Source organism: Bos indicus x Bos taurus, chromosome 3 (genome assembly GCF_003369695.1).
Source record: "Bos indicus x Bos taurus breed Angus x Brahman F1 hybrid chromosome 3, Bos_hybrid_MaternalHap_v2.0, whole genome shotgun sequence".
In the NCBI taxonomy this organism is placed as follows: Eukaryota; Metazoa; Chordata; class Mammalia; order Artiodactyla; family Bovidae; genus Bos; species Bos indicus x Bos taurus.
Window position 1 is genome coordinate 78,392,314 of NC_040078.1, and position 60,948 is coordinate 78,453,261.

General features: G+C 40.6%; 1 protein-coding gene across 1 annotated transcript; it reads left to right on the forward strand.

Moving 5' to 3' along the window:
- The first annotated feature begins 12,555 nt into the window (after positions 1-12,555).
- SLC35D1 (solute carrier family 35 member D1) lies at positions 12,556-60,188 on the forward strand. Its single transcript, XM_027536953.1, has 12 exons — positions 12,556-12,909; positions 13,716-13,749; positions 13,847-13,933; positions 14,637-14,704; positions 16,240-16,311; positions 16,873-16,941; positions 19,086-19,188; positions 23,075-23,167; positions 41,405-41,472; positions 42,576-42,654; positions 46,779-46,861; positions 55,478-60,188. The coding sequence occupies exons 1-12, from the start codon at positions 12,707-12,709 to the stop codon at positions 55,584-55,586; spliced, it is 1,068 nt and encodes a 355-aa protein (XP_027392754.1). The 5' UTR covers positions 12,556-12,706; the 3' UTR covers positions 55,587-60,188.
- The last annotated feature ends 760 nt before the right edge of the window (positions 60,189-60,948 follow it).

Sequence of the window (60,948 nt, forward strand, 5' to 3'; positions counted from 1 at the left end):
GAGATATTACTTTATCATCAAAGGTCCGTCTAGTCAAGGCTATGATTTTTCCAGTAGTCATGTATGGATGTGAGAGTTGGACTATAAAGAAGGCTGAGTGCTGAAGAATTGATGCTTTTGAACTGTGGTGTTGGGGAAGACTCTTGAGAGTCCCTTGGACTGCAAGGAGATCCAACCAGTCCATCCTAAAGGAAATCAGTCCTGAGTGTTCATTGGAAGGACTGATGTTGAAGCTGAAACTCCAATACTTTGGCCACCTGATGCAAACAGCTGACTCATTTGCAAAGACTCTGATGCTGGGAGGGATTGGGGGCAGGAGGAGAAGGGGATGACAGAGGATAAGATGGTTGAATGGCATCACTGACTCGATGGACATGAGTCTGAGTGAACTCCGGGAGCTGGTGGTGGACAGGGAGGCCTGGCGTGCTGTGGTTCATGGGGTTGCAAAGAGTTGGACACGACTGAGCGACTGAACTGAACTGAGACTTGGTTGCTGGTGTATAGGGAGGTCTAAGGAATTTCAGAGGAGGGGCAAAGGTGATCATTAGCAGTAGATCGAGTCTCAGAGGATCTGAGGAAGTTACTGTTTATCAGCATTTATAGACATATTCCTATGTTCTAATTGAAGAGTGGCAATACTGGTGTGTTGCTACTGCTACTGCTACTGAATATCAACGGGAACTAGGAAGAACGAGGCAGCATGAACACACAGCTATGTTATTTACCTGCCCTTTTCAGGGTAATCAGAAGAAGCCTGCAATACACCAACCTTTCTTAGAAATGCCTGCTTGCATCTACATATATATGTAAACCTTCCATCTTCACTTTAGTTTCTTCTTTTGACTCTACCCAAGTTTCCATCTACGACCTCCCTCTCCTGGACCATCTCATAGTTCTTCCTACTTCTGAGCCCAAATAGGCCCATCACCCTCTTATCAGATTTTAAAAATTTGTTAATTCTGATACATTAAATGGATATCCATTTTGATACCTTATTTTTACATTCTTACCTTTGCATTTTTTTTCTTGAGGAGGACTACAAAAGCTTCAGGTTTCATAAAACTTGCATCCACTCCTGCTCTTGGAGCTGATATTTTATTGGGAGGAGACAGACAATAAACTAATACAACATGATCAAGAAGTGGAAAAGCTACAAGGAAAGATAAAGTAGGGTTAGAGAACAGAAAGCCACAGGAGGTATGATATTTTAGGTAGGTTGGTCAAAAAAGACACGTGAAAAAAAGCTCCACTGAACTTAGACTTAACTTGGAATTTCACCAATTTTTCCACAATGTTCCTTTTGAGGGAGGGGATGCTGTGTTGGATCTTAATTGCTGCTGGCAGATTTTCTCCAGTCGCAGAGAATGCAAGCTACTCTACTTTCGGCACCCGAACTTCTCATAGTACTGGCTTCTGTGTTGCGGAGCGTGGGCTCTAGGGCACGTGGGCTCCGGTAGCTTCATTGTGTGGGCTCAGCAGCCGTGGTGCACGACCCTAGTTGCCCCAAGGCATGTGGAATCTTCCTGCCCTCTGCATTGGCAGAAGGATTCTTAACTACTGGACCCACAGGTCTCCCTCTTATTGGTTTTAATAATTCCAATCTCTTCCCTTTATTACTCTTTCCCTTCCTGAGGTTGCTATCTCCATGACACCTTATGAGTTTTTTTTTTTAATATTTCATTTTATCTAGTTAATATTTCTTTATATTAGATTCTCTTTAATCAAATAACTAGTGTGGTTTGTGTCCTAACTGGACTCTGATTGTTATAGAAATTGTTACTCGTAATGGTTCCAAAAGATGGGATTTGGGGATTGGTTTGGTTTTGTCCTTGGGTTTCAATGTAGTGGCTGAGCTCCTTGCTCAGAATGGGAAATGGGTGCTGGTAACCCATGCCATCGGAGAAGGCAATGGCACCCCACTCCAGCACTCTTGCCTGGAAAATCCCATGGACAGAGGAGGCTGGTGGGCCGAAGTCCATGGGGTCGCTAAGAGTCAGACAAGACTCAGCAACGTCACTTTCACTTTTCACTTTCATGCATTGGAGAAAGAAATGGCAATCCACTCCAGTGTTCTTGCCTGGAGAATCCCAGGGACGAGGGAGCCTCTTGGGCTGCCGTCTATGGGGTCGCACAGAGTCGGACACGACTGAAGCAACTTAGCAGCAGCAGCAGCAGCAACCCATGCCATGCAGAAGTAGCACGATTGATAAAATAATCACCTGCAGTTAATTGTGAAGATGTGCCTGCTGACACAAGTGCCTTGGAGCATGTGCCTGCTGTACTTGCCTGTTACAGCAGTAATTGTGACCATGAAGACTACAGTGTGGAACAGACTCTTCTGAGTAGACTTAAACACAGAAAGAAATATCAGACTTGGGTCCTTATACTCATTATATTCTCGGTTAAAGTCTCATGAGAGAGCTAGAGAGATTCTATGGCAGCCCTAAAAGAATGTCTCATTTCTCATAGCCACAGGGCTGGTATTGCTAAAAGTGAGTAAATATTTAGTTGTCAAGTTTACAGAATTTACATTATTTGAATTTATGGCTTTGTTGTATCTCTCATGAAGAAGTTAGGAAAAATGATAGGGAAGCAAAGGGACACTAAATCTCGAAGTAAGGATATATCTGGCCAGATTTAAATCAAGTTGAAAATTTTGAATTCCCAGGTCATACTCTTTCTAACAGTAGAAGAAGCTTGTCCTCCTGTGCCTGAGGATATTATTAATAGCGTTTCCTTGCTTCAAAACTATCTAATATATTTATTAATAGGATCAGATATCATTATGCTCTGGGGTACAAGTACAAAGTCTGACCCAAGAGGAAGCAGTTTTTAAACCAAAAATTTGCAAGAATTTCCTAATTTTTATCAGTGTAAACCTGGAGAATACGTAAAGGAATGAGTTTTAAGGGAGATGAGCTATAGTACTGGTTTGAGCTAAATGTATTGACATGAGTGATCTTACCTGAGGTTCTAGATTTAATGTTTTAGCTCATAAAGGTGGGAATAGTCTAAAAATGTGTTAGCTGACAGAGAACTGGGCTCAAAAGTGGCCTGTGTTTAATGAGACTGAGAGGCCAAAACTTCCCCCATTATAATGTAGAGGAAGGAATTCCAAGGTTTAGGGAAATAGGAATATTGGAGTGCCTTTATCATGAATGATCTACATACCCATCTCTCCACTGCATGTTGAGAGGATCCAGAGGACATGCCCATCATCAGCATGTTGAAAAACATATTTGTGTGTAGAGTACAAATGTCCTTGAGAAGTTCTGTTATGGCTGTTCTCCATAAACCAGGCATAATTGTGGGGAATTTCACTATTGAGGTGGGCTCGCTGTTCATGATAGAGATGATAGAAATCCTAGAGTATCAGAGACAAGTAGCAGTTTTTAACCACCAAAGCTGAGAGGGGCATATTTACCATAAAAGGAAAGAAATAACACAGTGGTAACCAGAATGTTTTAATCCCCACAAATCTTTGGTGGTGGTTAATTGATTACAACATCCCTAAGAATGTTAATAGCATGGCAGTCTACTAAAATAGTGCTTAACCTATATAACAGGGGAAAACAGATTGACAACAAAAAAATCCAACTTCAGGACTTCTCTGGTGGTCCAGTGGCTAGGAATCCACCTGCCAATGCAGGGGTACATGGGTTTGATCCTGGATCCAGGAAGATTCTGAATGCCTTGGAGTAATTGGGCCTGAGAGTCATAGCTACTGAAGCCCGCATGCCTTGAACCGCTGCTCCACAACAAGAGAAACCTGCACATCGCAGTTAAGACCCAATGAAACTAAAAATAATAAATAATAATAAAATTTAAAAATCTAACATGTTTCTGAAATGGAGTTTCTCACTCAGTTTTTAGACATAAGCCAATTTATACAGCCAGAACTCTTGCGTTGAAGGGGGAGTCAAGTTTCCTTCCTGTATCATGGGACAGGGACACACTCTATTGTTGTTGTTGTTTAGTCATTAAATTGTGTCTTTGCAACCCCGTGGACTGCAGCACGCCAGGTTTCCCTGTCCTCCACTGTCTCCCAGAGTTTGCTCAAGTTCGTGTCCACTGAGTCAGTGATGTTACCTAACCATGTCATCCTCTGCTGCCCTCTTCTCCTTTTGCCTTCAATCTTTCCCAGCACTGAATACACTGTATAACTTCCTCCAAATCTTCCTCAAAGGGCCTGCAGTCATTGATGAGAGTGACTATGTATTGGGGGAAAGGAGATACCCAGACCTTTTGGGGATTATGGAACACTGGTTGCTGCTGCTGCTGCTAAGTCGCTTCAGTCGTGTCCGACTCTGTGCGACCCTGTAGACGGCCTCCTACCAGGCTCCTCTGTCCCTGGGATTCTCCAGGCAAGAACACTGGAGTGGGTTGCCATTTCCTTCTCCAATGCAGGAAAGTGAAAAGTGAAAGGGAAGTTGCTCAGTCGTGTCCGACTCTTAGTGACCTCATGGACTGCAGCCAACCAGGCTCCTCCGTCCATGGGATTTTCCAGGCAAGAGTATTGGAGTGGGGTGCCATTGCCTTCTCCATGGAACACTGGTTACTTGATACTAATTCCTGGGCCCCCATATTACGACAGACTCCAGTGAAACTGGGGGCTGAGTCAGGTAACAGTTGGAGTCTTAGCTCAAATCTGAAACACAGTGGGCCTGGTGAGTCTGTAGATCCAATGTGTGGTTGAAATGAAAGTGAAAGTTGCTCAGTCATGTTCGACTATTTGTGACCCCATGGACTATAAAGTCCATGGAATTCTCCAGGCAGGAACACTGGAATGGATAGCTGTTCCCTTTTCCAGGGGATCTTCCCAACCCAGGGGTTGAACCTAGATCTCCCACATTGCAGGCGAATTCTTTACCAGCTAAGCCTTATCTGATTCCTGAATGTATAAATAGAAGAAATATATGTTTAGACATAACAGACATACTTGGCAACTAGGAAAATCCTTATATTGGCTCTTTGACCCATGGAATAGACCATAATGGTAGAAAGAGAAAGCCTGTGGAACTTTCCCATACTACCAGGGTAGTAACAAAAGGGAATCACATACCTTTAGGGAAACTGCAGAGAGTAGCGCTGTTATCAAAGACTTGGAAGGATGCATGGGTGGTGATACCTAACACATTTCCATTTAAGTCACCTCTTTGTCCAATACAGAAGGCAAATCTTGACCAATATCTGAGAATGATTATAAACTTAATCAGGAAGTGACTGCAATATTAGTTAATGTTCCACATGTAGCATTTCTACTGAGGCAGGTCAACACTACAGCTTCAGACACCTAGTACACAACTATTGATGTGGCAAATGCTTTTTCTTCTTCATCAGTTATAAGGATCAACTAGAAGCAGTTTACTTTTTAAATGGCAGGGTCAGGAGTACATCATCACAGTTTTGCCTCAGGATCACATCAAATCTACTCTCCACCATAGTATAGTTTACAAAGATATTAATCATCTTAACATTCTCTTACAAAAGCAACTGGTTCATTAGAAGGATTGAATTATGCTTACTGGCTCTGAGCAACGTGAAGTAGCAAATATTTTGGGTGGCTAAGTAAGGGAGCCAGGATCTCAGCTGGTCAGGATTTATTACTTGATACAATAGGGAACAACAGAGTTGTTTGCTGGAGTTCAGGGGATAAGGATGAGTTTAGTTTGAGACATGTTGAAGAGGCTCAGAGAGAGTCATCCAAGTGAAGATGTTCAGGACACAGTTGGATATACAAATCAGGAGTTCAAGAGAACACACATGAGTAGATTTAGGAAGTGTTGACAAAATGTTAAATCATAATTGAAGCCATGGAATGGGGTGTGATTATTGAGTGAAAACATATAGGAATCAAATGAGAAGACTCAAGATAGAGCCTTGGAGGATATGAAACTTTATTTTAAAGATATGGTAGAAGAAAATGAGCCAGCAAAGAATGAAAAGGGGCATTCAGAGAACCAGGAGGAGTAGCAGAGAGTGCAGTGTCCCAGGAGTTAGGGGATGAGAGTGTAGCTAAAGGAAGGGAGAGGGTCCGTAATGCAGATGCTGTGAGGTGGTCACAGATAAGAGAAGACTGAGAGTCAGCTGGGTGTACTTTCTTTCAGGTCATTGGTGGCTTAGGAGTGACTAGCTTCAGGGTTTTGGAGGGGATGAAACTAATTTGGTGTGAGTTTGAAGGTGGTTTGAGGGAGTTATAGATCCAGTGAACAGGTGTGTAGTGAGGCTAATTCACAGAGATAGAAGATTCAAAGCAACTGACTTTGAATAAATTTGTGTAAGCTTCAGCTGTAAATAAATTGAGTTGGAAATGTCTCTGTAGTTTCAATGCATAAATTGATATCTAGTATGACCGAGCGACTTTACATTCACTTTTCACTTTCATGCATTGGAGAAGGAAATGGCAACCCACTCCAGTGTTCTTGCCTGGAGAATCCCAGGGATGGGGGAGCCTGGTGGGCTGCCATCTATGGGGTCGCACAGAGTCGGACACGACTGAAGTGACTTAGCAGCAGCAGCAGCATGGTGTTTGTGAATAGGTCATGAGTGACAATGAATTTAATAGATTGGTGTCCCTATATCCTGGTTATTCTTCTTCATAGCATTACTGAACACTAACCTTGGTAATTGAAGGAAGTAACTGCATTGTGAGAACTTTAAAAGCAAGTATGTCCACCTACCCTGTGTAAGACAGGGGTGTCTAGTGGAGGAGCACAAACCAAACATTGAATGGACTGGGGCCAAATCTTTACAGTCACTTAGAGCTGTGGGACTCAGGACTTCCACTAGGTCTTTGTTTTCCTGTTATTATGTTGTCTCACCATACCTACTTCCTAGAGTGGTAAGGATGAAAGGAGATAATGAATTTCAATTACAACACATTGCCAGGTTCACCTTTGGCTATCAATAAGGTCTCCTTCCAACCCAACACAGAAAAGAATGAGGCCCTGCAGAGAAGCTGCATGCTTCTTCCATGCACTGTGGTTCTCTGAACTTTAAAAACATTGTTCAACTAGGAAACACCTAACACCTTTGCTCCCTGGCTATAGTGTAATCAGTGATGCAACACAGTGGTTATTGGGTGTGATCTAGGCTGGCAGTGAAACAACAAATTGGTGAACAAAAGTAAACATCAAAAAAGGCTAAATAAATTCCAGTATAAGAAGAGCAAGTGAGCTAGAGAAAGTGAGAAGTGTAGGGAAAAGAAACAGAAATATGAGTCATGTTAAAAAATAGTATACAGATCAATTTCCCTCATGGAGAAATGTAATGGCTAAAGCAAAAGATATGATTTAAACACAAAGAAGGTTTTTCTGCTAGTAATTATACCTAGCAAGATATAAAATATATCAAACTACAATGTTGACATTTCTAAACAGAGTAAGCATGTATATCAATGAGAACATTTAAATCTAGTTTTCCCAATCTTGTACAGTTTATTTACATATGTTTTAAACTTCATCAAATTTTATCAGCTAATGCATAAATTTCCCATATATAATTCTGTGATTAATATTACTAAGGTTAGGAAACAGATTTGAGTGCCTAAAATGCCTATGAGTCTAAATACCTATAATAAAAATCCTGCTAGAATACTGGAACCTGATCTTATCTTTATGGGCACGTACTGGGAATGTGTGACTCTATTAGATTTAAAAGCATTTTACTGAGTGTCCACAAATCATTACTGGAGTTGAGAAAATTCAACACAGTTTTTGGCCTATGGTTCAGTTCAGTTCAGTTCAGTCGCTCAGTTGTGTCCAACTCTTTGCGACCCTATGAATCACAGCATGCCAGGCCTCCCTGTCTATCACTAACTCCTGGAGTTCACTCAAACTCATGTCCATCAAGTCAGTGATGCCATCCAGCCATCTCATCCTCTGTCATCCCCTTCTCCTCCTGCCTCCAATCCCTCCCAGCATCAGGGTCTTTTCCAATGAGTCAACTCTTCACATGAAGTGGCCAAAGTACTGGAGTTTCAGCCTCAGCATCAGTCCTTCCAATGAACACCCAGGACTGATCTCCTTTAGGATGGACTGGTTGAAACTCCTTGCAGTCCAAGGGACTCTCAAGAGTCTTCTCCAACACCACAGTTTAAAAACATCGATTCTTCGGCACTCAGCTTTCTTCACAGTCCAATTCTCACATCCATACATGACCACTGGAAAAACCATAGCCTTGACTGGACAGACCTTTGTTGGCAAAGTAATATCTCTGCTTTTAAATATAGTATCTAGGTTGTTCATAACTTTCCTTCTAAGGAGTAAGCATTTTTTAATTTCATGGCTGCAATCACCATCTGCAGTGATTCTGGAGCCCAAAAAAATAGTCTGACACTGTTTCCCTGTTTCCCCATGAAGTGATGGGACCAGATGCCATGATCTTAGTTTTCTGAATATTGAGCTTTAAGCCAACTTTTTCACTCTCCTCTTTCACTTTCATCAAGAGGCTTTTTAGTTCCTCTTATTCTGCCATAAGGGTGGTGTCATCTGCATATATGAGGTTATTGATATTTCTTCCAGCAATCTCGGCCTATGGTAGGTCTTAGTAAATACTTGTTAATAATGTATGTAAACATGCTGAGAAAAACAATAGTAATTGCTCAGATCAGTACTTTTTAAGCAATTTATTTTTATTTCATTTTGCGTTACTGCAGAAATTTGTACCTGGCATTTCATCTTCCACAGAGTAGCACATGAACTATTACCGGCCTTTTTCGGTGGTTTTCATCATCCCCATCTGATTTTAGAAAAGATTTGCTTTTCATACAGTGTTAGTGGTAATATAAAATTGGTACAACCTCTTTGGGGATCAGTTTGTTCATTTCATTAATATTTTTAAAAAGTAGTCTTTAAGCAATTCCATTTCTAGAAACTGATACTTGCAAAAGTGGAATGGACAAGGATAATCAAAGACACATTGTTTATAAACTGAAAAAATGGCAATAATTTAAATGTCTATGGGATGGACTGCGTGAATTATGATGCATCCAGCTGACAGAATTCTTGGCAGCCATTAACAATGAATGAGGTAGAGTCTCTTTACTGCCACAGAAAGGCCTTTAAGGAATACTAAATGAAAAGAGAAAGGTTGCATAATGGTAATAATAGTAATTATTGTTGCTTAGTCGCTAAGTTGTGTCTGACTCTTTGTGACCCCATAGACTGCAGCATGCCAGGCTTCCCTGTCCTTCACCATCTCCCTGAGTTTGCTCAAACTCATGTCCACTGAGTTGGTGATGCCACCCAACCATCTCATCCTCTGTCAGCCGCTTCTCGTCCTGTCTTCAGTCTTGCCAAGAATCAGGTCTTCCCTAATGAGTTGTCTCTTTGCATCAGGTGGCCAAAGTATTGGAGCTTCAGCTTCAGCATCAGTCCTTCCACTGAATATTCAGGGTTGATTTCCTTTAGGATTGACTGGTTTGATCTCCTTGATTTGTGTACTATATTCTAAACATTTAACTTAACTCATTTAATTCTCATCACCACCCTAAGAGGTGGGTGCTATTGTTATCCCCATTTTACAGACAAAGGAACTGAAGCATCATATTGTCAAGTAACTTGCCCAAGGTCGCAAAACCAGCATCAGAGACAGTGTCTGGCTTGAGCATCACTGTTTCTCACATGATTCTCTCCATTTATGGTAAAAAATGTATAACAATACACATATGTAAATGTATGTGTACGCATGTAAATGTATATGTATGTGTGCACGTGTGTATGTAGGCACGGAGAGTGACTCAAAGTACTCTCAAAGTGTGTTCAAAGTACACAGCCTTTGAACAGTTAGCAGTCACTTTCTCTGAAAAGTGGGTTGGGGTGAGAGGAAGAGAGCATGTGATACAAGCCTCTTTTGCTTGTTTGCTTTTGTTATGAGGGACATTATTATTTTCAAAATAATTTTTTCACAAGGGATGTTTCTCAAAATATAACTTCCTGAATATTTTTCTTCTACTACCTGCAGTTAAGGAAGAAATTTGACCATTTTTTCCCCTCATCATTGAAGTTATATCATTGATTCATTTAGCAAAAACATCTGAACAGTGCTAGGTGCTCACTGTGAAGTGGAACAGACTGTCAGGCAAACTCCTAATTCCAGAGCCCCTATCAAAGGGGATGAACAAAGCTGGGGTGGGAGAAGCACAAGAGATGACATTTCTGTGGAGGGCAAGGAGAGGCAGTGTGCAAGAAGGTACCCAGAGAGGAGAGAATATTTTGCATAAATATTGAAGGGAAAGTAAGAGTTCTTCAGGAGGCAGGGGAGGGAGAGGAAAAAGCATTCCAGATGGAGGGAATATGGGAGTAAGGACAGAGAAATAGGCAACAGGAACCTACATTATTCTTCAGGGAACTGGGTGTAGTTAGCCAAAACCTAAGGAGGAACAGGTGGGGAGGGCAGGAGCCACATCACTTAAGCCCTTGTGAACCATGTTAAAAATTTCATCCTTGTGCTAGTTTTTACTAAGGAACATTCAAAGAACACAGATGTTCTCAGGATAATTTAAAACATACAGGTCAAAAGATGTTTTTACAATGAACATTATCTAGCCTCAAACAGGAAGGTAATTCTGATACATGCTACATGTGGATGAACCTTGAAAATACTGTGCTAAGTGAAATGAAGATACAAAAGGACAAATGCTGTATGATTCCCCTGATATGAGGTACCTAGAATCATTGAATTTATAGAGACAGAAAATAGAATAGTGGTTACCAGAGGATGGAGGGAGGGAGCAATGGGGAGTTACTGTTTTGTAGTTTCATAATCTGTTTGAGATGATGTGAAAGTTCTAGAGAAGGGTAGCAGTAAGAGTTGTGCAACAATATACTTAACAGTACTGAACTGTGTACTCAAAAAAAGTTAAAATACTAAATTTTATATTATGCATATTTCACTATATAAAAACCAGGTAAAGATGGTAAGTTTTGTGTTATGTAAATTTTATTATAATTTTCAAATGTGGAAAAAATTGAAAAGTTATAGACAAAATTTTGGGGTAAATAATTCAAAATTACTTTTCTTTCTTGACATTAAAATTAGGTATGTTATTTCTTTGCTTCAGTTCAGTTCAGTCGCTCAGTCGTGTCCAACTCTTTGCGACCCCATGAATCGCAGCACGCCAGGCCTCCCTGTCCATCATCAACTCCCGGAGTTCACTCAGACTCATGTCCATCGAGTCAGTGATGCCATCCAGCCATCTCATCCTCTGTTGTCCCCTTCTCCGCCTGCCCCCAATCCCTCCCAGCATCAGGGTCTTTTCCAATGAGTCAACTCTTCGCGTGAGGTGGCCAAAGTACTGTAGTTTCAGCTTTAGCATCATTCCTTCCAAAGAAATCCCAGGGCTGATCTCCTTGCAGTCCAAGGGACTCTCAAGAGTCTTCTCCAACACCACAGTTCAATAATGACTTGTTTCTCTTATATACAATGTCTACCATTTACTGAAAACTAGCTTTATATCTGGAGAAGGCAATGGCAACCCACTCCAGTACTCTTGCCTGGAAAATCCCATGGACGGAGGAGCCTGGTAGCCTTCAGTCCATGGGGTCGCGAAGAGTCAGACACGACTGAGCGACTTCCCTTTCACTTTTCACTTTCATGCATTGGAGAAGGAAATGGCAACCCACTCCAGTGTTCTTGCCTGGAGAATCCCAGGGATGGCAGAGCCTGGTGGGCTGCCATCTCTGGGGTCGCACAGAGTCGGACACGACTGAAGTGACTTAGCAGTAGCAGCAGCTTTATATCCAGAGATGAGGCGATGCAGGCTCAGGGAGGTCAACTCACTGACCCAAGAGTACACAGCTAGTGAGGCGGCATTTCTAGGAAACCTAAAATAGGAACTCAGCTCTTAACACCCTGCTCTTGCACCAATCCGCAAGCCAATTGATTATCTTTCTACTTTTTGGATACCGCAATACTTTTCTTTAAACAATCTCCCTTGATCTGCAAATAAGACTGTATTGTATGGTGTTTTCTGGGTTCAGAAACCGTAAGAAATCCGAGGCAAGGCAGAATGCCTCAAATAGCTGTTGAATGTTTACTCTTGGTCCATATCTGATACTTTTTAAGGGCGTGGACCTTCTTTAAGAGAGACCAAAAGAGAATTCAAATAAGTCTAGACACACGCACCTTGTTAACTACTGAGCCGACCACCTGTTACCTATTGGAGGCGGGTCTTTATTTATTTATTTTTTCCTCTTGCCGGAGTTATCTAGAAAATACGGCTTTCAGCCTTTCTGCCGCCAGCCTCCGCATCCCAGGTACGCGGCCGCGGAGAGACCCGGAGCAGGCTCGCGCGCAGGCGCTATTCGGCAGCTTCTTTCCGCGAGTGTGTTGTGCTGCCGGCAGCCCCGGTGTCCTCGAGTGGTTCTCTTAAGGTTCCTCTCCCTCTCCGTCCGGGACTCAGGGTCGCCAGTGCCCCTTCCCAGAGCCCTCTCCAACCCTTGCCCAGGCCGAGCCAGGCGCGGTCCCTACCCTCTGACCCCGCGTTGCACAATGCCCGATCAAAGTCCCCGGGCGTGTGAACCCCAGCGTCCCTGCCCCTGGGCGGAGACAGGCGGCGGCCGCGCGGGGAGCCGAGGCGGCCAGCGCAGCGGGTTCAGAGCACCGGCCCCGGCCCCGCGAGCTCCCCGCGAGCTGCCGCCACAGACCCCCAGGCCGCTCGGGCCCGCTGCCCGCCGCTTCCCTCGCAGGCCCCGCCGCCGCAGCCATGGCGGAAGTTCATAGACGTCAGCATGCCCGGGTTAAAGGAGAAGCCCCCGCGAAATCCTCCACACACAGACATGAGGAGGAGCTGGGGATGGCGTCGGCCGAAACGCTGACCGTATTCCTGAAGCTGCTGGCCGCCGGCTTTTACGGCGTGAGCTCTTTCCTGATCGTGGTGGTCAACAAGAGCGTGCTCACCAACTACAGGTAGGGCCGAGGCGGCGGCGGCCCAGGCCGCGGAGAGGAGAGGAAAGGAGCGGGCGGCGGCAGCGGCTGGGCGCCGGCTCCCTGGACTTTGGCTGCAAAGTTGGAGCTGAACAAAGTTGGGCGGGAGCCGGCGAGGGCGGGCAGGCGGCTGACACGCGCGGCCCGGGCGGAGGAGCCGGCTTGCACGGCGGCCCGGAGTCGGGGTCCCGCTCCGAGCGCGGAGCTCGGGACTGCGGGGCGTGCGTTTGGAAAGCTCCTGCCCTGCCCGCAGTGCAGCGCCCTGGAAACGCCGCTCTTCCGAGCGACGAAGCGAAGTTGCTTCGTGACTCTTCGACTCCTGTGCATGCCTGACTGGGAGCCGGAGAGGGATGCCCGCCCTTCTCCACAGCCTGGGCCAGGGTCCGGGGCTTCGAGGTTCCCCGAATTCGCTGAGAGCCTCTGGGGACCTAGGCATCCTCAAGCCCATTTAAAATTGTGATGCTGCCACTGGGACCCCTAGGCAGAAGCACCTTTTTAGAAAGGTGCGAAACCGTTTAAAAGATGTATGTCTTAACTTCCAAGAAAATCTGTTGCAGAAAACTGACTGAAATTGTAGAAACGGACAAGATGAGACAAGTGGCAGCCCGAAGCTACAAAATCAGCGGTGTTGCCTGACAAGCATCAGTGATTTTCCTCACTGATTGTCATTTGGATAAGGGCGGACGTTGGTGTGTTTTGTATCAAAATGCATTGTAAGGTTGCATTTGTAAGGTTGAGTTCGGGTTTTTCTGACGCTGTGGGTTTTTTTCTCTCTACCATTTTTGTAGATTTCCCTCTTCACTGTGTGTTGGACTTGGCCAGGTTAGTTGGAATCTTCAGCATTACGTGGTTTGTGTCGTTGGAACTTCTGAGTGTGTCTTTATGTGTGGAACAGTGAATCTGTGTTCTCTGCTTACAGATGGTGGCCACAGTGGCAGTACTTTGGGTGGGAAAGGCACTCAGAGTAGTCAAGTTTCCTGACTTTGACAGAAATGTACCTCGAAAGGTAAAAAAAAAAAAAAAAAAAGCAATACTTTATTTTCGAAATGAATTCACTATGTATATTTTCCATCGGTGCCTTACATATTTAAAAATTGCAGCCTTGAAATTGCCCAGTCCAAAGTGGGTATAAAGAAGGTAAAGAATGAATGTAGTAATAAGTGTTTTTAAAAAGTCCAACAGTCTCTTTAAAGTTAAGGAAAAAAAAGAAGCCCTTAGATCTTGTATTCTGTTTTAATTAATAAACACTTGTTGTAATTACAACCATATTGCATTTTCTGCATTCGTCTATCTAATCTAGCTGGTGTATCCTTCAGTCATTATTCTTTGGGTTTATTTTCTTATTCTTTGGTCTGTCTTTGCTTGACTCAACCTGAAGATGTAATACCTTTCCTTTTTCTGCTAATATTAGACCTGTTGGCTCTACAGTATCGTTCTTTAAAGCAAAGATGTTGTCCCATATGATTTGATCATATTCATATTTCTTTTTTTCCCCTCCATTCTTTCCTCTCTCTTTTTGCACAGAGCTCTTTATCCAGGAGTAATGTTGTTTGGGTGCTTCATAGGAGCCAAAATTGTGTGTGAGAACTAATCTTATGTTTTATGTGGAAAGAATTTGATCATATAAACAAAACTGTTTCTGTTTGAAAAGGACCTTGTTTTAGCTGTCTTTATTATTGAGTTTTGTTATCCCTTTTTAAATTTTCTAGACGTTTCCACTACCTCTACTATATTTTGGGAACCAAATCACGGGACTGTTCAGCACAAAGAAACTGAAGTATGGATAACTTTATTTTACTAGTGAGGTTAATATAATGTATTCTTAAAATTGTACTTGAATGTCAAATGTTTAACACATCGGTACTGATTCTTGAAAAAGAAAGGACCAGAAAGCTTCTGTTACTAAATAAATATTACACCAAAGGTTTTAGTTAAATCTCTTTAAGTTTGAAGAGGAAGAGGAGTTTTTTGTTTGTTTGGGGTTTTTTTCCCTTTCACTTTGATGATAGAAGCTTTAAAATGTTATAAACTACTGTGATGAGAGATTTTCATTATTTTTCCAGACATATAATAGTGAAGGATATATGTTAGGCTTCTGAGATTTCAATTCTTTAGTACAATTTTTAAATATTATATTTTAGGCAAATTTCACAAGTAAGATTAGATGTAGTTTTTCATTAACATGAGGTAGTTAAAATAACATCTGATAGAACCCTGATAAAAATATCATTAACATTTTTCCTGTGGTCATATGACTGTAGAGGCAGCGTTTTCACTTTTAGAAAGAAGCAATAGCAGTCTACTCTATGACAGTACTCTCTTATTACCTTGTAACTTCCCAATTCTTATCTTCTCCACTTAAGGAGTATATGTATCAGGAACATGTGATGTTAAAAATACACATATAGGGAAACCATTTAACAGAAACCCAGGGCTTCACCACTGCCACATGAGTTAAACCTCTGGTGTAATGGGTGATTGTAAAACAGAATGGAGAGATCTCTTGAGGGTCAGAGACCAAGGTTTTTTCATTTCCTCAGACCCAAGAAACTTGACAGAATGGCCACGATGGTATTTCTGGGGAGGGTTCCATGGAAGTCATGTTTATCATGGGTGGGCATCCTTTTATCCATACATTTCATTACCCATTTGGAAAGAAATACAGACCTGCTGCAGAGTGTTACTTGTGTATAGAGTTTGCTCTTTTTCCTCCATTGTCATTCATCCATTCATCCATCTATTTCCATCCATCTATTCATGCCCCATCTTTGATTGCCAGCCAAGTATAAGGCACTTTGGAGTGAGATGATAGAGTCAGAAATAATTATATTGCAAGAGGCTGTATGTTCGATTGGTGCAAGCAAAATACTCTGGGAATTTAGAGGAAAAAAGTACTGCCACAAAAGGACAATCAAGGAATGTTTTATAGGCTAAAATGATCACCAGTTTTGTTTGAAGGTTAGGGCTTGGAAGGGAGATCAGTCTAGAAAAGAAAGATCTTTCAAAGACCAACATGAATATGTCTAACATAATAAGCAGGGTAAAATTAAAAAGTGGCTATTACTAGTCTTTGATAATAGATGTATATTTTCTACCATTTTATAATTCAGTTTTTTTTCGCTTCTAGTAGTTTTATAAAAGCAACCCTTTCAGACTTTTAAATACTTTCTATAGAGAAGTAAGGATTTAATTTAGTGACAGGTTAATCAGCATGGAATTTTTATAATGGAAAAGGTTAGCATTATTTTAAAATACTAATTTTGGAGAATCAAATTTTATTCTACCTAAGTTTTTTTGTTTGTTTGTTTTCAGCTTGCCAATGTTTACAGTTCTGAGAAGGTTCTCCATCCTGTTTACAATGTTTGCTGAAGGAGTTTTACTCAAGTGAGCTAAATTTCTAATATATTTAGTCGTTAACAAGGTTTTAGCTCCCTGAAAAGGTCTCTAGCATGTGTAAGATATTCCAATCATTTGTGTTTTACTTTATCTTTTGAGAAGTTTAAGCAGCTTTCTTCCTTTGCTATAGGAATTGATAGTTTATGACTTCCTTATGGAAGCCTGTCTGAACGTGAGATATGCTTTCAAGAATTCCTATACCTACTGAAGCCACTGGGTGAAGCTGAGTCAGAAGGTCAATATAGGTTTTAAATCATGTTCGTGACTATGCTGTTTTTCTACAAATGTGTGTGACTATTTTCTGCTTAAAGAAATCTGATTTGCAAAAATGTAAACTCAATAATAATAACATAAGAATAGGAAATAAGCATACTTATTTATATAAGAAAATAAGTTTTTGCTTCATTAGAAGCAAATTGGATATCTTTTAAATATCCAATTCCTTGGAATCATTTGTTTATAGTTTTTTTTAGAAGAAAACATTTTTGTTGTAAAATGAGTCTTTGTAAATAACTAAAGCCACATGTATATTTTTTAATTATTTTATAGGAAGACTTTTTCTTGGGGTATTAAGATGACTGTATTTGCAATGATTATTGGAGCCTTTGTAGCTGCAAGGTAAGATGTGGGCCCATATAAAACCTATGAGAGGGCATTAGAATTTGTCAATAATTACTGATAATAAATGGTTAATTACCAATGAAGAGAATTTTTTATAGACTAAATAAGAACCATGTCTTTAAAAAGTATTCAGAGACTTCAAAAAGTTAAATCTTTTTGGTTGTATGAAGATTAAGGCTAGCAAAATCAGATTCTTGGGATTCTTAAAAGTTAAATTCATGTAATTTAGAGTTTATTATGCTGTCTTCTATTTATTGAGCACATACCATATGCCATTCAATATGTTGGTATTTTACACATACTATTTATGTGTTTTTCACAACTACACTGTATGGTATGGGTATTATTTTCCTATTTATGTTAAGGAAATGAAAATCTAAGTTCCATAGCTTGCTCGAGGTCATATAGCTATTAGATGACAGACCTGGAGTTTGAGTCTATGCCTGACTGCAAAGCCTGTGTGCTTTTGTAAACCGTGTGGCATTCTTTTCCTTTGCATGCTGCTAAAGAAAATAGTGTCGCAGAGAAGACAAGTGATCATGGATTATTTGCCTTATGGGATAATAAATAATAGAATTGCTTTATTTGGCTTCACCTAAGGCGTCACAATACCAAAACTTGGATATTCTATTAAATTATTAAAGCTTTTTTCCATTGTTCTTAACTTTTAATTTTAAAATGAAGAAAATGTATATCCAGAGACTCAGAAAATTAGTGCTCGCTTTGGCAGCACATATACAAAGACTCAGAAAATGGAAATGATGAGTAGAAGTCTTTTTACTCAACCCAGATCATGCATGTATGGGCTTGCTGATGCTGTAGATTCTACCTGACATATATTTTCCATCCGGGAGTTCCAGTGTGCTTCTTGAATTGGCTCATTGACCTTTATCATATCCCTGTAATACAGGTGTGTTTGTGGGTGAATATGTCAATTCTGTTCCACCCTAACTCTCCAAGTAAAATTTCATTCTAAAAAAAAAAAAAAAAAATAGAGTAATTAGTTACTAGAATTTTGTTATATAGCTGACTGCTTTTCCCTCTAGGTAATCTTGCCTTCTTGGAGAGAAATTCGGTGTGAATTGCCTACCATTCTTTTTAAAGGTGCCCTGCTCATCTTGGATCCCACTGAAGCTGGTGGGATCCAAAATCGAACCAAACACAGAAGTTTCTCCAAGCTAACTCTAGCCTGCAAAAAGTTTCTGAGGCAGACTGCTATCTGGGCCAGGCTTATCTAATTAGAAACTTTTACTTGGGAAAGAAATTTGGAGGAAGAGTTACAGGGTTGTCAGGCTGCTTGGAAGAGGGAGGGGTCATCAGGTAGTTCTGCCTGACATTGCAGTGGCATAGAGCTCCTCAGAAGTCTGTCCCATGGAGTAGCTGAACTCCAAAGAGATAGCACCTTTGCAGAATCACAGAATGTGAGGCCCCTGTTTTAGTTAGGGTGCTAAAGTATGCAGATGGCACACTCTTCTTAGATTTTCATTTCTTCTCTTCAGTTTACTAAGTTCTGCCTGGTTCTCTGCAAAATACTAAGAAGCTTCAGTTTCCCTAGTCTCACTAGTTGTATGTAATATGCTCACTGGGCAATTATCTTTAGTATTTGCATCTACACTGTATGCTTAGACACTAGTGTGACGTGATCTCAGAACTAACTGCAATCCACAGTTCAGAAATTCCACCGAGTGGCCCAGCCATCTGTGCAAGATAAACCTATCTTTTGTGTGAACCTTTGAAAAATGCCCTGTTAACAACTTCATTCTCCTTTTGGTTTCCTTATCTGTGAAACTGAGCTGTGATGCCTTCTGCTTGCTTCAGATGTACTGTAATGGTGAATTTGGTTGGTTCTGTCTTGCCTGACTTTGAATTCAGAATAGTGTGCTATTAACTGACAAGGTTGATTATTGCTAATGACTGTGTTTAAACATTAGTGCTTCTCATTTCTGCAGACTCCCTTACTGATTATGAAATTGCAAACTGTAACCTGGAACCAGGAAATACTAGTAGCTGATAAAATGTGTAATATTCACTTACGTAGATAAACATATGTTCTTGGAAATATTGTAGTTCAAACCTATTTAAAATTTAATGCATGTTCTTTAAATGTTAGTTGTTATTAAAGTGTTGTTTATATTTTGCAGCTCTGACTTGGCATTTGATCTGGAAGGATATGTTTTTATTCTGATCAATGATGTCCTGACAGCAGCAAATGGTGCCTACGTAAAACAAAAATTAGATTCAAAAGTAGGTAGCAATCTAATGCTTCTTTAAGAGATGTTTACTGATACTGGGAATGGTCATGTCAGTCCTTCAGGGAAAAAGTGGAGAATAAAGGAAGATACTTAGGAAAGATGAGAAAGACTAGGGAATCTCTGAGGGTAAAAATGCCTGGACCTTGGTGCTCATGTAAGAAACTTTATTTTCTAATTAGCAATTAGATTTTACTGTTGGCTTTTTTGGAAGGGACTGGGTGAATATTGACTTTGAGTGGGATAGTGATATAAGAAATGTTCATTAGAGAAAAGTGTCATGAATGTTCATGGCTATCTCCTAGAGGACTTGGTGAGGGACCTGGACAAGAAAGAAGTATCTGGAAGCCCTTGAGCGGATTTCAGAAGTGATTTAGAAGCAGCTGCAGAACAAGAATGGACTTTGCATATTTGTCCTACAGACAGTTGTCCCTCAGTGTCTTTGGGGGACCGGTTCCAGGAACCCCTGAGATTACAAAAATCCTTGGATGCTCAAGTACCTTATATAAAATGGAATAGTATTTACGTGTTGGAGAAGGCAATGGCACCCCACTCCAGTACTCTTGCCTGGAAAATCCCATGGACAGAGGAGCCTGGTAGGCTGCAGTCCATGGGGTTGCTGAGAGTCGGACACGACTGAGCGACTTCACTTTCACTTTTCACTTTCACGCATTGGAGAAGGAAATGGCAGCCCACTCCAGTGTTCTTGCCTGGAGAATCCCAGGGACGGGGGAGCCTGGTGGGTTTCCGTCTATGGGGTCACACAGAGTCGGACACGACTGTAGTGACTTAGCAGTAGCAGTAGCATTTACGTGTAACCTATGCGCATCCTCCCATATACTTTAAATCATTTCTTAATTAACCTAGAAGATCTAGGGACAGTACAGATCTATTTCCAACACCTTTTCTGTGAATATACCTTTTATGCCTTTTTTCCATTTATTTGCTTTGATGGCTATGTGATGATTGCATTTTAATGGGGGCTACTATTAAAAATTTTTATCTTTGTACTATAGCTAGAGAAAAGGGAGCAGTTTGAGATTTAGTTTTGCTCTGTGTTTTTGCCTCTTTGGAAATAGGTAGGAATAATAACATTTTATTAGTTCACCAGCCTTAGCTGTCTAAAACAGTACTGTCCAGTACTATTCTGTAATGATGGAAATCTGTTATTTCTTCCTATCCGTTAATGGTAGCACCTAGCTACACATAGCTGTTGAGCACTTGATAGGTGATGGCCTAATTGAGGAACTGCAGTCGTAGTTTAATGTAATTATAATTACATTGAAATCGCTGCATTTGGCCAGTGACTACTGTGTTAGCACAATCTAGAGTACATCCTCAGTTCAGTTCAGTTGCTCAGTCGTGTCCTCACTCTTTGCAACCCCATAGACCGCAGCACACCAGGCCTCCCTGTCCATCGCCAACTCCCAGAATTTACTCAGACTCATGTCCATTGAGTCGGTGATGCCATCCAACCATCTCATCCTCTGTTGTCCCCTTCTCCTCCCGCCTTCAATCTTTCCCAGTATCAGGGTCTTTTCAAATGAGTCAGTTCTTTGCATCCAGTGGCCAAAGTATTGGAGTTTCAGCTTCAGCATCAGTCCTTCCAATGAATATTCAGGACTGATTTCCTTTAGGATGGACTGATTGGATCTCCTTGCAGTCCAAGGGACTCTGAAGAGTCTTCTCCAACACCACAGTTCAAAAGCATCAATCCTTCGGTGCTTCAATCCTTCTGTCCAACTCTCATACATGACTACTGGACTACATCCTAGAATGTAGAAGAAAGCGAAGATGGTTTCTGTATTCTGTATTTATTTCCAGGGGTGTCCTTTAGTTCCTCATTCAGAAATGAGTTATGACTTACTTATATTAGAACTTCTAAGCATATTAATCTGCTTTTCATAGTTCATGGATTAGGAGCAACAATCCTATCTCAAGGAATAGGCTTACCAGCAGTATAAAAGTTTGGCTGATAACAGGAGAAACAGGAAAACTGTGACAGTCAAGTGGACTACTCAAACATGGCGACATCATGTAAAAACACAGTATAATCATGTTTATGATGATGGCCTACATTAAATTTTAGTCAATGTCCTCTGTTTAAGAGGACAGGAGAAAAGATATTCAAAACAGCAAGTAAAAAGAAAAAAACAACAGTTTGGCCTTTGTCAGTTGTCTGGATGGGGTGTGCGTGGGCATCCTCTACTTCCTGGATAACACATCTCTTGCTGAGGGGGACCTGATGTTACGGGTTGCTTTGTCCCACTATGGCTTTTTTCTTGCTGTCTTGCTGTCTGAGATGCTTTTTAGTAAATCTGGAGTTTTATTACCTATAATTTCAGAACTACTTGTAATCATGGTCCTTTGAGCATGAATCCCATGGCCTAAGGACTTAGTGCTGTATTTCAGACCTGAATGCAGCTATTGAATTTAAAACATTTTCAACTTTAAAGAACTCATACAAATAACATGTATTTATAATAGAAGTGGTAGCAAACATAGATAAACAAGAGGAAGAAAATATAAATCTCTTAATTCCACCATTGAGTAAGAAGCACTGTGTCAGTAGATACCCTTTTGTAGGAACGTGTGTGTGTTTATATATGCATGTACACACTTAACTATGAGAAAAACTTAAAAGAGTGATGATACATAATGTTTTCTAATTTGTATTTTTCATTTGGTACTGTTTGATGAGTACCTTCCTCACCAGTCAGTGTTACTAAACATTTTTAGTGGCTGCATAATATTTCATTGTACGGGTATATCATAGTTTAATCAACTAGTTTTCTATTGTTGCATCTTTGTTTCCAGTTTTTCAAAGCTGCTTTTGATAAAGCACAGGGAACTCTGCTCAATATTCTGTAATAACCTAAGTGGGAAAAGAATTTGAAAAAGAATAGATATAACATGTATGTGTATAACTGAATGACTTTGCTGTACACTTGAAACTAACACAACATTGTTAATCAACTATATGCCAATATAAAATAAAATTTTTTTAAAAATCACTGGAGAAAAAAAATCTGCTTTTGAGAAGGTAGTTTGACTTTTCATATCAGTTGGTATCTTTCAATCACAGAAGTTAGGCAGATATTATGGCCCTATCCTCACTACTCCTTTATCCCCTAAAGTCTAGGACTGCTTTTTCAGGTGACAGCTTCCTGCTGAATGTCCCAGAACTGTGTGAATCACAGGTAGACCCAGAGTTCTTATAGGTTCCCTGTGTTTGAAGATGTGTGCAGTCCTTTTTTGCTCCCAAGTAGCTGAGGGCACAACTAGGCATACCATGTTTTGGGAATTGTAGGGTAATGGTCATCTTTTTCTTTGCTTTTTTTTTTTTGGAGTAATCTTAGTCTTCATTATACTTCCCATGTACATTTTCAGAAATAACTTCAGAGATACTGGGAAGTTATATCTGTCTGTGTTGTTCTAGGTGTGAGTCTGTGTGTGGATCTGGCCTTCCTTCTCTCTGAAATCTCACTGCTATGTTTCTGGAACAGCCTAGGACTTACCTGGGGACTTTTGATTAAGTTTTGGAAAGGGAAGGGCTCCAAGGACATGTCTCTGTAGAGATGTATGTTTTTTGTTCAAAATAACTTTTCTCCTTGCTGTTTTGAGACAGCCACTTGATATCATTTTTATTTCTCTGATTTTAAGTACTCAAGGAACTTATGTCAAATAAACTAAAAATCTTGTAAGTTTGCCTTTTTTTTTTTTTTGAAAGCTTAGGTTATTTCTTAGTGTTTGCAAAACTTCTGACTTAATGTGCTATGTATATTGTGGTGTGTGTGTATAAAGGGGGTGGTGCTCTGTTGAGGGTTGTCTCCATCTATCAGCTGGAACCAAATGAACCACCTAATTTTTTACTCTCCTAGGAGCTGGGAAAATATGGTCTGCTCTATTACAATGCACTGTTCATGATTCTGCCCACCCTGGCCATTGCATATTTTACGGGAGATGCCCAAAAGGTAAGACTTTCTAATTATGGCTTCAATCATGCCTTATGTTTTGGAATTTTATTTTTATTTGTATGACCAAAAGGTAGACAGTTTGGTTGTTAAAAAGTAATGTTCTTACTAAGTGACCAAAAACCAAGAATTTACTTTTTAGCTTGCTAATGTCATGCTAACCTTTTTGGATAGTACTAAAATAGCTTAAAATAGCTCTGGCTGTCAACATAAAAATAGTGCATGCCGTCTATCGTCCTTCTCTTACGTGCCAGAAGGTTAGAGGAGGGGAACTTTTACATTTCTGCTGAACTACAGAGTAGGAGTAGTAGCAGACTATCCTTGGAAAACAAAAAATCCAGAAGTAGTAGAATTCATCAAACCTAAACAAAATGCTTGGCATCTCCAGAAGCTCTCAGTTTTGGTGACAGTTGTTATGCTGGCTTAAATCCCAGACTGTTTTTTCCCCTCAGGAGATATTTAGCCTAGTGGTGACTTAACCACATAAATAGCAACTAATATGGTAGTTAACTCATTTTCTGCAAATGTCTAGCTAAATCCAGAATAACATAACAAACTAAATCCAGACAAGAATTTTTCTCTGAAACAAATGCATATTCATAGGATACAAATTGGTAACATTTTGTTAGAATTCACAAAATTTTGAGAACTTAATGGAAATCTAGAATTCTGCCAAGGATTTCTGTACCAAAGTTCCTTGTAATGATTCCCCTGGCTAGTAGTTTCTTCGGAATAAATGTGTTGATTATTTATTCTAATGACAGTGACAAATTCCACAAAGCAGTCAGAACCAAAGTAAAGCAAAGGTTTTTGGAAATAGTTAGGCTGTTAAAAAAAAATCAGCGGTAGGAGAAGAGTGACTGCTTATGAAGCTTTTTTTTTTTTTTTTTAAATCAAGAGCTCATTCTTGGAAAACTGGAATAGAACATATGTAAATGTTTTAATGAATAGAGTGTTGAATAAGTTTTTTTGTGGCTCTGAAAAAAGTGGGAAGAGAAACTAACATTTATTGAATTCCTGTTATGTGCTACTCACTTTATGTGTATATAATAATGTAATATGGTCCCCAAGGATTCCCTGATCACTCAGTTGGTAAAAAATCCACCTGCAATGCAGGAGACCCCAGTTCGATTCCGAGGTTGGGAAGATCCCCTGGAGAAGGGATAGGCTACCCACTCCAGTATTCTTGGGCTTCCCTTGTGGCTCAGCTGGTAAAGAATCTGCCTGTAATGCGGGAGACCTGGATTTGATCCCTGGTTTGGGAAGATCCCCTGGAGAAGGGAAAGGTTAACCTACTCCAGTATTCTGGCCGGGAGAATTCTAGGCACTATATAGTCCATGGGGTCACAAAGAGTTGGACAAGATTGAGTGACTTTCACTTTATGGACCCCATAACAGCTATAGGAAGTTTGAATTAACCCTACATATATTTTTTTAAATTAAAATTTATTTTTATTTTATTTATTTGGCTGCATTGGGTCTTAGTAGCGGCACGTGGGCTATTCAGTGTTAGTTATGCAGGATCTTTAGTTGCTGCATGTGGGATCTAATTCCCTGACCAGAAATCAAGCCCAGGTCCCTTGCATTGGGAGCTCAGAGTCTTAGCCACTGGACCACTGGGGAAGTCCCTGAATGGACCCTATTTTATTAATGTGGAAATAGAGGTTCAGAGAGACCGAATATCTTGCCCAGCATCATACTGTCAGCGGGGTAGTAGAGTCAGGACTTAAACCCAGGCCTGATTGCAGGAACCATGGTCTCTTCAGTGCTCTGCCTACCTCTAGCTAACCCGAGCAGAAGCACCCTCCACCCTTTAGCTTTGGGGCAAGAATGTAATGTAAAATAACTTGATACCTCATGGCAGCACAGGTGTTCCAAATCTTCAGGCCAATTTGTACATGAGAAAGTTGGAATAATTAATGTGGTTAGGTGTTTTACAGACTTGGCAAAAAATGTAATTTTCATTAATTTGAAACTTTGACTAGTAGCTTGTAGCTACTTGAAAAAATTGACTGAAGGAGATATTTCTTCATTCCAGAGTGATGATCATTTAACTAGAAGTTACCTGCCAGGTTGTAGCAAAATCTGTGCATGTTTTGAAGTTCACTAGCCTACTTTCAATTTTAAATGCTTCAATATAAGTGTTTACTTATAGTGGAAAAAATGACTTTGCCACCTATATTGTGATGAGATTTAGCTTTTACTCTTCTTTTTTAAAGCTTCCCTGGTGGCTCAGATGGTAAAGCGTCTGCCTACAATTCAGGAGACCCGGGTTCAATCCCTGGGTCAGGAAGATCCTCTGGAGAAGGAAATGGCAACCCACTCCAGTATTCTTGCTTGGAAAATCCCTTGGACTGAGGAGCCTGGTAGGCTACAGTCCATGGAGTCGCGAAGAGTTGAACAGGATTTTTTTAAGGCAGAGGAGTGGAAAATTTGAGTAATCTTTTTGTTTTTCTTAATAAAAATGACAAGCAAAGGTCACGAAAGGTTTTTTGAAAGAATAGTGTTTTTAAAGAATGACAGAATGTATCTAAATGCTTTCAAGTTGGGATGAAAAACTAATTAAGAGACTGAACTCAGTTGCTTTGTGATCAACCCTATCAGTGTTTTTGGGTTTCACGTGTTTGTTTATCCTCATTCTGATTATCAATTAATATGATTCTTATAAAATATTTCAGTTCAGTTCAGTTTAGTTGCTCAGTCATGTCCAGCTCTTTGCGACCCTATGAATTGCAGCACGCCAGGCCTCCCTGTCCATCACCAACTCCTGGAGTTTACTCAAACTCATGTCCATCGAGTCAGTGATGCCATCCAGCCCTCTCATCCTCTGGTGTCCCCTTCTCCTCCTGTCCCCAATCCCTCCCAGCATCAGAGTCTTTTCCAATGAGTCAACTCTTTGCATGAGGTGGCCAAAGTATTGGAGTTTCAGCTTTAGCATCAGTCCTTCCAGGGAACACCCAGGACTGGTCTCCTTTAGCACTGGTTGGATCTCCTTGCAGTCCAAGGGACTCTCAAGAGTCTTCTCCAACACCACAGTTCAAAAGCATCAATTCTTCGGCGCTCAGCTTTCTTCACAGTCCAACTCTCACATCCATACATGACCACTGGAAAAACCATAGCCTTGACTAGACGGACCTTTATTGGCAAAGTAATGTCTCTGCTTTTGAATATGCTGTCTAGGTTGGTCATAACTTTCCTTCCAAGGAGTAAGCGTCTTTTAATTTCATGGCTGCAGTCACCATCTGCAGTGATTTTGGAGCCCCCCAAAATAAAATCTGACACTGTTTCCACTGTTTCCCCATCTATTTGCCATGAAGTGATGGGACCAGATGCCATGATCTTCGTTTTCTGAATGTTGAGCTTTAAGCCAACTTTTTCACTCTCCTCTTTCACTTTCATCTAGAGGCTCTTCAGTTCTTCACTTTCTGCCATAAGGGTGGTGTCATCTGCATATCTGAGGTTATTGATATTTCTCCCAGCAATCTTTATTGGAGTATATAGATGGATCTACTGGCTGGCAGGCTTAAAATCTCATGTTCTTTTTCTTAACATTCTCTCCCTCTAACGTTCTTGGGTAGTTATTAAGTGCTGTTATGTGTCTCTGGGCTCAGGTGATATGAAAGAAAGATGAACTAGGTGGTATTCTTGCCTCTGGGGATCGTTTAGTTGTCTTGGGGAGCAGACCTGTCAGCAGCAGAGTCATCAGTGTTATAGGTTCTGTGGGAGAACTGTTGGGGGCATTGTGGGTTGGAAAATGTAAGTGGATCAATTCTACCTCCTTGCTGGAGAGGGAATGCCTGTCTTATGGAACTTTGCCTACAAACAGAACGAAAATACAAATGATATGAATAATCAGTACTGTTTGGTAGGTTTTGAATTAAATTCGGCACTTAGGAACTCCAAGAATTCTGAGTTTGATTCTGTTTCTAAGTTCCTTTGTTTCTAAATTTTTGTATGCTTATTACTACAATTTCAAATTTAGTTGGGATTCAGTCAGTTCAGTATTTCTGAGCATATTTCTTGTGCTGAGAAAGGCCTGTGCTAAGTTCTCTTGGGAATATGTGAGAAATACAACACAGTCTTTGCCACTCAAGGAAGACATTTGACATGCTCCAGAGGTGGTGTAAGATCCAGCACCAAAGTGTGTGCCAATCAGTCAGTACTATAAGTGTTGTAGGAGGAAGCAGGTGTGGGTGAAATATCAAGCTTGGCTTATTAGAGAAGGTAGGGTTTGGTTTTCTGATCCACCAGCTGCAACAAGTAACACTAACCTGTTCTTTGAGTGTCATCATTAGAGGTATGACTTACAGAAGTGGTTGAATGGTTTGCTTTTATTGACCAGCACAGAAGCACTGGGGGCGGCGGGGGGCGGCCAAAGATGCCTAACACGTCCTAGAGGCTCATGGTATCCTGCCACAGGTTGCAGTTGATTCCTTCCCCTGAAAGGTTCAGTTTCGTAGTCAGTGGACTGCTTGTCTGAAGTTCTGGCAAAAGGGTTCGCGTTACAGAATAGAATAAGTGGCAGGATTTCAAGTAAGTGTTTTTTCTTAAGTCCAGTTCATGTTCTGTGTGTGTCTTTTAGGTTGGGTTTCCCCTTCAAAATATGTGTATGTTAAGTGGGCAAACATTCATGTATGTGCATGTATTTTTTTTTTAAAGAATAGACACTTTTGATGTCTAGCTTTAAATAGAACTGCTCCATATTAACAGTTTCAGTCTACTTCTGGTGTTCAAGTAATACTTCACCTGTAGGATATGGTGCTTTGTACCTGATAAGATGCTTCCATGTTAATCATTTTCCCTAATCTTCATTGTGTACCTGTGTGGTAGGTTGTTCATCTGGTTTATAGAGGTTAAAGACATGCTTGAGGTTACCTGATGACAGAGTTTAGTACTAAAACCACTCTGCCTTTTTTTGTTTGTTTGACCATACCATGAAACTTGAGGGATTTTAGCTTCCTGACCAGGGATCAAACCTGGGTCCCCTGAAGTGGAAGCACAGAGTCCTAACAGCTGGACCACCAGGGAATTCCCTAAAACCAGTCTTTCTGACTCCAAGGAGATCTCTTGCTATTTGCCTGACCACATCTCTCTCCCAAAGCCATTTGCTGACTCCCTGACTGACTTTTTCCCCTGTTCGGGACTATGCATACAGAACAAGCTGTTAAATGGAAGAAATATCTCAGATTAGTATTAGAAGTGGAGTCTCTGCAGCTTGGCTTTGTTGTTAATTGTTTACAAATAATTATTTCATTCAGCAAATATCTGTTGAGTGCTGCTTATATGTCAGGTGCTGTTCTAAGTTAAAAACACATGCCTTTGCTTCAAAGGAGCTTGCATTCCAATGGTATAAGATAGACTAAACATAAATTATATAGTAAGAGCTATAAAGAGAGATAAAAGAAGGAAGAGAGTGATTAGGGAAGTACTATTTTGGATAAGATGATTAGGGAAAGTATTTTTATAAGCTTCGTTTGAGCAGACACTGAATGTATGGACTCAGAGACCAGTTGGTGTGGCTCTTTAGAAGGGGTAGTCTAGGCCAAGTATTCTAAGGGCTGAGGTAGGAGCTTGTTCACAGGGGATGTTCTCTGAAGAGGTAAATATCAGGAGAAGTCAGAGTGGGCCTTGAAAGATGTAGAGGCAGAGAAACAAAAGGTACATTCCAGGTGGAATTGACAACCTGAGCACAGGCACAGCCCCAAGGACCAGAATCTTCAGTGTGGTTAGAAGGTGTAAGTCAAGGACTTGGAGCCTTTAGCAGAGAGCCTTTGGAGAGCATGTGGTTCCAGCCCCTTATCTCACAGATGAGGGAACTGGGGCCCAAAGAGGGCTCTGGACTAGATCCCAGATTTCCTGACTCTACAGCTAGTGTCTCCCTCTTCCTGCCACACCATACCCCACTTCCTTCTAAGTTGGAACCAGTGCTAGGCACAGGAATTTGAAATTTACTATGTCGATAACGACACATCCCTAAAAGTTTGTGACATAAGTGGTACAGCTGAGAGAAGTTGGGGCCAGAATGCAAAAGACTAGCAACTTCCAGGTCTGTTTATGAGCACTATCTGGCTCTGGGCAAGTCCTGTCTGCTCTCTTGGCCTGCTCTGTCACGTGGTAACTGAGTAGGTTGGATCTACTAAGTTGATGGGTTCTGTAGGTAGGGCCTTTTCAGGGCTGAGACAGCATGTCTGAGGAGTAGAAGGCACGTCAGTGTGGAGACTGAGCTGCTGTTCCTGACAACTGGTATGAGCCCAGTTGCTCCCTGACTCCTAATAAGCTATGCTAATAAACTGCTCTCATCTATTGGACTTATGGCTTTCCTGGCCTAGAGCTATTTTATTTGGAAGATCTCTATTGAATGAAAAGATTGCCAAGATAAATTATTAAATGAAGAAGCGCAGTGTAAAATAGTGTATCTGGTATACTAGCTTTAGAATAAAATACAAAGGAAAAAATAAAAATATATGTACACATTCATTTAATTTACTTACTGTTTAAGTAAAGACACTATGGAAGAATATACATGAAACTAATAAAGTAATCACCAGTTTGCTTGTGAGAGAGAAAACAGGAAAGTGTAGAACAGAAATGCAATGGAGACTTCATTACTTTTTTTTTTTCTGATTGTAGAACTGTATGAATTTATTTAAACTGCATTTTAAAAAAGGAACATAAAAAAAGATAAAGTTTTTTTTCTGTAAATAATGGCTATCCAGTGATGAATTCTAAACTTTAAAATCACTGGGGGAAGTGGGGCAAATTAACTTGTTTTCATTGTTTCGGAGTTTCAGACTCCTGACCCAGGATTCAAACTGAAGCAAAATCAGATCCAAATTATTTTTCTGAAAATCCCACTGTTAACCTTAGGAGGGAGAGAAGGGAAGTCTTCCCTCTGTTGGAGCAAGAACCCAATAAGAGGGCTCTGAAAGGCCAGCACCCCAGGGAGGCAGGAGTTATACAGAGCAGTTGATGGGGCTGGCACAGCTTTTAAGGAAAAATTGAAAGCCAGTGAGGAAAATAACTAAATTTCTATAAAAGTGAAAGGTAAGATCCGGTTGTACAACTCATCCCAGTGAGCACGTAATACTTGTCCTTGGCAAAGTGTTCTGAGAAACCGTGTGTGTGTGTGTGTGGTGTAATTTTTCAAAAAGTTTAAGTTCTCGAAGTCCTGGGCTTACCAGAAACCAAGGAACCGATATATTCAGCATTTAGTTTTTCTAAACACAAATCTTCTAACTTTAAAACATACTCCTTAGAAAAAAACAAAACCAAAAACTGTGGTAAAGCCAGCTTTTACTTTTAACAGAAGATACCTAGTTAACATTGATAAAGGTGGAGCAAGCACCAGTTAACTAATGGCTTTCTGAAGTGTCAAATTGAAAAGACTGTGTTTCAACTTGTTAGTCGCTGCCTCCAAAAGGGAATGTGTGCAGCACAAAGCCAGCGATTCAGAGCGTCGGGAGCTGGAGCCTGGGTTACTGGCAGCACACCCTGTTAGGTGTTCTCACGTAGGGGTGGGAGAACAGACCCTTTGCTGTAGCTCTCACAAGGCCGGCACTGTAGGCACTTGCACCCTGTATAATGTCTTCATTCTGTCACTGGTTAAATTACGTGGGTCAGATGAGTTTTACAGGAAAAGTTCCTGCACAGATTATCTATTGGGAGGTATCTCTTACTAAGCATTGCTACTAAATAATGAAGAATTATTAGGCTGTTGCTTTAGCCTGTCCAGGGTTATAAATCTTTTCTGGGTCACTCTGTGAACCATTATAGACTGATTCTCAAACCCTGAAGTGTTCTTTCCCGTATAGAGACAGGGCCCTTCTGCTTTTCTGGGCCTTGGTATTCTCAAACATGATATGAGTGGATTGGATCAGTTATTCTTTATTTACGAATGACTAGATCTTTCTCTGTGATGGGGTTAATGGTGACCTCCTCCAAGGGGGAGTATGCCATACCCAGGTCTAATGCACCCAGAGCCCCTTGCCCCTGTAGCCGTCCACTGCTGACCCATACCTCCCAGGGGATACTCAAGCAGAGTTCTGTCTCAGTCTCTGTGGGGTCTCTGGTCCTGGTGTGTACAAGGTTTGTTTGAGTCCTCTGAGTGTCTCTGGCACTGGTATGGGGTTTGATTCTAAAGACAATTTCGCCCCTCCTGCCATCTTGTTGGGGCTTCTCCTTTGCCCTTGGACATGGGGTATCTCCTCAAAGTCACTCCAGCGCTGTGCAGCCACTGCTCCAGTGCCACAAGACTGGGAAAACGGACTCTTTTAGGGCAGGAAAAAACCCATGTGTGCACCAGGACCCAGGAGAAAGGATCAGTGACCCCACAAGAGACTGGCCCAGACTTGCCAGTGAGTGATCAGGAGTCTCCAGTGGAGGCATGGGTTGGCAATGGCCTGCTGCAGGGTTGGGGGCACAGAGTGCATCAGTGCATGCTTGGGACCTTTTGAAGGATGTTGCCATTATCTTCATTCAGTTCAGTTCAGTCACTCAATCATGTTCGACTCTTTTCAACCCCGTGGACTGCAGCATGCCAGGCTTACCTGTCCATCACCAACTCCCAGAGCTTACTCAAACTCATGTCCATTGAGTCAGTGATGCCATCCAACCATCTCATCCTCTGTCATCCCCTTCTACTTCAGCCTTCGATCTTTCCTAGCATCAGGGTCTTTTCAAATGAGTCAGTTCTTCACATCTGGTGGCCAAAGTATTGGAATTTCAGTTTCAGCGTCAGTCCTTCCAATGAATACTCAGGACTCATTTCCTTTAGGATGGACTGGTTGGATCTCCTTGCTGTCCAAGGGACTCTCAAGAGTCTTCTCCAATACCAACGTTCAGAAGTTTTGGCTGGATGGACCTTTGTTGGCAAAATAATGTCTCTGCTTTTTAATATGCTATCTAGGTTGGCCATAACTTTCCTTCCAAGGAGTAAGCATCTTTTAATTTCATGGCTGCAATCACCATCTGCAGTGATTTTGGAGCCCCCAAAAATAGGTGTCTCTAATTTTCTTGAAGAGATTGCTAGTGTTTCCCATTCTATTGTTTTCCTCTATTTCTTTGTATTGATTACTGAGGAAGGCTTTCTTATCTCTCCTTGCTCTTCTTTGGAACTCTGCATTCAAATGGGTATATCTTTCCTTTTCTCCTTTGCCTTTCGCTTCTCTTCTTTTCACAGTTATTTGTAAGCCTTCCTCAGACAACCATTTTGCCTTTTTGCATTTCTTTTTCTTGGGGATGGTCTTCATCATTGCTTTCTTTACAGTGTCACAAACCTCCGTCCGTAGTTCTTTAGGCACTCTGTCAGTCAGACCTAATCCTTTGAATCTATTTCTCACTTCCACTGTATCATCATGAGGGATTTGATTTAGGTCCTACCTGAATGGTCTAGTGGTTTCCCCTACTTTCTTCAATTTAGTCTGAATTTGGCAATAAGGAGTTCATGATCTGAGCCACAGTCAGCTCCTGGTCTTATGTTTGCTGAGTGTAGAGCTTCTCCATCTTTGGCTGCAAAGAATATAATCAGTCTGATTTCGGTATTGACCATCTGGTGATGTCCATGTGTAGTATTCTCTTGTGTTATTGGAAGAGGGTGTTTGCTATGACCAGGGTTCTCTTGGCAAAACTCTATTAGCCTTTGCCCTGCTTCATTCTGTACTCCAAAGCCAAATTTGCCTCTTACTCCAGGTATCTCTTGACTTCTATGTTTGCATTCCAGTCCCCTGTAATGAAAGGGACATCTTTTTTGGGTGTTAGTTCTAGACGGTCTTTTAGATCTTCATAGAATCATTCAACATCGGCTTCTTCAGCATTACTGGTTGGGGCATAGACTTGGATACTGTGATAGTGAATGGTTTGCCTTGGAAACAAACAGATCATTCTGTCATTTTTGAGACTGCATCCAAGTACTGCATTTCGGACTCTTGTTGACTACGATGGCTCCTCCATTTCTTCTAAGGGATTCTTGCCCACAGTAGTAAATATAATGGTCATCTGAGTTAAACTTATGCCACAGAATTCTTTTCATTCCCGTGGTTTGTTTTATATTATACTACCAGCACCTGTAGAGCCAGAGACTGTTCAAAATAGGACAGAAACCTTAGAAAGCATCTTTGTATGTTCTGTCTGTAATCATACCCCCAGTCAGCCAGGATTGAAGATTGCTGGCCTTGTGGCAGAGAGCGCATCTACTTCTGTATCACAGAGAATGACCAAGCAAGTCATTTTCTTCACAATAGCTCTTCATCAGTGTTTTCTAGAGGCAGACGTTTTAAAGTTTTTTTTTTTTTTTCCTGAATAACAAAGTACATTCTCACTGTGCCTTCTTTATTTCCTATCTTCAAGAGAAGAAAAATTTGCTTGCACATCTATCACTGAGAGATGACAGTGGTAGAAGTTAAAGTGAATATTCTCTCTGAATGTAAATTATGTATACATTTAAAGTGTCTGCATTTTATTCTCTCACTGATTCTCACAAGAGATAGATAGATGGAGCAGTTGTCTATATTTGTAGCATAGGCAGCAGAGAAGGCAGTGGCACCCACTCCAGTACTCTTGCCTGGAAAATCCCAGGGACGGAGGACCCTGGTGGGCCACGGTCCATGGGGTCGCTAAGAGCCGGACACGACTGAGCGACTTCACTTTCACTTTTCACTTTTATGCACTGGAGAAGGAAATGGCAGCCCACTCCAGTGTTCTTGCCTGGAGAATCCCAGGGACAGGGAAGCCTGGTGGGCTGCCGTCTGTGGGGTTGCACAGAGTCGGACACGACTGAAGCGACTTAGCAGCAGCAGCAGCAGCATAGCTAGAGGCTTACAAAGGTTAATGACTTCCTAATGGCCTCACAGGACATTAGTGGCAGAGTTGGAATTAGAACTTTGGCTTTTTGACTTAGTAACCGTGTAGAACCATCTGGGAGAAAAAAATTCAGACTATATTGCCTTGTCTTTGGTTTTCCCCAGTAGTGCTGATGGAAAGATGATAAGTTATAGGACTGCATGGGCGTTTACTAGCTGAATAATTTGGAGAAAGTTACTTAATATTTCTTAGCCTCGAGCATAATAGCTTAATAAGTTGTGGATTTTATTTATTTATTTATTTTTAATGCTGTTTTATGGTAGGGAGAGTGGACTCCATTGTACTGTAAAGCTGTTAGGGTTGTATTTATCCTGCAGCTGTACTCTCAGATGGCTGCTGCTTGTTCTATCTCAGCCAAGACCCATTCCTGTGGCAGAGCAGGGGGTGCAACTGGCTGCCTGACCCATTGACTGGCTTTCTCCAGAGATAGGCTGAGTATGTAGGGAAAGAAAAAAAACATCTTGGGAGAATTATTTTTCTATTTTTGAATTATATATAAATGGAATTATGTCAATGAGATTTATTTTTAGTATTCTACAGATATAGTTATTATGTTCCCAAAGGGCATTGTGCACTATATATGTGGGGCATTTTTCTGAATAGAGTTTAATGTTCAGTGTAGAGAACATTGGGCTTGAAATGTATTAAGTCCCCCATTGATTAGCTGTGTTACCTAAAGACAGTCACTCTTTGTCTTCTGGGAATAATAAGACTTGGCCTTTCTACCTCACAGGCTTGTTGTAGGAATCAAATGATGGGGTGTATATAGAAGCACTTTGCCAACTATAAAGTGCTCCACAATACACGGCAGTGCATTTTTAACTGTTAAGGCAGTGCATTTTTATTGCCACTGTTTATCCCTTCATTATCAACAAATTCAACTGAACTACCTTCAGCTCAGTGCTCTGAGGCCCACCATGGGGTCTGGAGCATGATTGAGTTTTAGTAGGTGTCAAATTGTACATTGAAAGCGGTAAAGGATTGTTGAGAGAGAAAGGATGAGAAGAGAAAAATATATATATATATATATTTAAAAAGGCTTAAGTGGAACTTTTAGGGATGAAAAATATAATCAGAATTTAAAAATAAAGCAGAAAGTATCAAGCAACAGATCAGGCACTACACAGGAAGAAAAGTTCAGTGAGTTAAAGAAACAGCAATAGAAAGTGTTCAAGATGAAGGACAGAAAAAAAGACTAGAAAACAAATGAACAGATTATTAGTGATGTGTGGGATAATACTAAGAGCACTAACATTTGTGTAACTAGAGTCCTGAAAAAGGGCTGAGTGGGGGGCAGAAACAAATTTGAAGAAATAATAGCTGAATTTTTTCCAAATTTGATGAAATCTCTAAACCTGCACACACAGGAAAGTCAATAAACCTTAAATAGAATAAACATAAAGGAAACTGTACCATAGAGAGGGACATGCCATAATGCTAAAGGGTTAGTATAGGTGGGTATAACAATCCTAAATGTGTACATACTTGATGAGAGAGCTTCAAAATAATATGAAGCAAAAACTGACAGCACAGAGAGGATAAATAGACCAACCTGTTGGAGATTTTAATATTCTACTTTAAGTAATTGATAAAAATACCTAAACTGAAGGTCATTAAGGATAGAGAAGACTTGACCAGCACCATCAACCAGCAAAGCCTAACTGGTGTTTGTAGAGCACTTCTGTCAAACAGCAACAGGACGCTCATTCATTTCAAGTGCGCATGGAACAGTGCACCAACATGGACTACGTTCTGGGCCGTAAAACAAGTCTTGGTAGTTTAAAAGAATTGCAGCCATCCAGGTACGTGTACTGATCAGCCCAGAATTAAACTAGAAGTTAAAATATATTAAAAACAAGAAGATTTAAATTCAATGATCTAAAGTGTCTCCCTTAAGAAACTAGAAAATAAGAGCAAATTAAACCCAAAGTAAATAGAAGGACGCAGAAATCAATGAAATAGAAAACGGAAAAGCAAAGTGAAAGCTGGTTCTTTGAAAGGATCAATAAAAGTGCTAAACCCTGGCCAATTAATCAGGACAGAAAGTCAGAATACACAAATTACCAACATCAGAAATGAACAAAGGGCATTATTACGGAGCCTATATATATTAAAGGGATAAGAGAATTATATGAACAATATGCCATAAACTGAAAAACTGAGAAGTGTACAAATTCTTGAAAGACAAAACTGTAAAAGCTCACTCAAGAAGAAATAGGTAACATGAATAGCCTTACTCTATAAAATAATTAACTTGCTTGATTTAGTTAAAATAATTAAAAGTCCTTGTTAATAGGGCTATTTAGCCCCATCTTTATTAGAGAAATTGGATTTGTAGTTGAAAACCTTATGAAAAAGGACACTTTAGGCCCTGATCACTTCACTGGAGTGTTTAAGGAAGAAACAATGCTAATTCCACATAAATTCTTCTAGAATGTAGAAAAGGAGGAAGGAACACTTCCCAAATGATTTTTTTATGAGGCCAGCATACCCTCTACCACTAGCTGACAAAAAAAATTATAAGGAGAGAAAAAACTGTAGTCTAAAAAAATCCAGCAATATATAAAAAGGACACTATCTCATGACCAAGTTGTGTTTATCTCAGGAATTAGGGTTAGTTTAAAACTGGAAAATTAATCAGTATAATTCATCATATTGGCAAGAATAAAATAGAAGAAGGGCTTCCCTGGTGGCTCTGTGGTAAAGAATCTGCTTGCCAATGTAGGAGATACAGGTTCGATCCCTGGGTTGGGAAGATGCCCTGGAGAAGGAAATATCAACCCACTCCAGTATGCTTGCCTGGGAAATCCCATGGACAGAGGAACCTGGCAGGCTACAGTCCATGAGGTCACAAGAATCAGACACAACTTAGTGAGTAAACAACTGCAAAAATGGAAGAAACATGTCAATAGTTAGAAAATGTAGTTGATGAAAGTGACACCCATTTATGGGTTTAAAATTCTCTGCAAACTTGGAATAGAAGGGAACTTTCTCAATCCAATAAAGGACATGTACCAAAATAATATGTTGCTATCGTACTTAGTGGTGAATGACTCAGTACCTTTTCTCTAGGACTGAGAACAGGGCAGGGATGTCCACTCTTATATAATGTTCTATTCAGCATTATACTAGAAGACCTTATCAGTGCAAGAAAGTAAGAATAAGAGATTATAAAGGAAGAATTTAAAATACCTCTATAAAAACCATGATCATATATGCAGAGAAAAAAGAATCTAGAAAAGAGTGATTCAGTTCAGTTCCGTCGCTCAGTCGTGTCTGACTCTCTGTGACCCCATGAATTGCAGCACTCCAGGCCTCCCTGTCCATCACTAACTCCCGGAGTTCACTCAAACACGTCCATCGAGTCGATGATGCCATCCAGCCATCTCATCCTCTGTCGTCCCCTTCTCTTCCTGCCCCCAATCCCTCCCAGCATCAGAGTCTTTTCCAGTGAGTCATCTCTTCGCATGAGGTGGCCAAAGTACTGGAGTTTCAGCTTTAGCATCATTCCTTCCAAAGAACACCCAGGACTGATCTCCTTTAGAATGGACTGGTTGGATCTCCTTGCAGTCCAAGGGACTCTCAAGGGTCTTCTCCAAACCACAGGTCAAAAGCATCAATTCTTCAGCACTCAGCTTTCTTTACAGTCCAACTCTCACATCCATACATGACCACTGGAAAAACCATAGCCTTGACTAGACGGATCTTTGCTGGCAAAGTAATGTCTCTGGTTTTGAATATGCTATCTAGGTTGGTCATAACTTTCCTTCCAAGGAGTGTCTTTAATTTCATGGCTGCAGTCACCATCTGCTGTGATTTTGGAGCCCCCAAAAATAAAGTCTGACACTGTTTCCACTGTTTCCCCATCTATTTCCCATGAAGTGATGGGACCAGATGCCATGATCTTCGTTTTCTGAATGTTGAGCATTAAGCCAACTTTTTCACTCTCCTCTTTCACTTTCATCAAGAGGCTTTTGAGTTCCTCTTCACAAAAGAGTGATTAGAACTAACTAGTTTACAAAGTTGTAAGATAACAAGGTCAGCATGTGAAAATCGACTGAACTGTCATTTACCAGCAGTGAACTTTTGGAAACTAAATAGTACCATTTACAAAAGCTTCAAAAGTATGAAATACTCAGGGAAAAGTTTAGCAAAATATGTCTATATCTGTGCCCTGAAAACTTGACAGAACAATAATAGATCAACGAAACAGAGCAGAGAATCAAGAAGTAGAAATAGACCATGTGGTCAGTTGTTTTTGTTGAAGTTACCTGAATAAATCAATGAGGAAAGGATGATCTCTTCAACAAATGGTGCTATAGCAATTTGACATCTGTATGCAGAAAAATGAACCTGACCCCTACCTCAGGAAATACACGAAAGTTAATTGAAATGTATTTTGAATTGCATTGTGTTGTTCCTCCCCTAAGTCATGTTGAGGTCCTACCCCCGGTACCTCAGTGCCTTTGAAATAGGGTCATTACAATTCATTAAGATGAAAAGGTAATGGAGTAGGGTATACCCTAATCCAGCATCACTGGTGTGGTTAGAAAAAGAGGAAATTTGGATACAGACAATAACATAGAATGCCATGAAAATATGAAGGCAAACATCAGAGTGATGCCTCAGTAAGCTAAGGAACACCACATTGCCAGCACATCACCAGCGTCTAGGGCAGAGGCATTGTCCCCCACAGCACTCAGCAGGCACCTACCCTGCTGACGCCTTGAGCTTGGACTCCTGGCATTTAAAACCGTAAGAAATGATTTTTGTTTTTTAAGTCGCTCAGTTGGTGGTACTTTGCTACAGTAGCCCTAACAGATTAACAGTAACAAGTTTTCTAGGTCCGTTTATTTTGGTTTTTTAAAACCAAATGAAGGTAGAGCACTGGGAACTCTCACACAGTGCTGTTGGGAATACACTTTGACATTTCCATATAAAAAGATACATTTACTGAAGGAACCAAAAGTATTATGTCAAGTTAAAGAAGGCACCTATAAAAGAGTACATACTATACAATGCCATTTATATGAAATTATTGAATGGCAAAACTCCAGTAACAGAAAGGAGATCAGAGGTTCCCAGAGGCTGTAATGGGGGAGGGATTGACTATAAAGGGGCAGGAGGGACCTTTCTAGGCTAGCAAATATTTTTGCTTTACAGAGATATAATGGACATTTAATATTGTGTAAGTTTAAGTTGTACAACGGTTGATTTGATAGTTATGTATTAGGAAGTGATTACCATAGTAACATGAGTTAACCCTACCGTCACCTCACATACCTGCCATTTCTTTTTTTGTGGTGAAAACACTTAGGATCTACTCTCTTAGTAACTTTCAAGTATGTAAACTTCATAGTTTTGTTAACCATAAAACCGTTTTTGCACATTAGAGCCCTAGAACATATACATCTTCTAAGTTACAAAGCCAACATCTCACTGTTTCCCCCTGCCAGTGCCTGGCAGCCACCATTCTGCTCTCATTCTATGCATTTGGCTTTTTTAGATTTTTACACGTAAGATCAAACTCTGTCCGTCTTTCTCTGTCTGATCTATCTCACTTTGCATAATGCCTTCAAGGTCCGTTTATGTTGTTGCAAAATGCAGGATGTCCTTTCTCATGGCTAAATAATGTTCCATTGTGTGTGTGTGTGTGTGTGTGTGTGTGTGTGTGTGTGTGTGTTTCATCCTGACTGTAAAATGTACGTTCTTGCCAACAATATACAAGGATTCTCTTTTCTCCACACCGTTGTCAGCACTTGTCATCTCTGATGACAGCTATTCTAACAGTTGTGGGGTGCTATCTCATTGTGGTTTTAATTTGCACTTTTTTAGTGATGTTGAGTACCTTTTCATGTACCTGTTATCCATTTATACCTTTTTTTGGGGGGGGGATATCTACTCAATTCCTTTGCCCCCTTTTTAATTGGATTGTTTGGGGTTTTTCTTGATGTTGAGTTATACGAGTTTCTTATGTGCTTTGGCAGTTAACCTCTTATCAGATATGTAGTTTGCAAATATTTTTCCCCATCCCATAGGTTGGCTTCTCATTTTGTGGATTGTTTCTTTTGCTGTGCAGAAGCCTTTTAGTTTGATGTCGTCCCTCTTATCTTTGCTTTGGTTGTTTGTTCTTTTGGTGTCATAGCCAGAAAATTGTTGTCACAATCAGTGCCAAGGTGCTTTCTCCTCTGTTTTCCTCTAGGTTTTATGGTTTTAGGCCGAACTTTCTTTATCATGATTGTAATGGTGGTTTCATGCCTGTACATTTGTCAAGACTCATTGAATTACACACTTAAAAATTGGTGAATTTAATTTTTTTATATGTTATGCCTCAACAAAGAATCATAAACAAGTTGAATGTCTACTGTCTATCAAATGCTGTGATTCAACTAATGTGAAGTGGGTCCTCCCACCAGGGAGCTCCCCGCCTGTAGCTGTGGTAGAGGAGGACTTGCGTTCAGAGAGAAAGAAGGACTGAAGAGGAGTAGTGCTGAGGCCGGGGGAAGGAGCTCTCAATCTGGGGAGGCCCCACAGAGGAACTGCTTGGCTTCTAGTTTGATGGGTGAGCAGGAGTCAGGTGAATGTCGAGGGGCAGGGCATTCCGGGCAGAGGCATGTGAGTGTGAAATGCATGTTATGTTTTATAAACCACGAGGAGCCGGGTATTGCTGGAGCCCTGGAGCTATGAGATTTGTGTTGAAGTGGCAAGAGTTGAAGTTGGACAGGTTGGCAGAGAGATAAAAAGTGGAATGTTCCTCAGATTTGCTTGAGAAACTTATATTGCAAGAGAATTTATGTACTTGAGAGAGAAACACTCCCTCATGGGTGAGAGACAGATGATGAATGCACACTGTCGTTTCTGTTCATTCCTTTGACTTTTGGCTTAGAAACAAAGGGGAACAACAGAAACTTTGCTTTTATAAAATCAACTGTTTTAAAATAGTAATTCTCCCTGGACAGACCTCAACTGAATTTAGGTAACTAAGACTGTACTTGAGCTTTCACACATGACAAGGAAGAAATATGTTTTAAGATTTGAGAAAGCCGTTATTTAATACCAGCCATCTGGGAAGATTGCCGAAATTAGCAAGACATGGCTTGTGCCTTCAAGCAAATAGCAGTTTCTTGGTACCAACATGGAGAAATATAAAATCTCACTCATGTTACATTTTGGAAAGGAGAAAACCTTACAAAACTGCTTGTTGATTCATTTCCATATATATGAGATTCTTGAACATCACTCTTTATCCTTGGAGTGATGCATGGAAGTGTATATATAAGACTGTGTGATGGGAGCAACCACACAGGGTTTTCATTAATGAATGATACCGCCGACTTGGAGGGCCTGCTCTAAAATCTGGTGCTTTCTTGTTTATTACAGGCATTGGATTTTGAAGGCTGGGGTGACACCCTCTTTCTTCTGCAGTTCACCCTCTCTTGTGTGATGGGGTAAGCCTTTGCTGCCTTGTTAGCAGATAGTTTTCCTAAAGAAATTTGGTCTAGTGTCTTTCTGCCTCATTCCTGTCTCTTGAATGTATCAGCTTAGGATAAACCTCCAGACTCAAGTGGTTTCACCATCCTTGGGAATGTACCCCCAGGGCTACCAAACTAATCTCAAAGTCATGCTTTTAGAAGGATGAATGAAAAAAACTAAATATTTATTCAGTAAGCTAGTATGTGATAAGCACCATTATATTTCAACATGCATTATTTAATTTTATTTCTACATTAACCATTTGACAGATATTGTTGCCCCTACTCCTTACTGCCTGAGAAAACAGGCTCAGAATTCAAATAAATTGTCTTAATTTTGCAGAATTAGTAGGCAGTAGTAGCAGCTTTTGGATTTAGGACTGACTTCTCCCTACCATGTTGAAGAAGGCAAGAGGTATCTGCAAATGTGCCTCTTCTCTTCACCTCCAAATTTCCCTAATGGTATTTTTTCCCTCAGCCAGTCATTTCAGTTGATATTCGTGACTGGATCTAGCCCAGGCTTGCTACATAGTGACTGGATGCTTCAAAATAAAGATGACACAGTAGCTTGGTACTGAGTCAGGCTCAGAAGCCTCATTGTAAAATCTGGGAGTGCCGACTGCTGCCACTGTTGTTAAGTGAACTATATCCCCTCTTAAAGTAGTTCTCACTTGTTTTTCTTCCATCCTTAAAGTATCTCTCTTGTCTTCACCCTGGTCCAGAATCATATTGCCCTCATGTTACATATATACCTGAGCCAGGGTCTGTAAGCTCTGAGCTTTGTATCTCAGTTAGGTGAATTAGGACTATGATCTAAAAAGATGACTCATGATTGTGAACGGTGGTTTCAAGGTTTTAGTGCAGTAGCTGGGAGAAGCACCTGATCATTAAATGGACATGTGTTTCTCTTTAATGAAACTAAAAAAAAAAATCCAAAGCTTCAATAGAAGCAGCAGTGAGGTGGGAAAGCTCACAGGCAGTGTCTAGTGAAATGTACTATCATTTCCCTTGGCTAGGGGTTATTATAAAACAAGCAGTTAGATTTTACTTATAAGATACCTTTTCTTTATTTTTTCCAGATTTATCTTGATGTATGCTACAGTACTTTGCACTCAGTATAATTCTGCTCTTACAACTACAATAGTTGGCTGTATTAAGGTGAGTTGAAAAGGTACTGTATTCTTTTCGGTGCCTGCTTTATTTGAAAAGTGTTCTTCTAAAATAAGTCTGACTGTGGCCTTCACCCTTTCATTCTTATTTCCTCACGTGTTGCCTTGCTGGTTTGACAAAGTGTGGTGATGGTTTCTAGAACAATCCTGAAGAACTCAGGGAGAACATGATCTCCACTTTCAGGCAGCTTAGGTCTGAGGAGTGAGAAAAGGAGAATGCGTCATCTCAGAGGGGAGGAAGGAGAGTGATATTCAGCCCTGTTTCTGACAGGAAAGGTGACCAGTTTGGAACTGGTGGGTTTGTCCCTTTAACTCCTGACGAGAATTATTCTCTTCCTCGCTGAGCTCTGGCTGCGTCGTAGAAGGATGCCTGCCAGAAGCTAATCAAGAGTTTTCCTAAGCGTGAGCCAAGCCTTAAATGGCCCACTATTAAAAGCTGTGTCTGACATTACCAGTGATGTCATTTCCTCCCGATCCATTTTATTTGAGGGAGGCTCATTTGTCTTCAGCCAGGAGAGCCACATTGACTTGAATATTGAGCTGCAGTTAGCAGCTTGAAGCCTGAGGCCTCTTTCATCTGAGTTTGTGATTCTAGTGCTTTAAGATCCAAGAGGCCGCAGCATCCCTGAATTCCAAAAGCATTAGTGAGGTAGGCTTGCTTTCTTTTTTAATTTTTTTTAATATAAATTTATTTACTTTAATTGGAGGCTAATTACAATATTGTATTGGTTTTGCCATACATCAACATGAATCCGCCACGGGTATACACTTTCTAAAAGAGCACAATAGAGAGAGGTAGGTCCTTGATCATTTGGAGGAAACAGCACAGTTCCCCTTGGGGCTTAACTTCTGGTGCCTCATTTGTCAGTCATGAGGGAAGGGATTGCAGAGTAGAGTTTGTCCTGGTGTGCTGTGTTTCCCTTTGTACCCGCCATGGAGTTGTATTCATAGATACCAGACCTCATTTTAGAACTAGATTTGGGTTAAAGCCTCAGAAGGTCTGCGATTTCAAACATAGAATTGGAGCGTTTGGTGTGAATAGAATTCTAAATTAAGCTGTAATAACTGTGTGACTTCTATGAAAGCTAGAGATAAGCATTTGAAGGCCTGGGCTGGCTGAGACAGTTTCAGCCCCAAATTTAAGATAGTTTCAGCCCCAAATTTGAGATTGTTTCAGCCCCAAATTACCTCTCCAGCCCTGTTTGGGTTTTGTAAAGTTAATGCTTCAGGAGCAAAGTAGATGGCTTGCCTCTTCAGAATAAAAACAGCAGGAACACGAGACACAGGACAGTTGGTGCCTTGTTTTTAACCAAGAAGAAGGATGGTATGGGAAAGCTATTTAGCAAATAACTAAACCTAATTGCTTAGATTTTCTTAGTGTACATTTTTCATTGTCATCAGTGTGAGGTATGAATACAGTAATGCTCTCATCAGCATTAAGTCCAGTGCTTTTCTTTTGATATTTCCTCCTCTCCACAGAATGATATGAACTTACTCAGTCCAAAGGGAATGGTTTTACTTCTAAACTCTAGAGGGAGGAAAAAAACTGGAGTATCTGATTATAGTTGACCCTTGAACAAAGCAGGTTTCAACTGCTAGGGTCCACTTTACTCATTATTGACCAGAGACATATTAATATGTTTTGTTACCCAAAAACTATTGACCAGAGACATTTCTGTATTCACTTACATAACAAATCGTCAGCCATAGGCGTTAGTGTCTGCAAAAATCCCCAGTCAATAATGTATTAACATGCCGAATTTTTTCAGTAGTAAATATTACAGTACTGTACCATCTGTGGTTGCTGAATCCACAGATGCCCAATCTCAGATAAGGAGGGCCATCCGTAAGTTGGGCTTTCCTGGTGCCTCCAGATGGTAAAGAATCTGTCTGCAATGCTGGAGACCCAGGTTGGATCCTTGGGTCAGGAAGATCCCCTAGAGAAGGAAATGGCAACCCACTCCAGTGTTCTTGCCTGGAGAATCACATGGACAGAGGAGCCTGGTGGGCTGCAGTCCATGCAGTTGCAAAGTTGGGCACAACTGAGCAACTGACATGCACACACAGATCTATAAGTTATACTCAGATTTTTCACTACACCCCAACTCCAGCTTTGTACAAGGGTCAACTGTGGTTTATATTGCTCTTGCTTCTCACAGCTGCTAAGGTATTGAAGGATGTGTTATACCTTCAGACAGATGGGAGTACCCTGATAGCCTTGCTGGTTTGGAGTTGGGCCAGAGTGGAGCTTCTTTCCTTAGCCTCCCAGTTACAACCTGGGTAGTTCTGTTCAGTCACTGTTCTCCAGCAGGCTTTAAGTTGCCTTCTGTGCTTGAAGAACCTAACCCACTAAACCCTTGGGTCAACATTCCTTGTTTCTCTTAAGTGTGGTGGTAAAATTACTTAGGAGAACTTGTTAAACGTGGAGGGTCCTAGGCCCACCTCAGATGTTTTGAATCAGAATCTCTAAAGCAGGGCATGGAAGTCATCAGGGTTTCCTGCTGAGTCTCAGGTAAACTAAAGGCTCAGAATTGTGGTCTTCGTTTTGAGCTCCCAGCACAGACCCTCCTGGTGAGTTCTACTTTGGGGGCATGAGTGTGTCTTCTGATAGAAAATCTTGGTTAGGATGCTTTAATATATAGTTTTTCTGACTTCTGACTGATACTGAGCAAAAGATTGGATTCTCTGTTCTTTCCTTTTCTGAAATTCTTGGGCAGTTTATGCTGACTAATCTCTCTTTTCCCTAAATCTCTCTATTCCAAGAGGGGTCCTGTTAATGCATTTTCCCAAGTTGCCTACCAGCCTTGTTTACAGTTATGTGGTATTTTTTTTTTTCCCCTCTCAAATAATAAGAAAAATTGCTCTAAAGTGACTTTTTTTTCTCTATATTTAGACCTGGAAGAGGCCAACATAATTTTTAATGCTCTCTCACAGGGTACTACTCCACTATAAGAATAATTTTGAAGTTTATTTTTGGCCTTTTCAAAACACGATAAACACTTTACTTTCTGCTTTGTAGGCCTAATCTAAGAGAGGCCAGGTACTAAAAATATGTGTGACATTTACCGTTTTGGCAGTTGTAATAGCACAGGAGTCAGTGACTTAAGAATGGAAAAAAGGTTAGGGAAGAATTGAATAAGAGCTTAAACTTCGGAAATTTTTATTTTATCTTTGTGGTCTGAGGATAATTAAAAAGGAGCCAGAGGTTTTCACTGCTGTGGGCCCAGTTTGAGGCCTAGTTGTGAAAGTGAAGTCGCTCAGTCGTGTCCGACTCTTTGCGACCCCATGAACTGTAGCCTACCAGGCTCCTCTGTCCATGGGATTTTCCAGGCAATAGTACTGGAGTGGGTTGCCATTTCCTTCTCCAAGGGGGAATCTTCCTGACTCAGGGATCAAACCCGGGTCTCCTGCATTGCAGACAGACGCTTTACCCTCTGAGCCATCAGGGGAGGCCTAGTTGAGGAACTAAGATCTCACAAGCTGAAAAAGGAGCAAGATAAGCAGGTGTTTACACCTGGGAGATTAAGGGAGTTGGGAGAAGTGATTTTATGTTTGATACTTTGAGATGACTTCCCCTTGTTTTTTTAAGATACCAACAGAGTCCTCTAGAAATAGTCTTTGAGTTGGTAAATTCTCCATCATCCCCTTTTTCCCTTTCAAAAAAAAGGGAAAGATACTTGCCTGTAAGCAGATTTTCCTTCACTCTCCCCTCACAAAGTCAACTGCTATGTCTATGGGAGGAAAAAAACATTGTTTTTGAACTTGTTAAATGTGTAGAAATAGCCCTGGTAATAACAGTGATTCTTTATTTAGATTTGTACTGTCGGCCCATATCACAAGGAAGGGGAAAGTTTGATGATCTTTTTAGTATTCTTTAGTATTGGTGAAAGCATTTAGCTTCTGGAGAGACCAGGAAGAGACTGATGTTATTGTTTGTTAGTTGATGTTCATACTCATGCTACACTCATTTTAGGATCGTTGGGTTTTTGTTAGTTTCTCTTATTTGCTTTTGTAATTTAAGGATATATGTTTGGGTCATTGTGTGGATGACTTTATTTGAATATTGAAAAAGTTCAAACCTGTGTAACAGTATTTTGCCATTTTTCTTTTTAGAATATATTAATAACTTATATTGGAATGGTCTTTGGTGGAGATTATATTTTCACTTGGACAAACTTCATTGGCTTAAATATCAGGTAAGTAAAAATATTTAACTGTAATCAGTTGGACAGACGGATTTAGATTGTCAAATAGTCACAGTTAGCTTGGACTATTTAATGGCAAATTTGTTCACTTGTTATTAAACAGACATTTGTGGAATTCCTACAATATATTATACAATTAATGTCTTTTTGATAATGCTTTTTAAGGAAAAAGGAGAAAGTGGTTTCATATTTCATGCACAATTTTTGGGGAGTCTTTTCTGGAAGTTGAACTCCTTTTGCTTAGCCTTGAAAGAATAATCTTTTATTTATTGTGCTAGATGTCAGTGCAGTGTTCTTAAGAAAATTCCAGGCTAAAGAATAGCAACTCTCTTTATATTGCTTTATATGCATCTTACTTTGGACACATCACTGCATTTCTTTAGACTTCATTCATCTTTAACAATGATGAGGGTAACTTGCCTGAAGGAGCTTTTTTAGTTTGAGAATTTTGAATTTCATGGCTTTAAATACTATTTATATGCTTTAAAACCCTCAAATTTTAAAGACCTCTGTTCTGAACTCAGACTTGTATATCTAATTAGCTCACTTGACATCTCTGGCTGACATGTCCAAAACTGAACTCCTTGTATTTCCTCCAAAGTCTGTTCCACCCACAGCCTGAACATTTCAACTGGTGACACTCTATCCTTCTGGCCTCTCAATTCAACAGGCTTGGAGTTATCCTCAATTCTTCAGCTTGTACCCAACATCCAGTGTGTTAGCAAATTCGATTGGTTCTACCTTCAGAATACATCCAAAAAGATCACTTTTCACCATCTGCATTCCTTCCATCATTATCTCAGCCGCCAACATCTTTTGCCTAGATTACTGCTAGTCTTCTATACTTGCATCTCTGATTTGGCTCATCCCCACATCTCACCCCTAGTCAGTTCTCAAGAGTAGACAGTGTATTCCTTGTCAGAGCTAGGTCAGAACATGTCGCTGTTCTTTGTACTCCCCTCTCCATGTCCCACGGAGAAGGCGATGGCACCCCAGTCCAGTACTCTTGCCTGGAAAAATCCCATGGACGGAGGAGCCAGGTGGGCTGCAGTCCATGGGGTCGAGAAGAGTCGGGCACAACTGAGCGACTTCACTTTCACTTTTCACTTTCATGCATTGGAGAAGGCAATGGCAACCCACTCCAGTGTTCTTGCCTGGAGAATCCCAGGGATGGGGGAGCCTGGTGGGCTGCCATCTGTGGGGTCGCACAGAGTTGGACACGACTGAAGCGACTTAGCAGCAGTAGCAGCAGCTCTATGTCCCAATGTCCTGACAAGGCCCTACAAAGTCTGTCCCTCGCTTGCCCTTCAATTTCAATTTTAGCTCTTGCTTCTCTTCTCCCCCACTCTATTTCATCTACACAGACCTTCTTGCTATTCTTTTCGAATACAGGGCATGCTGTCTCTTTAGGGTGTTTGGACAGAATATTTTCTTTACCTGGAACACTGTACTGCCAGATACTTGCATGGCTGGTTCCCGTATGCCTATATATTTTTGCTCAAATGTTACCTACTCATGGAAGTTTACCCTGACCACCTTATGTAAAATTGCAACCTGCTCTTCCTCTTCTGATGCTCTGAAGCCCTCTTATTCTATTTTTCTGTTTATTTCTATGTATACTATGCATTTTCTATCTCCCCTGCTACAATGTAAGTTCCATGAGGGTATAGATCTCTGCCTGTATTGTTCACTTATCTTTTCAAGCTCCTAGAATGAGTTCTGGTCATTGCTTAATATTTGTTTGATGAATTCTCTATGGATTGGTGATTAAAAAAACACTTTGAAAACTATAAAGGTCTTTAATGGTAGTATGTTTTTAATTTACAATAAATTATATAACTCTCGAGCTTTTATATCTTTAAATGTAAATAAGTGATAATGCCTATTCCACCTTTCTTATGAATCAGTGTGAGATTTAATAATAAGATAATAATTCATTATTTTCCCTTCCATGACATTTATTTGCCATTATTATTGTTTGTCTTTTTAGAGGAAAATTATTTGTTATTTGTGGGGGTTGGATATGTTGTTCAGAGGTTGGATATGTAAATATGCCTGAGGATGGCATATTCTGGAAGGAGGACGAGCAGTTGGGTCTCAGATCTCATTCACAGTTGCAGTTCTGATACTTAACAATTGTGTGATTTTGAAAGCGTTGTTTTTTTCTGATCTTCAGTTTTCTTACATATTTCCATTAGAAACCTGTATCTTTAGAGTTGTTGGAATGAAATAATCCAATGAATGAAGTACCTGATTCATTGCTTGATAATTTATGCTTAGTAGATAATCAGTTTCTTTCATTAATAGTTGTGAGGAATGTAAGGATCAACATGGTGAACTAGTTCTGAGTTTGCATGTAGCCTAAGCTTCCTTCATTTCTAAAAATCTAGATTAAAGAGTCTTTATGATACATTATAGGCCTGATTCAGAAATGCCTTGATTTTTTTTTTTTTTTGGTCTCCTTCATGTAAGAACTTGATGGTTAAAATGAAGTTAAGAGCTGCTATTTGCATTTTCAGATGTCTGCAGTTAAATCTCATAACATAGTATCTTATAAGAAATATTGGGTTTTTTTCCACATTGCAGGCTATTTTAAAAAAAACTTCAGTGCCTGAGTATGTTGGAACGTTTCATGTGTCAGCCCAACATATGTCAAATCTAAAGTCTTGAAAGTTTCTTTTTGTGTTAAGAGGTGATTATAGTTCTGGTTAAACAGTACTGTTTTGCTAGCAAGATTAGTTGATAATGATGTCCTTGGTACTTTTCCCTTATGTAGTATTTTTAATAATTTCGAATTGCCTTCACATTTTATTGTAATAAATTTTACAGGCCATATCTCTTTAATCTCTGTTTCATTACAGAGTTAAGGAGAGTAAGTAGGATACTTATTTGCCAGTCAGCATTCAAATTATTTGCAGAGTTAGGATTAGAGTCCAGATGACCTTGTGTTTCAAATACCATTTCTTTCCCTTACAACTTGCATTTCAGTGTCTGTAAAGGAAAGTATATGTTGCCTTTTTTTTTCTTTCACTTTTCCTCTTTAAAAATTATGGTTTTGGGTTTTTTCCCATCTTACACTAGTTAGTAAGTGGACTCATGGATTACGAACATTACTTTTTGTTTTTTTTAATGTGAAAAACCAAACTTAGATTGGCTACTTAGTAGATTTCACATTGATTGAAAATGGTATGAATCCATCCTTGGCTGATTGCACTTTGAAAGAAATCACTAATAAAACTGTACTTGTGAGTACTCTGATGAATCTAGCTTCCCTTCATCCTGCTTGGGGTTTTTTTTTTTTTTTTTTTGCTGTTTCAGGAAAAGTTAAATAGTCCTTTCTGATAGGATTCAATTCTAGGAAGCAAGAGGTTTGTATTGGTAGGTTCTCAGGCTCCAATTTGATTTTTTTTTTTTTTTTTTCCTGTCCCCCAGTAGGACTCTGTTAAGAGCCTGGCTATCTCCAACTTCCCTAAGTGCCTTTTTCCAGTGGCCAATTACTGTGTGTTCACTCAAGCTCAAAAAAGCAGAGCGAGTGGGGAATGAATGAATGAGTGGTGAAGGGTGGTGACAAAATGTACTTCTGTGCTTTCACCAGAAGTTGGCCTCTGGCCTGTGTCTTTGGCCCAAGTAATGCAGGCTTTCTAAATAATGACCCCAGCATCTCCATAACTGCCCAGGCTAGAATTCATAGAACTTTTGGAGTTTATTTTTATCTATGATTCTTTTTTTTCCTTCTATTAAAAAAAAAACAAACACCATGATTTAAATATAGTAAAATCCACCCCACCCCCATTTCCTGTACAGTTCTGGGAGTTTCGATAAATGCAATACAGTTATATAACTACCACCGCCATATTCAAGGTATAAAACAATTCTAATACCTCCCAGATCTCCCTGTGTCCTTTTTCATTGAACCTCTCTCCCCTGCAAAGATCTGTTTTGTATCCATATGGTGTCCCGAATGTTGTATAATGACACAAAATGTTATGCAGCTCTTTGTCTGACCTCAACATATTGCATGAGATTCCATGTTGTATTTGAGATTCTGTGGTTTGCATGTACCAGTAGTTGGTACCTCTTTCCTGCTGACTGTGGATCCCTTAGGGTGGTATGTGCATGCTTAGTGGCTCAGTCATGTCTGACTCTTTGTGATGCTTTGAACTGCAGCGCGCCAGGCTCCTCTGTCTGTGGGGTTTTCCAGGCAAGAATACTGGAGTGGGTTGCCATTTCCTCTCCAGGGAATCTCCCCAACCCGGGAATAGAACCTGAGTCTCCTGCGTCTCCTGCATTGTAGGCGGATTCTTTACCTGCAGAGCCACTGGGGAATTCCCTTTTACTGCTGAGTAGTAGTCTATGATGGAATTCCCAGATCAGAGATTGAACCTGTGTCTCCTGCATTGGCAGGTGGATTCTTTACCATTGAGTCACTTGGGAAGCCCTGAAGTTCCTTTATTATCGATATTTTATAAATGAGGAGGCTGAGGCTTAGAAAGTTTCAGTCTAATGCATTCTGAAGACATGCATTGGGCCTGTTTCTGTTTGCCTGGCGCTGTGCTCTAGAGAGGTGTGGTACATTCACTCATATGGCTCTGCCAAGGTCACACAGCTCATGTCATTGAAGGATTTCAGCCCTGATGGGTTGAACTCCAGAGTCCAGGTTCTCACCCTTTAATGAATTATCATTCAGTAAATGACTAATTAGTTATAATGTAGCCTAAGTGAACCATATGTAGCCATTGCCACTTTAGATTCTCAGCTGTCTGAGGGCAGAAATCACTTGTCTTATTTATAGTTGTGTCAGTACTTATCAGTGCCTGGTCTGTAACAGGTATCCAACTAGTAATAATAATAACCAAATACCAGACAATATTTTTTTATGCTTAGTCTTATCCTCTGCATTGCCCTAAGTATGCCATACTTAATCTAACAGTTCTCTGAGATAGGTGCTGTGAGAATTTCATTTCATAGACGGGCTGAGAAACTTGCCATGTATTATCCAGCTGGTGAAGCATTCAGTCCATGATTGCCTTCCAAGTTTCCCTAACTGCAGTCCAGTAAAAGTGAATAGAGGAATAAATTAATTTTATTTTCATATCCCATCAGCATATGTCATCATACTGGTTACATAACTCTTGAGCCAGCCTCCTTTTGTGTAACACACCCCATTTTACTGTACCTTCTGACATCAAACCAGAGTCTATACAGTCTCTGGGGTGGGCCGTGATGCAGCTCAGAGTCTGGCTTCAGAGAGGACTTTGGTCTAGCCACTTCTGCCTGGCTCCTGAATCTACTGTTCCTGCATTTGGGACTCCTTTACCTGTTTCCTTAAAAGGAGGTTTTGCTTCCTGGTTCCAGCCTTCTCCTCCTGCATAATTCCATCCTGGCAGACTCTTCTAGTTCCAGGCTTCTCCTGAAGTGAGGATGTGAGCTCTTCTTAGTGGTTCTCTCATTTGGAGAGAGAAGGATATGTTTTGTATTATCAGTGGGTTGCTGCTGCTGTAACAGTTACCAGGCTTTTCATAGAGATAAATAACTGACTTCTCACTGGAATAACTTGGACTTCTAAAATGTTGTAGGGAGGTTAGCTAGCCCTTCCTTACAGAAGAGCACTGAGATGGAATATAGCAGCAGATTTGTATTCTGTTATGGGCACTGCCACTGGCTATTTATATAGTTCACTTTTCATAACCCAGTTTTCTTTTGCCCAGTTTTTAAGCCAGGGTTGTCTGCTTTAGTTCAGCTACTAAACTTCCCTGATTGATCCTGGTCATGAGGTCTAAAGTTATTTTGCAGGAGACTAATGACATTTGAAGGAACTTCTTCCAGGTGTGGGAAATATATATATTACTTTTTTAAAAGTTCTGACAGGAGTCTTCTACCTACCTTTTAAGGGTTTTTTTTTTGTTTGTTTGTTTGTTTGTTTTTTTTTAAGGCAGAAAAGAAAAAGGAGTGGAAGTAGGGGAGAAAATGATGGAAATGCTTGAGCAGTTTGGATTCAGCCCTGAGTCGGGGAAGAGTATCAAAGATATCAGGAAAGCAAAAACAAAAAACAAAAAACCCTGTTTCCAAATATGTGAGAGAAATGCCCCCTTTCCAAAAACACTGACATTAAATGGGAAGAATAGGTAGAAAGCAAGTTTTTAGGTTCATATTCTTTTGTTTCTTTAACTTTTCTCTAGTTGAGTCCTTTAAAAAACAAAACTGTATTGTACATGAAGGCAATCTTATCAGAATTCTAATCTTAAAAGAGAGCATCTACCTGACTCACATCAGTTAATAAAACAAATAATATCCTTATCAATGCCATTGAGTTCCAAAGAAATCACAACAAAATTTGGGAGCCTTTTAATTTTTTTTGTAAATTTACTCCTGGCCAAATTCCTAAAATGCCTAGGCAGATAGAATGGTTAACAAACATCCTGGTCAGACTTTTGTGACTGAGGTACTTCTATTTTTAAAGTATATGCACACGAGGGAATGACATTTAATGTCCTGTAATGGCACTCCACTCCAGTACTCTTGCCTGGAAAATCCCATGGACGGAGGAGCCTGGTGGGCTGCAGTCCATGGGGTCGCTAAGAGTCCGACACAACTGAGCGACTTCACTTTCCCTTTTCACTTTCATGCATTGGAGAAGGAAATGGCAACCCACTCCAGTACTCTTGCCTGGAGAATCCCAGGGACAGGGGAGCCTGGCGGGCTGCCGTCTCTGGGGTCGCACAGAGTCGGACACGACTGAAGCGACTTAGCAGCAGCAGCAGCAGTAAATCATAACAAAAATAATATGAAAAAGAATGTATGTATGTATATATATATGAAATTGCATAACTTTGCTGTACACCAGAAACTAACATAACTTTGTAAATCAACTCTACTTCAATAAAAACTAAAGAAAGTATATGCACAGACCGACACTTACCTTGATATAGAAGGGACATAGATATCTGTGAAGGCAACATATGGAGTTAATATTTGTTGAGTGCCTAGTCTGTGACGGCCACCTTTACAACATTGTTTCATTTAATCATCCCCGAGCTCACATGAAAACTAAGACTCAGAGGGGTGAAATAACTTGCCCAAGGTCACACAGCCACCATAGTAAGAAGCAGAGCTGGGACTCTAACCCTGATCTGACTATAAAAATCTGCTGCATGGTTTAGCCATGTGAGAGCACATCGGACAAGAGAGTAAAATGGTCCCACTTTGTTTAAACATTGTCAGTCTCTCTGCTTACCTCCTGTCTTACCACCGGCTTGTCTTTATTCTCCTGTCTCCTTAAGGAGATGACTGATTAGTATGCAAAGGCCTAGACTAATTTTTACCTTAAGGGAATTTGTAATCTAGTTGGGAAGGTTCATTTATTCCTAAACACACTAATAGGTACTTTTAATACGTTCCCTCAAAAGAGCTTTCACAAGGCTGTGTAGCCCAGCTGGGCTTGAGGTCCCCCAAATAATCACTGTCCCAGAAGAGCGAACCCTCCTGGTGGTAGGTATGGTAGACAAGTGTGAGGGGTGGCAGCAGCCGGCTCAGAGGCCAAGGGCTCAGATGATGTAGGCTCTCCACTGTTCGCTTGATGCTAGTTGGAGAGAAACCAGCTCTGTGAGTCTCCCCAGGATCTGCATGTTTTCTTTCTTGTGTATGTGTGTGGGTGCTCAGTCATGTCTGACTCTTTGCAGCCCCGTGGACTGCAGCCTACCAGGTTCCTCCGTCCATGGAATTTTCCAGGCAAGACTACTGGAGTGGGTTGCCATTTCCAGGATATCTTCCTGACCCCGGGATCACACCTGCTTCTCTTGCATTTCCTGCATTGACAGGAGATACCTTGACAGTCTGCATTGACGAGGTGGATTCCTTCCATTGCGCCACCTGGGAAGCCTGTTTTCTTACTTATTGGGATGTTTTTTATTTTTATTAAAAAGTATTTCTGCCTCGAATGATTATTTTTGAAAATGCAAAAAATACAAGTAGAAATCACCTATAATTTCAGTCTAGATGTAACTATCATTAATATTCTTATTTTGTTTCTTCCAGACTTTATTCCGATGCATTAATGTACATATTCATGTTCATTTAAATAAAATAGGGTTGGAGAATGCCAAACTATTTTTTAATTTTAAAAGTCATGGCCAGCTCTTTATTTTCTGTCATTTAAATAAATGCCTAGCATTCTATTGTATGAATTTATATAAAACTCTATCGTGAGACACTTATCCTTTAGCTAATTTTCTGAAGTTATAGATTTTGTGATAAATGCTTTGTCAGTAAGTCTATGAAGATGTATACAGTTCATCCATGAAATAGATTGGTAGGTCAGAGGATAAGCAGAATTCTGAGGTTTTTATTTCAACAAATTGTCATGAAGAAAGACTGTATAAAATTGGCACTCCTGCTGACAAGTATATGCAAATATTCGTTTTTCCAAAGCATCAACGACAGTGGATAGTACCATGATGAGGGAGTGTCTCTAGTTTGGTAAATGAAAATGCTGTATGTTTCATTTTATGTGGTGGTGTTTTATAAAGGTAGCTCCAACCCTCACTCCAGGTTGCCTTATATTTGTGCCATTCCTTCCTTCCTCCCTGATGGTGGTTTTCTGTTTTGCAGCATTGCTGGGAGCCTGGTATATTCCTACATCACCTTCTCTGAAGAGCAGCTGAGCAAACAATCAGAAGCCAGTAGCAAGCTGGACATTAAGGGGAAAGGAGCAGTATGACAAGGGTTGCATCGACTGCATTGGCCCAAGTTTTCGATCAAATGGGAACACTGGCAATTCTTACACAGATACTGAGGTGTCTTGATCATGAAGAAAATACCATTGCACTTGTACAATCTGAGGATTGATTGCTGCCTTTTAAAATTTTATGAGAGAAACTTATAATTGACTCTTTTAAATATGCCCTTAGAATTAATTTATATCAGACTGGAAAATGTACTGGGCTTTTTTATTTATTTTTCTTCTATGCCGACAGTGAAACATCCATGTTTTGAAAATATTTTATTCCATAGTCTGATATCCAGGTGTCCCTGAGAGCCACATATCTAAAGCGTTCCATCAGAAGCCTCACTGTTCATGTCGTTGCTGAGTCTGGAGACAGTTTGGCCTTCCTTCTGCTGGAAATGCACCTGAGGATCTGAAGTTAGTCTTCTTTGAATTTTCTTTCTTAACGATTGCCTTTTCTTCATGAGGCTACCATTACTGCTTTGGCCAAAGAGGACATCTTTGGCACTAAAGAAATGTGTGTGGCTTCAAAGTGTATTGGTTTCTACATGGGCTTTCCTGAGAGCTCATGGGATGAAGTAGGGTGTGTTCCTTGAAAATGTCCTATTCCCTGTATGTGGTGTAGGCTGAGGAGAATGAAGGGGTGAAGGAAGTAGACCTTTTACTCATTTTATTCATCTGTCAGAGTCGTTCATTCAACTAAAAGGTATCGTGCGTGTAATAGGTGCCAGGCATTGTGCTGTGCTGGGGGTGGAGAGATGTTCTTAGAGGTAGTTGCCTGATCTTGCTCCTGCTATAGTGACCAAGGGTAAGACTGAGAACTTAGCTCCGTGGATTTATTCAGAAGATGTTGTGACTGTGAACAAGTCTTAGAGGTTTTCTCAGCTCTCAGAAACTGCAAATCTATATGCAGGGTTAGAAGCACCAGCTCCACAGCGATGTGAAGCCAAATGCTGCAGTGTACATCAAATGCACATGAACCCTGCCATCCTAAACCATGAGCTCAGCTGTTCTTGCCCAAGTGAGAATGGCATGCTGGGAACATGGCCTCCGTCTATTTCCCCTTGCTTCCTGCTTCTGGGTTTTGTTGCTACTCTTTTTACTTCTGCTTGAATCAGTATGACTACCCTTACATTTCTGAGTGTATGATTTCGAGGGGAAAGGCTGGTTAGATGTTTCTGTATGGTCCAGGCTTGGACTGTGTTGCTGGCACCGTCAGTGTTAGAGCCATCACCTTCCTTCCTCTTCCTTCAATGGCATGAGCATAACCTCTTTCCTTTGGACACTCCTGCCACATCCCACATTAATGAGCAGGCCTGCCTCTCTCAAGGTCAGTGCTGCATCCTGGGAGAGCAGCCGTGGATGGGCCTTGCCTGAATTGCCTCTTTGGGCAGGTCAGGTGTTAACTCAAACACAGCAGTGTGACTTGGCTTAGAGACATCCATTGACTTTGGAGATAAATGCTCAGGCCAGCTGTGCAGTCATGTGCAGGAAGCTGGCTACCTTTGCGTTGGTGTACATGATGGTTTTCATTTCATCAGGTTTGCAATCTACTGGCCTTTGTTGACCTAAACAGCTAGTATTCTGGTGCCTCAACAGGGAACCTGGAAGGTTTTGATTTCGTCCTATTTTTGAAAAAGAGTTATATTGAGGTCCTTTTCATATTCATATCTTTCCCTTATTTTTGGTTTGTCTTTGTCAAAGCCTAGCCAGTGGTGCTGGGTCCCTGGAATTAGCCTCATAGCCAACTCTCAAGTTAGTAGCTCCATATAGGGAGTCCTGAGACACTGTTTCCTAACATTATGTGAGCTGAGAAAATTTAAGTGGGAGAATAGGATATTATGTTGTGCAAGATATCACCTTATCCCTGTTTTATTGATAAAAAAGAAAGACTCGGAGAAAAATGACTTGCTAATAAGTCAGAATTCCTGTTTTTTTCCCACTGAACTGTGCTGCCATTGATAACCCCACCTTCTCCTCTGAGGAAGTAGTGGTGCCAGCTGAGCTAGCCTGAGCTCTTTGGAGGAGGCGAGTGATTGATGGAATTTAGAGTCCGCAAGGAATAGGCTTTGTGTGTCAGGGAGAGTGATGGGCTCTCTGCGTGCCTGAGCTTCTGTCTTACTCCAGGCTGGCCATGGGTGACACGCACCCTGCCTATGAATTTTGCTGCCCCTGCCCACTTTTGCCTGGGGACAAGGGGAATGCATTTTGGGAGCTAATTTTGGTAGTTCTGTTCCTTCTTCTTTGAGCTATTGGGAGGAGGGAACTTTGACATTAGAAATAGTTTGTGTGCATTCAGAGATGTTGGACTAAGACCACTCCACCCGCCCCCCGCCCCACCCCCAGCCCCGCCAAGTGTTGAACTGCTTCTTGGAGAGTCGGTTTCCTTGAAGATGTGTCATCTCTCTAGGTCTTATTTGAGAAAATCGTGCTTAGTAATAACTTCACTAAATGCACATGACATTAGGGCCCGTGGCCTAGACTGAGCTTTCTGACTGATGCAGTGAAGCAGCTTCAGGCTCTCTGCCCTGTTCATGTTGATTGTTGGATTCCCCTTCACCTGCCACCAACATCTTAAGAGCAAGAAGCCTGGGGAGGTTGGAGATTGAATAGACTAACCAACCATTTTTGTAGTTTGTTTTCAGTTATGTGCAGGCTTGGTTATGGCACAGGAAGAGATGTGCCTGGTATTCCAGCATCTTACAAAGCAAAAGTTCTTTGATCTGGAAACTACCTCCTGGGAGAAAAAGAGGCAGTATAGAATTAAATCCTGAATTTGCCCTTTGAGACAGATGAGCTGTGTTGAGGATGCTGAAAACACATTTGTGACTAGTGGCTCCTTTTTTTGAGTTAATGACAGCGATGCCCTCTTTGACCAGTCTGCTTTTAAGGCAGTGCCAGATTGATTTGAGTAACCTGATTGGTCAGGTTACACGTTGCCAGCACGTCAGGTGACTTTTAACTCCTTCGCGTGACTGTTGACTGTAGGAGTCAGTCATTTGTAGGATCCAGCTTGCACATAGGTTAAGAAAGAGAAGTATGTTTTGCGTTTGTTCTTTGTAGTTCTTATTGTATCAGCCATGTATGGAAAGTTCACAGCAGTAATGCTGATATGGGATCTTCATGGAGAGAAGAGTAGAGTTTCACTTTTGACTAGTTTGAAGTAGTACCCAGGATTTTGGGCAGGCCTACCTTTATTTTGGTTGTTATGGCATCTTTCAGTGAGCAGAGATTGACTATTTTATGCCAGGCATTATGTGAAGCTCTGCGGCAGCTGAGGTGAAGAGGACGTGGTTCTCATTCTCAAGGAATGTATAATTCTTTAGCCAGACCCCGATTGAGAGAAAGAAGCAGATGAAAGGAATCAGCGATTGATAAGTAGAAGCTGTCTGCACAGTTGTCAGCACTGGTGATTAGGGTGTCCCACCCATAGAGTTGACTGAAGCACTTCTTTAAGAGGACTTATACTAGTCCTCTAGCTCTGAGATGAGAGCCAGGCCATTCAAATTCTGTAACTCCCCGGGTCCCTCTGCTCTCTCCTGCATGTATTCTTGCTTCCCCATAGCTGTGTACTACTGGTCCCTCCCTATGAACAAGGCTGTGATTGATTTTTCTCTCCCTGAGGGAAAAATAATAATCTTCAAAATAAATAAGGCAAGGGATGCAGACTCCTCAGCACAATGCCTCGTGCATATTAGGCACTCAGCAAACGTTACTGTCATGATTTCAGGGTTAGACTGTAGGCAAAGATTAAGAGTCTTAATTTGTGCTCCTTAAATGCTAGAGGCCTGGGCAATGTATTTCTTTTTGAATGTGACCCTATAATTTGGTTGCTTCTAGAATGGTTAAAGAAGAGTTTCTGCTCATGGTCAACTTTTTAAAATATCTAGTGTGTATAGTTGGGCTATTGTATGATGCAGGTGATTCCACCTTTAAACAAGATTCTATTCTTTAAAGAAGAAAAGAGAAATGACTCTCATATTTTGGTAAGTTAAAAAAATATTAGTATCTATCTCAGAGAAATATAATTACACTTCAGAATGGTGATTCTGTTAAAAGTTCCCCAGTTTGTTACCTTAGGGTAGCTCCTGTGTAGGTTGGATGTTCTTCTCATCTCCGAATTAAATGCATTAGCTTCATGCTGCCTCTGTGTCCAGGCTTTTGTCAGTTGTTGGTCTTTGTGAACCTCTGGCACCATCGCTGTTTTCTAAGCCTACCTTCTAGTTCTTACTGTTAGGATGCCACTTCATCATGGTATGAGGAGATATTCTATGATGGGCTTTTTTTAAGCTTTCTTTTTTGAAAATACTTTTTAAAAAGAAATCTACTGGTTAGATTTTTTTTGTCTCACAAGATGTTTTTAGAGATTATTTTGTTCATAAACATTTCTTTCTCATGCTGATAATCAACTGACTTTTGTCTACAAATGTTGGTCTGTCACAGTATTTTTTCAATATAGATTCTATTTACCAAATGACCATTTTAGTGTTTTTAAAAGGTACTGAGGATTGAGATATGTAAATCAGGTGACATAAATATGAAAATTATGTGCCTAAATATTTTTGTAAAGGTGTCAAATAAATACTTTTTCTTCAACCCATGTATTAAAATTTCTTTCTAAGTGCCTGCAGAGACAGTCAAGAGCTGTAAGTCTGCCTCAGTTTAAGAGGATGACATCCCAATTAGTTGACTGAGACACAATAGAGAAAATACTGTTTGCCAATGTGATATTATGATTTATAATAAGAAATATGTATTTAGTCTTTGTCCTTATTCCTGGCACACTGCTCCTAAAACCCATGTAATTTCCTATATAAGAGCTACAGGAAAATCTTTTATTAGAGTATGTAGTTTTGTTTCCAGTTCATGAAATAGCTCCAGAGCCATAAAGGTGAAAAGGGTGCCTTTTGTTAGCATCTTTCAACCATTCCTAAGGTTATGTTAATGAGATGGCTTTTGGAAACTCCCTAAGGCTGGGAACTGGTTGCCAGGGGAACCAACTGAGAGATTTATATTGGAACTTTCAGCCTCCATACATCTGCTCTTTCCAAGTGAAGAGAAGAGAGGCTAGGGGAGAGGAGCTGGAGGTTAAATCTGTGGCCATTGATTGAGTCAATCATGTCAACATAATGAAGCCTACGTAAACGTCCATGAACTATGAGATCTGGACAGCTCCCAAGTTACTGAACGTGCTTAGGTGATGGTCTCCTGGAACAGTGTGCAGGTTCTGCATGCGCCCCACACTCCTTGCCCTCTGCAGCTCTTCATCTGCTATTCCCGAGTTACATATTTTTGTAATAAACCAATAGTTTAGTAAGTAAACTGTTTTCCTGAGTTCTGTGAGCCACTCCCACAA

Excerpts from the sequence above, each read along its gene's own strand:
- SLC35D1 (XM_027536953.1), top strand. The coding sequence starts at position 12,707 with ATGGCGGAAGTTCATAGACGTCAGCATGCCCGGGTTAAAGGAGAAGCC. Across the intron at positions 13,750-13,846 it reads TGTGTGTTGGACTTGGCCAG|ATGGTGGCCACAGTGGCAGT; the intron begins GTTAGTTGGAAT and ends CTCTGCTTACAG. Across the intron at positions 23,168-41,404 it reads TTACGGGAGATGCCCAAAAG|GCATTGGATTTTGAAGGCTG; the intron begins GTAAGACTTTCT and ends TGTTTATTACAG.